At 41.9% G+C, this 71,255-nt stretch overlaps 3 protein-coding genes across 4 annotated transcripts in view; 2 read left to right on the forward strand and 1 right to left on the reverse strand.

Annotated features, from left to right (window-relative positions):
• Positions 1-11,016: 11,016 nt before the first annotated feature.
• Positions 11,017-14,355, reverse strand: LOC140708817 (uncharacterized). The gene is made up of 2 exons (XM_073005638.1): positions 12,938-14,355; positions 11,017-11,687 (listed from the first exon to the last, which is right to left on the reverse strand). Exon 1 carries the CDS (start codon positions 13,961-13,963, stop codon positions 13,181-13,183), a length of 783 nt encoding a protein of 260 aa, XP_072861739.1. The 5' UTR covers positions 13,964-14,355; the 3' UTR covers positions 11,017-11,687; positions 12,938-13,180.
• Positions 12,257-57,385, forward strand: DSP (desmoplakin). Of its 2 annotated transcripts, none has more exons than XM_007973753.3 (24): positions 12,257-12,720; positions 25,564-25,666; positions 27,946-28,094; positions 29,346-29,520; positions 33,026-33,154; positions 34,107-34,157; positions 35,738-35,899; positions 36,751-36,855; positions 38,053-38,148; positions 38,480-38,605; positions 39,124-39,276; positions 39,873-40,027; positions 41,129-41,255; positions 42,051-42,252; positions 42,510-42,736; positions 44,917-45,083; positions 45,487-45,625; positions 46,118-46,311; positions 47,117-47,279; positions 47,782-47,865; positions 48,604-48,711; positions 49,264-49,362; positions 50,071-52,365; positions 53,449-57,385. In XM_007973753.3, exons 1-24 carry the CDS (start codon positions 12,551-12,553, stop codon positions 56,683-56,685), a joined length of 8,616 nt encoding a protein of 2,871 aa, XP_007971944.2. In that variant the 5' UTR covers positions 12,257-12,550; the 3' UTR covers positions 56,686-57,385. The 2 variants fall into 2 exon arrangements, with proteins under 2 accessions (XP_007971944.2, XP_007971945.2); XM_007973754.3 differs by having other exon boundaries at positions 12,264-12,720; positions 50,071-50,568.
• A 3,940-nt stretch (positions 57,386-61,325) lies between these two features.
• SNRNP48 (small nuclear ribonucleoprotein U11/U12 subunit 48) overlaps positions 61,326-71,255 on the forward strand; it is an 18,693-nt gene continuing 8,763 nt past the window's right edge. The window contains exons 1-4 of the mRNA XM_007973752.3: positions 61,326-61,529; positions 64,712-64,825; positions 65,087-65,147; positions 66,026-66,100. Of these exons, the coding sequence (XP_007971943.1) occupies positions 61,374-61,529; positions 64,712-64,825; positions 65,087-65,147; positions 66,026-66,100 (406 nt within the window). The 5' untranslated portion in view covers positions 61,326-61,373. The remainder of the gene's footprint in view (positions 61,530-64,711; positions 64,826-65,086; positions 65,148-66,025; positions 66,101-71,255) is intronic.

Below are 71,255 nucleotides of genomic sequence, written 5' to 3' on the forward strand. Positions count from 1 at the left end.
CCTCCCCTCCCTGTGGAGGAAGCAGAGCTATGGTCACCTCCCTTTCCCCTCCACACTCCATGGAGATCTCCCCTCTCTCCTCCACGTCCCATGGATACTTCCCTTCCCCTCCACATCCCACGGAGACCTCCCCTGCCGCCTTCAATTTCACTTGGCTAGGAAGACACAGTGGAGCTAGTGTAGGTGGCCTGCTTCTTTTATGTTTTTGGGAAAGCAGTCTGTCTCTCTGGAAGAAGTTATTTTTTCTTAGATAAAGGGACTATCTCTGGGGGAAAAAATGATTCCAAAAAAAGAAATAAAGAATGAAGAAAAATAAGGACTCTCCTTTCTCCTACCCTTGGGGGGAATTCACTCATTCATTACCACATTTAATTGAATTGAAAAATAGCCACTTTCTTCTTCCAATAACTACTATTGCCGGTGACTACTTGATGTTGTCTTCTGTTAACCACATGACATCCTCTGTCTGTGAGTTTGTGGAGCACAAGGGAAGAGGTAAGAACACCCAACTCTACTGCTTTTCCGTGACACAGGAAGATGCTGTCAGGGCTAGGTATTCTCTAGGGTTCTTAAAAACTCTTTGGAGAATTAGATCAATCCAAGAAGACTGAGAAAAATCACATGTAGTGTTTCCCCAAAGAACTTTACAAAGGGTAAGATGCTCTAGCCCGAAACTAGAACTGTAGCATAAATCTGGTCTGAAACCTTGGTTAAGGATGTAACAGTTTATATTGGGGAATCTGTATGTGGATCTGAAAAGCTGGCAGCTTTCTAGATTTCTTATATACATCTGGTGCAGACATAAGGCGGTGCCACCATCTCAGATGACACTGGCCTTTTTGTGTGTGAAAATTGACATACTCTACATGAAAATTCATATATTCTATGGTCTAACCTTCCATCCTTGGGTATACCAACAAGAAAAACCAGGAGACATATATAAAGATGTTAAGAGCAGACCTTTTTGTAATAGCAAAAATGTATAAATCAACCAACTGTCCATCAACAGCAGAAAAAATAAATCCAATATAATACATTCATACAATGGAAAGTTATTAAGTCATTAAACAGCAGATGGTCTTATAGGGACATGCAACAAAGTGGATGAACCTGAAAAATATAATAGTGAGAAAGTTAAAGCCGGGCACAGAGGCTCATGCCTGTAATCCACTTTGGGAGGCCGAGGCAGGCAGATCACTTGAGGTCAGGAGTTTGAGACCAGCCTAGCCAACATAATTAAACCTGACTCTAGTAAAAATACAGAAATTAGCTGAATGTGGTGGTGGGCGCCTGTAATCCCAGCTACTCAGGAGGTTGAGGCATGAGAATCACTTGAACTCAGGAGGTAGAGGTTGCAGTGAGCTGAGATCGCACCACTGCACTCCAGCCTGAGTGACAGAGCAAGACCCTATTTCAAAAACAAACAAACAAAAAAGCAAGTTAAGTCCAAGAATTACACACATTAAGCTCCATTCACAATGTTAAAAACAACTAAAATGAAACAACAAAGTTTTCCAGAATAGGTATATTTATAATAAAACTAGAAAACACACATATACTTAACAGGAAGTGAATAGTAAGCCGAAAACTCAATATCCCGGAGAGTTCACTCAGCTGAGCAGATGGATGTAAATTACACTCATTTTGGGTGGTGAGCTGGTGGACGTTCTTTATCTTGTTTTACAAATAGGGTGATGGGGAATGCAGGGACGATGAGGAGTGTGTCATGAGCCGTGACGTATGATTAATCCAGTTCTGCACATCTGAGTGGAGTAGGGGTTGTGGGAAACCATCGCAGTTCTTGTGGGACACAGACAGATCTGATGACTTTTCAGATAGAATTGCAGGCTGAGTAGGCAGAGGAATGGAGTAGATATATTATTAGAGTTTGTCATCCAGGGCCTGGCAGGATAATCAGTGTCATGAAGGACAGCACTCCTGCCTGGAGGAATTTTCAGCTTATTCCAGACAAAACAACAATGGAGACACTGAGTCTGAGTTAAACATTACAGCCATGGAGTCTACTGTTTTTATTTTTCTAATGATAAAGTTATTGTAACTCAAATGTCTTTATTTTATTTTTTCTATCAAGAAAGTTATGGCAGAGATGAAAATTTGGAAAATAAAGAAAAGGATAAAAAAGAAAATATTATTCCAATACCCAGAGATCATCACTGTCAATCTTTTGGTGCGTTTGCCTCCTGCGGACTGGGATTAGATAAGAACCACTAACTACCCACCCATTGTATATTTTTTGACCAAGGCAACCTAGCAAAACTGTTCAGAGCTTGGTTCTTTGGAGTGAGAAGAACTGAATTTGAATCCCAGCTTTGCACTAACCGGCTCATGGCAAGTCAATAACCTTCCCTGAACCCCAGCTGGGTCATGGCACTAGTGGGGTTTGAGGATTAACCAAGATGAAATGTGGTGCAATTAGCATTTACAGCGTCTGGCACACAGTCAACCTTCAGTGAGAGTTGTGATTTATTATTAAGATGATGTGCCTGGCTTGGGGCAGTGAGGTTCATTTAGTTAAAAGATGGGGAACTCCAAAAAACACCCAAACAGCGGAAGGGATTCTAGGGTTGTGAAGGTGGAAAGGGCTATGTTATGTTTGATTTGAAGACAACCTGATGGATGACTTCCAATATGTGAAGAATGAAGGCTGTCTCAGAGGATTTGAGACCTCAGAAGATAAGCTTAATCCTGCTCTTTCAGCATAATAGAAAGTTTATTTATCCTCCTCCAGTGAGATTAACATAAGAGGAAGGGGCAGTGGAGGAAATGATGGGGACAAGCAGTACCATCTTTTGAGCCTTTGTCTTGGCCACAGCAACTCTCTGAGAATAATAATATACTCTATTTCTCCTGCAGTGGGCACTGAACAACAGGAGTATCTAGGTTGAATGCCTCCAAATTTACATTCTAAAAGTGATGGATCATCCTCACTACTGAAGGTTTTATAAAAGGTACAAAGGGGCCGGGCGCGGTGGCTCAAGCCTATAATCCCAGCACTTTGGGAGGCCGAGGCGGGTGGATCACGAGGTCAGGAGATCGAGACCATCCTGGCTAACATGGTGAAACCCCGTCTCTACTAAAAAAAAAATACAAAAAAAAAAACTAGCCGGGCGTGGTGGCGGGCGCCTGTAGTCCCAGCTACTCGGAGGCTGAGGCAGGAGAATGGCGGGAACCCGGGAGGCGGAGCTTGCAGTGAGCCGAGATTGCGTCACTGCACTCCAGCCTGGGTGACACAGCGAGACTCCGTCTCAAAAAAAATAAATAAATAAAAATAAATAAATAAATAAATAAATAAATAAATAAATAAATAAAAGGTACAAAGGACCAGAGCGGCTTTGGGCTTCTCAACAGCACCTCTGCAAACAGCAGATAATGGAGCAATGCTTCCAATAGTCTAAGGGGCCATTCTTTCCAAACTTAAATTTGACATCTGGCCAGATGATCAGTGAAGTTCGTAGTGGAATAAGGACACTTTCAAACACACAGGTTCTCAAAAACTTTACCTCCCATGTCAGTGGAAGTTGCGTGCCACCCTAGTGAAGGAGTAAACCAAGAAAGCAAGAGACACTGGACCCAGAAAAGAGAGGATCCAACCAACACGCAGCAGGCAGAGGGGATGATGGTGAAGGAGACCCCACCTCAGCAGCTGAGAAGCAGGTCAGGTCTGGAGAGCAACTGGTTCAGATTGGAGCCAGCCAGAAGGTGCCAGGAAAGATTGCTTCATGCAATGAAATTAATAGAATAACTGATATGAATATATTGAGAAAATCTTTACTCAGCTAGGGGAGAGTGTAGGGATAAATTAATAATGGTAACAGACTACTAAGCAAAAGGGGAAAAAAAGACAGTTCTTAACACTGGGTAATAGGGAAATTGTAATGAAAGGGAACATTAAGGCCGGGCACAGTCGTTCACGCCTGTAATCCCAGCACTTTCGGAGGCCAAGGTGGGTGGATCACCTGAGGTTAGGAGTTCAAGACCAGCCTGGCCCACACAGTAAAACCCCGTCTCTACTAAAAATACCAAAAAAAAAAAAAAAAAAAAAAAATTAGCCTGGCATGTTGGCATGTGCCTGTAATCCCAGATACTCGGGAGGCTGAGGCAGGAGAGTCGCTTGAACCTGGGAGGTGGAGGTTGCAGTGAGCTGAGGTTGTGCCATTGCACTCCAGCCTGGGCAACAAGACCGAGATTCTGTCTCAAAAAAAAGAAAAAAAAAAAAGGAAAAGTTTATAGTAATTTTACTACTTAAAAACAACATAGCAGTGTTATTTATAAAAGCTAAAAAGTGGAAGCAATCCAAATGTCCATCAACTGATGACTGGTAAACAAAATGTGGTGTATTCATACAGTGAAATGTTAGCCTTAAAAAGGAGAAAAATTCTGACGCGTGATATAACAAGGATCAACCTTGAGGACGTTATGCTAAATGAAACAAGCCAGACACAAAAGCATAAATACTATATGATTCCACATTCAGATGAGGTCCCTGGAGTAGTCAAATGTATTATAGAGACAGAAAGTAGAATAGCGGTTACCAGGGGCGGTTGGAGAATGGGGAGTTCGTGATTTTTGTTTCTGTTTTTTTGTTTTTGAGACAGGGTCTCACTCTGTTACCCAGGCTGGAGTGTAGTCACGGCTCACTGCAACCGCCGCCTCCAGGGCTCAAGAGATCCTCCCACCTCAGCCTCCCAAGTAGCTGGGACTATAGGTGCACACCTGTATTTCTGTAGAGACAGGGTTTTGCCGTGTCATCCAGGCTGGTCTCGAACTCCTACGCTCAAGTGATCCACCCGCCTCAGCCTCCCAAAGTGCTGAGATTACAGGTGTGTGCCATCGCGTCTAGCTGGGAGTTAGTGTTTTAATGGGGACAGCTTCTATTTGAGATGACAAAAAAGTTCTAGAAGTGGATCGTGGTGATGATTGTACAACAATGTGAATGTCCTTAAGATCACTGAACTGTACACTTACAAATGATTAAAAAGATAAATTGTATGTTATTTATATTTTACTACAATAAAATATCTGTGAAGAAAACCCCAAAACACCCTGTAAGGTGCTGTTCAAATGAATTGAATTACAATTATTTTTCTCATAGTGATATCAGATTTTAAAGACCGAGATATTAGTGAGATCCCAATACCTCAATTTGGTAAGGAAAAAGAAATTACCTTTTCCCAACAAAATCACGTCTTTATTTTTAAAATCTGTGATTAGAAAGGTATACCCTAACAAATAATCCTGTATATCCATCTTCCAGTGATAACCCCTATGCCTCAAGATCACTTTATCTGTCTCTTCTAACATATAATTTTCAGTGTAAAAAAATCTGACCATACTACATATATGGTTTAAAAATTGCTTTTTAAATAACTTTACAATATATTTTGCCTTCTTTCCACATCTATGTTTATATAAACACACTCATTTTTGTAACATTTTTAATAATTCTGGGATCAAGATATATTTTATATTAATGTAAGTTCCTCTTCTAAAGACAAGTCCCTCTGTAGTTAGAGGTTTTCAAAAGCCTCCTTTGTATATTTTCTGTTGTCTCAGAGACATATGAAATACTGATTTTTGTTTTAAGAACACAGAAATTCCAACTTTAGATCATGAGATTATTTTTTCCTTATTCAGTAAAGCAAAATAAAAACTTGTTTAGAGATGACGGTGACATTTCTCCTGTGTGCCTTGGTGGAAAAGGACTCGGAGTTGCTTTGTTCATTTCCACCTGAAGCCAAACTGCTAAGCAGTTAAAACTCAAGGAGCCGTCGGACAGGTTTAACGAGAGTGAAGTGTGCAGCTCCACACCCACCTTTGCAAGACAGAACTGCTTCACGGGTTTGTTGAAACTGCTGTGGAACTGTGCTATAACTTTTTCCTATATTGGAAATGCTTCTGTCTCAAGCCAGCGTGGTTTAAATGTTTCAGATTAAAATTCTGCAAATTAGTAAAAAATGCACCAATTGAATCAGGTTAAATCTGCTGTCACATATATTAACTTATTATTGGAGAAGAAACAATCCCTGGGGCTGTTCTGATTTGTGTGACTTTTTCCTGAATCCAGCTGTTGCTGAAGGGAAGCTTTCTCATTTGGAGGTTAATTTATTAAATTGCGAGGAGCTGGTTAAAGAAAGTAGAAGTATCCCAGTTTTCTTAGAGTTTCCTAAGTATGAATGGCTGGTGAATTTCTCAAAGTTTCAGGGGGAAACTCTCCTGTTTCTGACATTTGCAGCCCGCCCTTCATTGAGGGCTAAGAAAGGATTGCTGGAAAGATTCTACAAGGAATTGTCTGCATCCCACAGGACTGGATTGTTTTCCTCAACACCATTTGGTGGTGGTTGTAACTCCCGCCACTGAGTGATCGCCACTGCCTCACTGCTTCCTGTTTCCCATCTATAGTGAATGCTATTTGCCATTGATGTGAAAAATTCTAGGACAAGGGTGGGTCACTCGCATGGAAAGCTCCAGGACCGGCTGGGTGTGGTGGCTCATGCCTGTAGTTCCAGCACGTAGGTGGTATCGCCTGAGCTCAGGAGTTCGAGACCAGTCAGGACAACGTGGCAAAATCCTGTCTCAAAAAAGAAGAAAAGAAAAAAAAAAGAAAAAAAAAAGCTCCAGGATCTGTACCTTGTCACTTTCAGAGCCTTTTTAAAAAATCAAACACCACCAGAAAATATTATGCACCTTTAAGAGCAATGCTAACAATTTACACAAGGTTGGAAAATGCTCATGATATTATGTTCAATTAAGAAGGTGAGGCCGGGCGTGATGGCTCACACCTGTAATCCCAGCACTTTGGGAGGCTGAGGCAGGTAGATCACCTGAGGTCAGGAGTTTGAGAGCAGCCTGGCCAACATAGTGAAACCCCGTCTCTAGTAAAAATACAAAAATTAGCCGGGAGTGGTGGTGGGAGCCTATAGTCCCAGCCGCTAGGGAGGCTGAGGCAGAAGAATCGCTTGAACCTGGGAGGCAGAGGTTGCAGTGAGCCGAGACCACACCACTGCACTCCAGCCTGGGTGACAGAGCGATACTCTGTCTCAAAAAAAAAAAAAAAAAAAGAGCTGAATAGAAACCTGTATACTTGTATATAACCTGACATTTGTTGGTTTGGTAAAAAGTTCATTAGGGGAAAAAACTGGAAGGAACCTTCCAAAAATATCTAGCATGATCACCTTGTCTGGTTGGTAATTTTCGTTGCTTCTCTCCATTCCCTTCTGCCTTTTCTGAGTATTTTACAGCAAATACATACACTTTTACAAGCAGGAGGAAAAAAAAAATCCTAACTCTGGGTACATCCTTCTAAACAAGCCTATTGATTGATTTGCTGAGTGAGCTCTCAGCTCCAATCTGGGATTTCCCTTTACAGACTTGGGCCTTGGCAAGTAATGCAGGTTCTTTCTCATGGCCTGACTTTTCTTGGCCGGGTGTAGGATAAGATGAGGAGTTTGAATAGGGTTTCTTCCCTGTGATCTGTGATCTTACCAAGCTTCTGACAAAAAAAAAAAAACTAACAAAAACAAAACAAACCAAAAAATCCCCAAACTTTTTTGGACCCTAGATAAGAGTCAGTTGAAACTAAAGATGATTTCCCCCAGCTCCTGCTCTATTTAAATTTCCACAAAGTTAAGTACCCTCCCCCAGCAAAAATGAAAAATCACTGCAAACAGAAAAACTCCCCCGTTCCTGAAGGACACTTAAACCAAGTAAACCAAAGATAGTTTGGGGTTGGTGTATATATTTTACAAACATTTTCGTATTTTTGAAATGGGCTTTGTCAAACAGCTTTCTTCAATGACAGCTTTAAATCATTTCAACAATTTTAATTAGGAGAGATCAATCTTATTTTTGTGATAATTCAGATCCTAGATTCATTATTTCTGGAGGATTCTAATTTATTCAGACAAATGGAAGAGAAAAGGAGTAAAATATACATATACATTTTATTATTAAGATTTTAATTGTCTGCCATTTTAATAGGCATTTTCTTTTCCTTCACATTATGGTTCCAATCCTAGCTGCTACCTGTCATTTTGATTTATTAATTATCTAGTTTTTATTAAAATACTACTCCTTGGCTGGACACTGTGGCTCATGCCTGTAATCCCAGCACTTTGGGAGGCCAAGGTTGGTGAATTGCTCGGCCCAGGAGTTCCAGACTAGCTTGGGTAACATGGTGAAACCCTGTATCTACAAAAAATACAAAAATTAGTCCAGTGTGGTGGTGTGTGCCTATAATCTCAGCTACTGGGGAGGCTGAGGCAGGAAGATCACTTGAGCTCAGAAGGCAGAGGTTGTAGCGAGCCAAGATCGTGTCACTGCACTCCAGCCTGGGTGACAGAGTGAGACTGTCTCAAACAAAACAAAACAAAATAAAAACCCCAAAACTACTCTTCTGTAAGGCAGAACAATTATTTTAACTCCTGGGCTATAAATCTTCTTGTGACAAAGAGATATCACTTACTAACACAAAGGTATAGAGAGTTCCCATGGGATTTTGAGCAAGTAAACGATTCTTCTTAATCTCACTGAAATCAAAGTGTCTGTTTTCTTTTAAAACTCTGCTCTGAATATGACTGATTCCTCTTTCCTAACTGCAAGGTCATTTCTAAGGTCAGCCGGAGAGAAAGTTGCCTGTCAGTGATCTGTTTCTATCAGCACAAGGGGAGCTATCTATGAGTGGCAGGCAAAAAATAGCTGACCTGAGGTCAGCCAGGGAAGACTCTGCCAGACTTTGAATTCTGATTTTTTAAACCAAGTTGTAGGAAAACAAGGTACTTTTAAACCTCTTTGCTGTGCTTCCAAAAGTCTATAAATATACCTTCATTACAGCATACTTAATGTTGTGTTGTAGTTATTTGTTTTACTACTGCAGACTTTGATATCCTGCAGAAAAAGAGTCATGCTTTATTCAACTTCACGTGTCTAGATTGAATCTGTCGTGTAACGTCGTAGATGTTCAATAGCTGCTTTTTCAATGAATGCATGTTAAATGTCTCCAAGAGGGAGGTTTACTGATTTACACGTCGGATAAAGACAGGAACATTAACACTTAAAATTTCACATCCAGCAAAGAACTTTTGGCTTAACAGGTGGTACCTTATGGAGCTTTATATGTTTCACAGTGTTCAAGAATGTGCACGTATTTTATCTCATTTGACCTCACTGTGGATTTGGAAGGTTGGCAGAACAAGTGTTATTTCCATTATAACGCATGAAGAAATTGAGCTCTTGTCCGAGTAAATTGTAGCACTAAGATGATAACTATGGGCAAGTTACCCTAGCTCTTCATTGTGTGATGAGCCAGCCTACATAACTGATGTGTGTCGTGCATGTGCATGTGTGTGTGTTGAGGTGGGGGGTTTCCATCTGTTGGGCATGTCAGTCTATTTATTTTATCCTCTTATCTTTGTTTATCACCCTTAGAGGAAGATAAATGAGAGCAGGCAAGTTTGGTAGCTGGAAGCCATTCGTGTTCTTCGGGATGCCTGGAGAGGCCCAGGAAGCAGTAAGATGGGCGAGAAAGCAACGCAGCCAGAGGTGTGATTGATGTGGGCTCTTCACCTCCTCCTCTGTTTTGCCTGCAAATTGAACAGTTTTATGAGTCTGGGTAGTGTTTGGGTCTGTGTGGATCCTGGTTCCTATGACCCAAAGGGGCCCCTTGGCTAAGAAGAGCTTTTGTTACCACTGGGGGTGGTTTATAGATTTTTTTTAAAAGGATAATTCTACCCTGCAATTGTGTGGCCTTTTTATTACACATTAGAAAAGAATAATCCCGGATTTGTTGTTTTTTTGTTTTTTGTTTTTTTTGAGACGGAGTCTTGATTTGTCACCCGGGCTGGAGTACAATGACACGATCTCTGCTCAATACAATCTCCACCTCCCGGATTCAAGCGATACTCGTGTCTCAGCCTCCCAAGTAGCTAAGATTACAGGCGCCTGCCACCACATCCACCTAATTTTTGTATTTTTAGTAGAGATGGGGTTTCATCATGTTGGCCAGGCTGGTCTCGAACTCCTGACCTCAGGTGATCCGCCCGCCTTGGCCTCCCAAAGTGCTGGGATTACAGGTGTGAGCCACCACACGGGCCCCTGAATTTCTTAAATCAAAGTTTTACTATATAACATGGTTAAGGGCAGTGACTGGACCCTATTTATCTTTGTATGTTGTAGAGTATTTCCATATCCTAGGTTATAATTATTTGCTGAACAAATGAGATGCACAGAGGGAAAGCATCCTAAATGAAATTTTGTACCTTATGCACTTCCCTCCATGCACATACTTCTCTCCTCCACCAATGGATATTATGGGCTGTTTGTGCAGAGGCTGACTTCCAGCCATTGATTCTGTTTGAGAAAAACCACTGTCTTGTCTATACATCAGTGTTTGTACAGGTTTAGCATCCCTAATCTGAAAATCTGAAATCCAAAATGCTCCCAAATCAACTTTCTGAGCACTGACAAGATGACCACAAGTGGCGAATTCCACACCTGACCTCATGGGATGCCTTGTAGTCAAAATGCAGACAAAACTTTGTTTCATGCACAAAATGATCTAAAATATTGTATAAAATTCCCTTATGTGTATAAGGTATATAGAAAACATTAATAACGTTCCTTTTTAGGCTTGAGTTCCATCCCCAAAGATCTTTCATTAGGTCTATGCAAATATTCCAAAAATCCAAGAAAATCCAGAATCCAAAATATTTCTGGTCCCAAGCATTTTGGATATGGGGTACTCAATCTGCATAATCATTTAAACATTTGCCCACTTTGCTTTTATTAAAGGTTCGAGGAAATTGAGACTACGATGCAAATTATTGGTTGTGCTAACAGTGATAAACTTTCATCTCATCATATGTGTTTACTCCTTGAATTTAAGACGTTCAGCTGTAAAAAGAAAAAGAGCAAGACACTTTGTCAAAAATTATGCCTTAAAGGGTCAAGGTGTCATGAGAAATGCTATAATATGACACATTTTTAAAAGTCCCCCCCACTCTCTTTACAACATGAAAATGTAGCTTTTTATTTTTGTTTTCAGTTCATAAACATTTTGGAAACGCATTGTATCAGAAGGTAATTAGCGGCATTGTTTGGAAAGATGAAAAATTTATTAGAAAGATCTTTAAATGGCTTTTACTAAAGCGTCATTTAACAGTTTTCCATATTATAGAAACAGCTTTTCATGGATGGTGTGACTGGGTCTGTATCCAAACCCAGTTCGGTTCGTGGAGCCTACGGTGTAGTTAACACTCAGCCTCTTAACTGGGAGTGGCTCTGGAGCAGGTCGCTGGAATGTTCAAGCTCCGCGTCACTCATCGGTACCAAGCTGATCTCTGTCTAGGGTTCTTTGCCACCCTCAGGCTCAAGTCCCAGGAGGCCTCCGCCGCTGACTTGGGTGAACAGCTCTGAGTTCCGGAGAGGGTTGGGTCTGCGGAGAAGGGCGCGAGAGACAAGCATCCGCAAGGTTCTGGTACAAAATTTGGAAACTGGACCTGGAGTTGAAATCTTCACTCCTCGTTTAAAAAGAGCATCAAAAGGGAAAAGATAAAATAAATTGGAACTTATATTTTTATGTTATCCCATGAAAAAATAGCTGTAGTGTTTTCCTCTTTATGCCAAAGAGATTAATATTTACGGTGAAGACTTTTCCAGGAAGTCGTGGTTTTCTGTAAAAAAAGGTTTTACACATCAGAAATCGGACTTCTGAGGCAATCTCCTGAATTCCTGGAATAAAACAAAACAGAACAAGCCCCCAAACAAAACTCTATCATCTAAAACGTTCCCTCCTCACTGTGGTTCTAGTCAATGCGTGGTAGGTAGCGTTTCCAGTGATGAACAAAAGTAAATATTTGACCAGTAACTCTCCAATCGAGAGGCCCCTCCATTCCAGCTATCTGCGCCCGGGGACCAAGGAAATCCTCAAAAGCCGGGCCAAGCACTCCCCGCCCGAGCGGCCCCAGCGCAGAGCGCAGCGGCCCCCGCAAGCGCAAGTCCTCCCCGCGGTGGCCGCGCCCAGGGCGCTCGGGTCGCGGGGACCCTGCCCCGCCCGGCGTTACTCAGGCCTCGGTGGCGCAGGGCGGAGCCGCGGGCGGCGGGCGGCGGGCGCAGGTGGGGAGGGGCGGTCGGAGCGCGTCGGTGACACCCGCGGCGGGGCGGGGAAGGCGCGGCGGCCGCACCCCGCCCTGGGAAGAAACCGGCCAGGTGTGGCCTCGGCGCCCGGTGCCAGCGGGGAGGAGACTTGCGCCGCCGCCGACCAACACCAACACCCAGCCCCGACGCAGCTCCTCTGCGCCTTTGCAGCCCTTCGAGCCACAGCTCTTCCTCCCGCTCCTGCCCCCGGCCCGTCGCCGTCTCCACGCTCGCAGCGGCCTCGGGAGGGCCCAGGTAGCGAGCAGCGACCTCGCGAGCCGCCCGCACTCCCGCCCGGTTCCCCGGCCGTCCGCCTGTCCTTGGCCCCCTCCGCCTTCTCCGCGCCGACCTGCCTCGCTTATGCCTCGGCGCTGAGCCGCTCTCCCGATTGCCCGCCGACATGAGCTGCAACGGAGGCTCCCACCCGCGGATCAACACTCTGGGCCGCATGACCCGCGCCGAATCTGGCCCGGACCTGCGCTACGAGATGACCAGCGGCGGCGGGGGCACCAGCAGGATCTACTACTCGCGGCGCGGCGTGATCACCGACCAGAACTCGGACGGCTACTGGTGGGTACCTGCCCGGAGAGCGCGGGCTGCGGGGCCCGCGGGACGAGGAGGGACTGTCCTCCTCTGGGCGACGGGGAGACTCGAGTCCCGAAGGTGGAAAGGTTTTTTGCCCCAGGTCCCGAAAGAGCTTCCCGGCCGCGCTGGGAGCAGGACCCGGGTGTCCTGACGCGTGCAGGGACAGGTTGGCCCCGTCCTGCGAGCGGGGACTCGGTCCTACCTTTCTCCCCTCCCGCGAGCCCGGGCGGGTGGTCAGAGGGGGCGTCGGGCCAGCGCGGGGCTGTCCCCTGCCTGCCGGACCCGGCTGCAGTCGCCTTTGTCCCAGCCCGCGAATGAGAGGTCAGGCGAGGTGGGCCTGCGACCACAAAACCCAACCTCTCCAACCGTAATCAATGTAAAAGAGGAAAGGAGCGGGGCCCCGGCCCTATCTGGTGGCCGAGTGGTGCTCGGGGCTCCGCGGTCTTTACCCGCTCACCCCCAATCCCCGGTAACCCCGAGACCACGACTGCGGCGGTTCCTGGACCGAGGACGTTTGTATGAAGGCTGCACGTCCGGGCGGCGCGGGGTCCTGTCCCGAGGAGGCCCCGCTTCGGCTTCCCCTGTCCCGCAAACGAAACTTGCTCGCCGGGGTGGCTGCCGGGCCCGGCGCTCGAAGTTCGGCGGGGACTTGCCTGTTCCCCTCGGTCGTCCGCGCCGCAGCCCCAGCGGGCGAGCGCACCTGTGGCCCTGCCTCTGAGCCTTTTGTTTCCTCCTTTTTAAAAACACCGGATGAAAGACCCCAGTGTACCTTGGATCTCAGAGCGCCAGCCGCGCGTCTGCTTTGATCCAGAATGTGTGGGCAGGGGAGTGTGGGGGGAGGACGACACTGGGGGCCCGCCCTGGCCCAGGTGCCCCGGGAAGACCCCCCGCTGAGAGGGTCGGCTTCTCCGGATCCTCGCGGAAACAGACTGAGGTCGTCGTTTGGGTGGGTGGGCAGAGACCCTGTCCGAGGTCTCGGGAGCTGGACTCTGGATGCCCACGTGAGCGGTGCGCGTTTTGCAGCCCGCCCCACCTCCCCGCCCCCTGCTAGTTCTTCCCACGTTGGGCTTTTGGGAAAGAGCCTGAGCGTCGGGACGTTATTTACCAGGCGTTGTGGCCCTAGGCCTGGGAGGAGCAACCTGAATGCGCTCCAGGGCAGTTTTGTTTTGCAAGCCGTTTTGAAGGCAGGGACTACTCGAGTTGCAACCTGCTTTCTGCTTGGATTCATTTATTTCTGGAGCATCATGAAAATCTATTTTCCTTTTTTTTTTTTTTTTTGAGTTAGCAAAGAATTGTCTCAATCTTAGGAGTTCTTTGTTTCCTGAACAAAATGTGTCTGGGGATTTCCAGGGAAAATGTGCCAAGCAATAGGAGGAATGAAAAGCTGGGTTTTCATTACATTTGTTTTAAAATTTTGCCAGCTATTTAAATCTGAAATTTAAATTTTCTCTCTGAGTCCTCCAGGATTTGAGATGCACATCTATCCTTTAAATGTGCAGGTTACACATAGTTTAAATCCAAGTCAGAATGGAATGTGAAGGATTCTTTAGCAGCTCTTTTTGGCATTTTTATGAACCAAGTATTTATTTTGATTATTATTTGTAACTATGCTTTTGCTAGCCTGGATTTCTTATCTTTTAAATAGACAATAATCAGTATTATTAATCCAATATTTCACTCCCTTGGTTTCTTATACCTTTTGTAGAGAAGTAAAACTTTAATAAATTAATTGGTTAATAAACTGCATCAAGATACATGTTTTATTAGGATTCCTCACTGAAACATTTAATTTTGGGCAGGCTCCATGTTTTTTCATTGTTTAGTATCATTTCTTGTGTTCTGTTTTTCCAACTTAAAGCCTACTTATAAAACTTATCAAGTCTCCCATCTCTGGGAAGGGGAAAGAGACCCAAGTGAAAAATTACCTGACTTTGAGGAAGGATGTTTTCTCTCCTCATTAATGTTGCTCTGCCCGGCAGCAGGGCGTCAGGCTCGGGGCTTGAGTTGGGAGGCGGTCATTCTTTCTGGGGATCCTGGCAATGGACTTTCCTCCTGAGCCTGTCCCAGCCTGCAGTGGTGCTACTGACTACAAAATCGCCCACAAATGCTGACTGCTGCGTTTTCAAATAATAGCGACTGAGTGAAGACAGGGCATGTCGCAGTTTTTCTGGTGGCATTCTGGTTTTGTGTGGAGGGATATGTTTGGCCGTGGCATGCACTTTGTAGAAGCAGGGTGCCCTCTATGCCCAAGGGAGCCACTGCCCTCTGCTAAGTGAATGATGATTAAGAATTTCATAAGTATTTTTCTGGCCTGAAGATTTTCTAAATAAAAGTTTTTGTGGTTTTCTTCTTTTCTTTCTTTTTTTTTTTAAGCTCCAAAACTAGTATAAAAACTATTGGTTGACTTTAAACTCATTTATTTCAAAAACTACTATTTATGGCTGAATTATTAATAGATTGGTGATTTTTGAACTGAGTGTTTTGTATTTAGCCCTTCCCTAAATAAAGTAATTTGAATGTGTAGAGGGCCCAACTCTTAGTTTTCCTTTGAAAATGACTTTAAAACAGCTCTCTCTCTCTCTGTCCTTTCCACGAACAGCACTTACTCATTTTTAGGACAGTATTAGATCTCACTGTATCGTAATCCCCTTTTTTCCCGTACCACCCGCCTGTTCTTTGTGTCTTTATTTTAGATTGAATTGAATCTGCAACTACTTAATTTTGTTAACCTTTGGTAAATGTTACAACCTTGATAATGAAATAATAGACATGTACATGTCTTGAAATGTAAATTTTGGATTCTTCTTGGATAGGATGTTGTATTAATACTGTTTTCAATTACAGCAGAATTACTCTAGTCTTATTCCTGTCATTAAAACAAATTACAAATCTGTAGTGAAATTTGTTATCAAAGTAACAAAGCCTCACAGTTAGATCTTTCACCCATCAAAGGGTGGATTTGTGGGAGGATTAAAAGCAGAAAATAGTCATTAAGCTTCAGAAATATGTGGTTATAATATTAATGCTTATTTTTCTTCAGATCTCATGATTTCAAAACTGAGATACATGTGATCATTATTTCATAAACATTTTAAAGTTAGTCTTAAATTAGGTTTTAAGAGAAGCTGATTTCTTACCATGAGACAAACAGGTCCATTTGCCTGAATTTTAGAGCAGGGGACCCCTAAGGATCACTTAGCCTAGGCAGAAACCCCACATGCACACTTTAGAGACAGGAAACTGAGGACGTGCCCAAGATCCCAGAATCCACTTATGGCTGGGTTGGCCTGAGGACCCAAGGATCCTCACCTTGGTTTTCCGTGTGCCTTCACAGCCTGACTTTTAGAATGGACAGGTCTGTAATTACACCATGAAAGTATCTGAAATTCCATTAATTCCTTCATTCAGCAAGTGTTTACTGAGCACCGGCTGCATTCTGTGTTGTGTCAGGGGAGATCGAGGTGGAAATCTATAGTCTTGAAAGGAGCGTAGGCCCTTCCAAGGGAGATGAGTACACGCAGACTAGCACACAAAAGCGGGATGCCCAGGAGCGGTGTACATGACTTCAGAGACGTCACAAGGAGGTGAGAGAACATCTGTTGTGGGGGCACTGCGAAGACTTTATAAGGGAAGTGATGTGGAACTGGACTTTGGAGGATTTCAGCTGTGTCAATATGGGTGGGCAGAGAGCCTTCCGGGGGAGAGAAGAGCTTGAGAAAAGTCTGCGAGGCCTGTGGAGTGATCTCCTTTTCGAGCATTCGCTCTGAGCAGGGAGGCAGTCAGGTGAAAGGAGGAAGCATCCTCTTTGACCAAGGCATTCCAGACCTTGAATGCCCTGGAGAGGGATTTGGATAGGCAGAGGGAAGCTGGTGCAGGTGCTCACTGAAGCCATTGAAAGTCTCCTCCATGGGAGGGGCGGGGAAGTTAGACGATCATAACTGAGCTTCTGGACTGTTTAGGCATTGGCTTAAGGAAGCCATTGCACCAGTGAAGGAGGGAGGGAATGAAAGTCTGAACCAGGGTGAGGGCGGGGGATGGGAAAGTAGGTATTGCCAAGGTGGAGTGACAGCTTCAGCTAAGAATTGGATGCGACAGGCAAGGGAGAGTCTGAGAAAACAGGCGCAGAGCTCGAGTGACTCATAGCGTAGATAGTCTAAACGCTTTTCTGGGAAACGATTGCAAAGCAAGATCTAGTTTAGCTGAGTATATGGCAGGTAACATTTACATGATTATTAAATTTAACTTGTATATTTTATAAAAATATCAGGTCTGTAGTTAATAATAGTTACCATTACCCGGCAAACACACGGTGATGTGCCTGGTATAGTACGTTTGTTATCTCAAGCCTCATAACAAACTTCCCAGTTTACAATGGGAAACTGAGGTTAAAATGTTTAAATGACTTGCCTAAGGTCACACAGCTAGTGAAGTGGTTAAGCTAGATTTGAATCCAGTATACCGCAAGGACCCAAGAGAAGATTAAACCTGCAGCGTGAGAATTCACCTTTTCTACTTGTAAACCGTTTTCTATCTGAGTTATTACTTATTTGGATCTGTTGAATTTCTCAGCCTGCATTCCTGTGAAATATTTCATAATCATTGTATTCTTTCATTAATACTCCTGTAGAGTTTCTATCGGCTTAGGAAAAAAGAAACTCAAGTTGATTCTGCATTAAGCCAACTAATTGTTAGTCAGATCTATTTAATGGGACAATACAGCTTTCAACAGTCATTTTTTTCTCTAAATATGGGCATAATTTCATTGTTCAGGTAATGGAAATGTCTTGGAAAGGGGAAAACTGCTGATGCCCCTGATGCCTCGATGCTGACTTCTCAGGGTGGAGCAAAGGAGGGCTTGGGTGTGAGACTTGGGGAGTGTGTCTTCACTCTCAGCTAACCAGTCTTTCCAGACCAGGAGGTTCTAGAAGGAGTGGTTTCAGTCTGGAGGCCTTGTTGTTGCAGCTGGGAGCAGTGCCACACCCCTTGGTTTTCTCCATCTCCCTCCTGCTGGGCTGGTCCCAGTGGCCCTGCCACTTGAAAACGTTCAGGTGTGGTTGTGAATTTGAAGCCATGGCCCCACAGATCCTAAGACTCAGACATGAGCTGCTCATTTGAGGTGCCATCTTGTAAAATACTAGTGCAGTCCAATAATGTATGCCTCGCCACCGACACCTTGGGCTGGAAGGGCTCATGAATGTGAAATCTACATTTCATGAAAATGAAGACAGTTTAGTGAGAAGCTGCAGCAAACAGATCTAAGGCTCTGCTTGGAATTACATTTTGTTTGTTTGTTTTGAGATGGGGTCTTGCTCTGTGGCTCAGGCTGGAGTGCAGTGGCATGATCATAGCTCACTGCAGTCTTGACCACTCAGGCTCAAGTGACTCTCCCACCTCAGCCTCTCGAGTAGCTAGGACCACAGGCATGCGCCACCATACTCAACTAATTAAAAAAAATTTTTTTTTGTAGAGACAAGATCTCACTATCTTGCCCAGGCTGGTCTTGAACTCCTGGGCTCAAGCAATCCTCCCACCTTGGCCTCCTAAAGTACTGGAATTACAGGCAAGAGTCAGTGCACCTGGCCTTTGAATTTTCTTACCCTCAATAAGTTTCTTTCGTGCTGTTAAAGTGTATCACTCTCTATGAATTGTCTCAGTTATATTTGAGTCTTGTAAGGAACCTTAGGAACTCCTGAAAATACCTCACACTTAATACCCAATCCATTACTTCCTTTTCCTGTTTCTCTTTTTTTTCTTTTCACCCCACCCCCATTTTGCTGTGGGACATCCTTAAAGTTGTGGACTGGGGCAAAGACAAAACACAAAAATGAAATTTCAGCCGGGTGTGGTGGCTCATGCCTGTAATCCAGCCCTTTGGGAGGCCGAGGCAGGTGGATCACAAGGTCAGGAGTTCCAGACCAGCCTGGCCAATATGGTGAAACCCCGTCTCTACTAAAAATACAAAAATTAGCCGGGCATGGTGGTGCGCTCCTGTAGTCCCAACTGCTCAGGAGGCTGAGGCAGGAGAATCGCTTGAACCCGGGAGGCGGAGGTTGCAGTGAGCTGAGATCGTGCCACTACACTCCAGCCTGGTGACACAGTGAGACTCCATGAAAAAAAAAGAAAGAAATTTCAGAACCATAAGAACAGCAGCAGCCTCCGCAAGTAAAAGCTATCTCTGCCTCTGCAGTGCCCCTCTGAGCCTCACCTCAGCCCCAGGATGGGGTGTTCTACCTGTCCTAGAGGCAGAAGCTCCAGGCACTGCCAGTGGATGTCACTTTAAGTTGCTCAAGGTCACAGGCTGTATAACTGGAAGTGGCTGAGCTGGGCGTGGACTCCAACTGTGCCCTACTTCAAAGCTCTTCTGAAGTTAATGATATGTGATCAGTTTTCCACTACCCCGCAAACACAATCTGCCAAACACTCAGCGTGAAAATCAAGAAAACCGCCTGGAAAAGAAGCAGAACTTTTATCAGAGTACTGTTTCTGTAGCTCCTGGGCGAAGACAAAATGCAGGATCAAAGGAGGCTGCCTTTCTAAAATCTATAGAGAAAAAACATCCACCATGTTTGTTCACTGCTGGAGTGGGAATGGGGAGGGGACAGCTGTGCTCTCTGGCTGAGCTTTGAAATCAGGGTAATGCGATGAGCCAAAATATCTTCAGATCGGTCTTTTGTTTGCCTTGTTTTTCTTCCACTTTACTAAGCCAAACAAACATGCATTAAGTGCCTTTTGTGTGCAGAACCTTACGTTGTTAGGTTAAGTATTTGTAGGAGTCCAAGATGACTAAGATGTGGGACTTTGCTCTCCAGGAGCACGTAGCCAGGTGTGTGTAAACTAATGCAAGAGAGGAGAGGATGCATAGGTGTGATATGGAAAGCTCCTTGCAGAAGGCTGTAACTTTTGAAGTTTTGAACTTTTGAAGGATGGCTAACACTGCATTTCAGCTGATGTATATATAGGGTGTTTAATGAATTTGTTTTTTCTTGAGACGGAGTTTCGCTCTTGTTGCCCAGGCTGGAGTGTAGTGGTGCAGCCTTGGCTCACTGCAACCTTTGTCTCCCAGGTTCAACCATCTCATCTCAACCTCCCATCTCAGCCTCCCAAGTAGCTGGGACTTACAGGCGTGTGTCATCACGCCCAGCTAAGTTTTATATTTTTTTTTTGGTAGAGATGGGGTTTTGCCATGTTGCCCAGGCTGATCTTAAACTCCTGCGTTCAAGCAATCAGGCCACTTCTGCCTCCCAAAGTGCTGGGATTACAGGCATGAGCCACGGCGCCCAACCTTGTCTTGTATTTTTAACAATAATATTTTTGGGAACACATGTAAAGCTAATGCCTTAGGACAGCTAGTTTTGGAGTCCTATTTTTAAAGAAAAAATTTTTTTGAAGGTAGTAAAATAAAACCTTGAAATCTTGGTAATATTGTTCACACATTCATGTGGCCCGTCTTTGGATTAGAATGCAGAACTTGTTTTCTTTTAACCACCGATGAAGGGCTCTCTATGCAAATATTTGGAACCCTTACTTGTTTAAACAAGTTTTAGCATGAACTTTAAAAAAAATATGTGCAGGTAGGTTCTTTGTAGTCTGACTCATTTATCTCTCAGAAGAGTTAAAAACTTTTAAGGATGAGTTATTTTTTTAAAAGGCACCTATTACTTTGGTTTAGAAGTCAATATTCTTTTGATAAATTTGACCCAAATGAGTTTTCTTTTTCTTTTTCTTTTTTTTAAAGGAAAGCACATGACATCTGCCATCTTCTGTGCCACCAAAATGGGATTTAAAAATTGAACTTCATGGCTTATTACTTTAATTTGTAACATGATTTGAAAATCTCTTAACCCCTAACACCCATGTGTAGCAGTATTAAAAATTTCTTTGAGGCTAGGGGTTTAAAAAAATTTTTATACACTTGATAGTAAGTACACCATTTTAAAATTATTTATTTATACATAATAGAATTTTGCATTTTCCCAAACTGTACTGTATGAATTAAATTTAATTCAATTACCATGAATATATTTATTTACCATGAACTTAACATAGACATTTGTATTATTTTCAGTAAGGAAGAATGACTTTGGTGGTTTCCTAAATTGAGTTACAGAATGAATGAGGTAAAGAAATCTTACATACCATTTAGCCCAACAGATGGAGATAGAAATTTCTGAGATTAAAAAAAATCTAAAATTATGTGGTCAATTAAAAAAAATATATATATATATATATAATCTGACTTAGAAAGGTTTGAATTACAGCTTTTAAAAACATGCTTTTCCTGCCTGGGTGCGGTGGCTCACGTCTGTAATCCCAGCACTTTGGGAGGCCAAGGTGGGCAGATCACTTGAGGTCAGGAGTTTGAGACCAGTCTGGCCAAAATTTGGTGAAACCCTGTCTCTACTAAAAATACAAAAATTAGCTTTGCGTGGTGGCAGTGTGCCTGTAATCCCAGATATGTGGGACACTGAGGCAGAAGAATCACTTGAACCCAGGAGGTGGAGGTTGCAATGAACTGAGATTGTCCCATTGCACTCCAACCTGGGCGACAGAGTGAGACTCCTTCTCAAAAAAAAAAAAAAAAAAAAAAGGCATGTTTCCTGAAGTAAGCTCTCCTGGCTCTTGTGCTGAAGAATCCAGTACTACACATACAGCTGGTGTCTGTCTGATATCAGCCTGACCCGATGGGTCGAAATCCTTTCCCCCGAACTTCTTCCCTGATTAAGTACAGCGAGTTCTGTGTGGATTCTTCACTAGGCTAAGACAAGCAAACTGACCTGTCAAGGTGGATTCCGTATACCTTAGTTGGCCTGAGTCTCCATCTGTCTTGTTTTGATGGACTGAGTCATTCACAAGGTGTGTACCTAGTTCCCTTTCTCGCCTCAGTCTGTTTCCTAAGGGAATTCTTGGCCACACCTAAGACTGAAGTTGGATTCTTACAGATGAAAGATAGACGTAGACCTTGTTTTAAGGATCAGATGCAGTCTTGAAAAGTTGTGTATATGATGAAATTTGGTTGAGCAGATCACACTTCCCAATAGACAAGTAGTGATATCAAAGATTCTTTATTTCATTGTTCCAACACTTTAGCTTTTTATTTTTTCAACCCTTTAAAGGATTAGATTTTTGTGCATTCCCCATTCCTATGCAGTTGTTAATTTATTTACTAACATGCCATGCAAAACATTTAAATGTTTTAGTGGATATCAGGAACATATGAGACAGGGCGTGGTGGCTGACGCTTGTAATCCTAACACTTTGGGAGGCCAAGGCAGGCAGATCATTTGAGGTCAGGAGTTTGAGACCAGCCTGACCAACGTGGTGAAACCCCATCTCTACTAAAAATACAAAAAAAATAGCTGGGTATGGTGGCGCATCCTTGTAGTCCCAGCTACTTGGGAGGCTGAGGCAGGAGAATCACTTGAACCTGGGAAGCGGAGGTTGAAGTGAGCCGAGATCACGCCACTGCACTCCAGCCTGGGTGACAGAGCAAGACTCCATCTCGGGGGGAAGGGGGGGAAGAACATATGGAAATCCTTTAGAAAAGCACGAAGAATTTATTTGGTATTATTAGCAGCATATGAAGTTACCTGTTTTTTTTTGTTTGTTTGTTTTTTAGTTCAAATATGGGTAGGCAAGGGGAGGCAGGTAAGGTGTCTTCTCTTTATAGGATGCCAACTGATCTCTAGAGAAATAGGAATGTCTTCTAGAACTAGGGGGAGGGAATTAAAACATAGAGAAAACCCACCAATGTTTTAAGCCAATGTTTGGTTGCCTTACCTCCTTTATCCTGGATGAAATTCATTTCTAACTGTTGTATAACTAACTAGTCTAAGTTCTTGGGTAAAAAGAAGCTGGTGAGTTTTGTATTTTGTGGTCAAATGAATTTGGTCTCATAAATTCACTTTTAAAAAACGTGTATGTACACTTCGGTGCATTCATTCACAATTGTGTGAATAAAAACATTCACACAATTCGGTGCGTTCATTCACAATTGTGTGAATAAAAACATTCACACAATTCGGTGCGTTCATTCACAATTGTGTGAATAAAAACATTCACACAATTCGGTGCGTTCATTCACAATTGTGAATGAACAATTGTGTTTGTCCTCCCTGTCTCTGTTTTTTAATACATTTTAATTCTACGATAGTTTTAGATTTGTAGAAAAGTTACAGAATAGTACAAAGTTTGTGTATACCCTCACCCAGTTTCCCCTGCCTCCATTGTTTTGTTTTCTTAACAGCTGGGGTTTATGCTGTGTTGCCCAGGCTAGTCTTGAACTGCTGAGCTCAAGCGATCCGTTTACCTTGGCCTCCCAAAGTGCTGGGATTACAGGCGTGCCCCACCCTCATCTTACAGCTCAGTTTGTGATCATTTTTACAGCAGCACACATTATTAAATCATTTAGGAAACTCTGACTTTCCACTGTGCTAAGAGACACTCTTTCATTTATCTGCTTGGGACTGGCATTCTTTGTGGGAATCATCCTCGGAGCCAAATTGCTGAACAGAATTTCTTAATGTTTCAGAATAAAGGTATTCCTATGTCCCTTCAATAAAGAAAATAAAAATAATTACACAGGACCTTCCTCATTTTTTAATTCATCCTAAGTGAGGTTGCCGGGTTTCTTAATGTTTTCCTTTGTCTCTTGAATTTCTTGAATTTTTTTCCTCTGTTTTATAACAGATATGTTTTGGAAGGTGTTCTAAGTCAGTTGGAATTCTGTACAAGTTAGGACAACACATGTGATCTTGCTTATATCTCAGCAGTATGAGTAATGGACCTCATTTCCTGTATAATCTGGAGTGGAAGACAGAGACTGGTTGCATTGGTGATGGGTGGGGGCAGTCCTGGTTTTGAGAGGTGGATGACTCTGGCACCACCTCACCTTTACCTGCCAGGAGGAGCCTGTGTCTTCTTCGGGGAGTAGTTCCCAGGGAGGTCTGGGCTCCTCACCCACATTCATCTAGTCCTGGCTTATTGGGGAGTCTTGCCTGCAGGGAGGAACCCCAAATGGGTGGCCAAAAAAGAAAGTGCTTTCCTATGGTGAGACAGTGCAGGCAGGTGCTGCGAAGAACTCCCACATTACTGTGGTCTTATCCCATCTATGCATAATGCAGCCATTGTTTGTCAAACTTTTTTTTTAAATGGTGAAATTCTTTCTGTAAAACTCACACACACACACACAAAATATCCAGTTGGTTAGACAGGCATCACATAAAAGCAGGCTCAGGCTGGCCCTGACTGAAGGGCTGGGTAGGAAGAGCCAATTTCTTGTAGCACATCCGTGAGGACTTTTCACAGATGTTAAATAATCACTTGGTCTGCTTTAAACTTCTCTGAAACCAAACTACAGTGGGCTGTGCTGTGGCATAGTATTTCTCGGTAAATTTAAAAGCCAGACTTGGTTACGCCTTGCTTGAAGAACAAATGAAACTCTGTCATCTCTTTCTTTAAGATACAGACTGTCTGCAACATTTTTCCTCAACACCACTGTTGTTTTAAGGTTTCTTCTAGGAGTCTTCCAGAAAAGTGCCTCATTTGGAATGTACATTGAATGAGCTTCATTGTAGAGAAAAATAGATATTCTAGGAACATCTTGAAAGGAGAATGGGTTTGTTTTGCAATAAAGATAATGTATTTAAATTTTCCATCACTTTCTTCACACCGTGATTTTTAAAAAACCATTATTGTCTTTTACAGGAATTACAGAATATATGTGTGTGTGTGTGTGTGTGTGTGTGTGTATATATATTTTATTTTGTTACAGACAGGGTCTCACTCTGTCACCTAGGCAAGAGTACAGTGGTGTGATCATAACTCATCGCAGCCTCCAACTCGTGGGCTCAAGTGATCCTCCCACCTCAGCTTCCTGAGTGGCTAGAGCTACAGGCATGCATCACCATGTTTGGCTAATTTAAAAACAATCTTTTTTTTTTTTTTTGTAAGACAGGGTCTTGCTGTGTTGCTCAGGCTGGTCTCCAACTTCTGGACTTAATCAGTCCTCCTGCCTTGGCCTCCCAAAGCACTGGGATTACAGGCGTGAACCACTGTGTCTGGCCAATACTTTTTAGTGTAAGCTTTTTTCTCCTCTCCTACCTTTCCTTCAGCCAGACTTGCCAGTGAAATCTTCATGCTCTGTGTCTGACACCGTGAGGTCTTCCTGCAGAGGGACTTGTGGTGTTGGGGACTGTCATTAGGGACCGCTGTGGGATGAAGCAGGAGTGAAGATGAAATAGCTCTGTGTCATCGTCATTGCTGGAAATGTGTTTTTATAACTCAAAGAGATATATGTCTGGATTGGATCCTGGACCTGGGAGGGGAAAACTTGCTGTGAAGAACATTATTGGGCTAATTGGTGAAATCTGAACAAGTTCTATTAATTGGAAAATTGTTCGTGTCAATCGTAAATTTTCTGATTTTGATCATTGTTTTGTGGTTATATATAAGTGAATGTTTTTATCCTGAGGAATGATATGCTGAGATATTTGGGGGTTCAAAAGGCATGTTTATTCTCAAATGATTCAAAAAAAATAATATGTGTACAGAGATAAATACATGCTGAAATATTTGGTGGTAGAAGGGCATGATTCTTCTCAAATGGTTCAGAAAAAAATAATATATACACATAGATACATACACACACATCTGTGGAGAGTGGAGAAGGGGGATAAAGGAAACATAAGGAAATGTTAAGAATTGGGATTCCGGGTAAAGGGTCTCACAGGAGTGGTTTTGTCCCGTTTTTGCAACTTTTGCAAGTTTGAAATTATTTCAGAATTGAATTAAGTTATTTTATGTCTGGTTTCTTTGTGTTTGCCTCCTTAGTCAAACCGGCACGATGTCCAGGCACCAGAACCAGAACACCATCCAGGAGCTGCTGCAGAACTGCTCCGACTGCTTGATGCGAGCAGAGCTCATCGTGCAGCCTGTAAGCTTTCTCTGTTCCCATCGCTTCTCCCAAAGCCTTGGCCACACCCAGCTGTGCTCTGGTTAGCTTCTGCTGCCCAGGGCCACCCTCTTCACTGACCTCTGTCACGGAGTGTTTAGAGATGCTGTTTTTCAGACCAGACTACAGGGAGATGTGTGTCTTCTTAACCTATTTGTAATGTCGGTTTAACAGTGGGAACCAGCTTTCAAACCGTTCTCCGTCGTCCCCCAACAAATGTTTACATTACAGATTGCCACCTTTTTGGAAATAAAGCAATTTATGATTTACGTGACTTTTTGATACTTTCCATTCTGAGAAATGCAGCCTGGCATGTTTCTGTTCCTGGGTTGGGATGGATCTTCATGTGCACCATCAATTTAGTATGATTTTTTTTTTCCCAGGGAAAATGACTATATTGAGATAACAGTTCTATCCAGGAAACAGAAAAATGTGGAAAATAGGCAGTGGAAAATTGAGGAGAAATGGTAACATTTGCAAGAACCTTGAGATGTTTCTTGAGATAACTGAGACAGCCTAGGATCTCCTCAAATCCAGATTAGAAATCATGGAGTTCGTGGTATTTGCTGTGTAAAGTCTTCATTTTAAAACACTAGCATTCACCTTTGCTCCGAGTGTGCTAAAAACAGAATAGAGAATGGTGGGGCCGTAGCCAACTTTTCTATCCCTTTCCTGAGTTACTGAATCTTTTTAGAGAAGTCTCCCTAATGCTGACATCGGTATCAAGGTTACATCTGGAATCTGCCTCATTACAAAGCACCCCTTTTAAATAACCTATATTTGAAACAGATTTTAACCAAATGAATTTACTGGTTCTGTTTAGATAATATTTTAATGTTCTAATTTCTTAATTTAGATACTATGTGGGTTCTAGTTCTGAATTTCTTTATCCAATTAAAAAAATAATGTCACTTTAGTCCATGTTTAGAGATATTTGGGGCTCAGCAAACTAGCTTGGCTCCAGTTCTAGTTGTTTCGAGTGTCTGATTTGAAACATACTCCTTGAAATGTTCCTCACAGTGGCCCAATTCCTTTACACAAAACAAAATAGTAGAACCAGTGACTTAATAATGAACACACACACACCAGTCGTGTGTAGTGACTATGGATACATTTTACATGTAGCTCTGAAAATTTGCATGGCCTCATGTTCTCAGTTTTTTACTTATATGCATCACGTGCAATAAAAACAGGTTAGGGAAATAGTGTCATATTTGCTAACATTTCTGTTTAGAGAAATGAAGTTCATTTGGCTAAAGCCAAGTAAAGGCAGCAGATAGAAAATTGCAGAGAATTTTGCTTCAGGTGGCACTGAAGCAGAGGAGGAAGCTTTCTATTTTTGTTTTTATTTTTCTAAATACAAAACCCTTTTTAAATTTTGAAATAGTTATAGACTCATAAGAAGTTGCAGAAATAATACAGCGGTTCTCTACCCAGTACCCAGCTTCTCCCAGTGGTGACATCTTATATGATTATAGTCATCATCAAAACCAGGACATTGATTGGCCCAATACAGTTAACCAGGCAGAAGTCGTCTTTTTAAGAACTAAAACATTGGCTGGGCATGGTGGCTTATGCTTATAATCCCAGCACTTTGGGAGGCCGAGGTGGGTGGATCACTTGAGGTCAGGAGTTCGAGACCAGCCTGGCCAACATGGTGAAAACCCGTCTCTACTAAAAATACAAAAATTAGCCTGGCATGGCGGCACGTGCCTGTAGTCCCAGCTACTCAGGAGCCTGAGGCAGAAGAATCGCTTGAACCCTGGAGGCAGAGGTTGCAGTGAGCCGAGATCGCGCCACTGCACTCCAGCCTGGGCAACAGAGCAAGGCTTTGTCTCAAAAAAAAAAAAAAAAAAAAAAAAAGAACTAAAACGTTATGTTCCCATAACGTATAGGAAAAACTCAGTTTGTGTGTAAGAGGCCCCATCTGGCATAACCGTACAGTGTCCCTATCACAGTGAAATTCCCATTAGATGAGAGTTGTGTGTAAATATGAAAGATCAGCATGTAACATTGAAGCAAGGGGAAGGTTAGCATTTGGTAAATGTGCCTTTAAAAGCCAAGCAAATTTAAAAGATAGTCCACAAACTTTGGTTCATGAATCTCCCTCTGTTTACCTTCTTATCTCAATAAGATCATTTTCAGTGAGGAAACTTACAGTTTTGTCAGGTTTACAGTGGAAGCTTTTGCTTCCATTAATGCACATGAAGCTTTTCTTCCCGGTAGCATGTGTTTTCCTTGATGTGAATGCTTTCTTTCAGGAATTGAAGTATGGAGATGGAATACAGCTGACTCGGAGTCGAGACTTGGATGAGTGTTTTGCCCAGGCCAATGACCAGATGGAAATCCTCGACGGCTTGATCAGAGAGATGCGGCAGATGGGCCAGCCCTGTGATGCTTACCAGAAAAGGTATTGTCCATAGAGCATGGATTGGGGAGTCCCCATGAAAAAGAACACCACATACCCAGTTACACTCTATTCCATGACCTAGGTCTTCCTTTGAAGGCAGCACAAATGTTCCCAAGGAAAGGCTTGCTTAGTTGGTATTTTGCAGCTTTATTATGTATCTCTAATACAATAAAGTGATCGGTTCATTATAGATGTTAACTGTACCTCCCTTCAGAGGACAGAAAGGCTTTTTTTTTTTTTTTTTTGAGACAGGGTCTCTCTGTCACCCAAGCGGGAGTGCAGTGGCACAAATGTGGCCCACCGCAGCCTCGACCTCCTGGGCTCAAGCCATCCTCCCACTTCAGCCTCTGAAGTAGCTGTGGGCTATAGGCATGTGCCACACCTGGCAAATAAAAAAAATTTTTGTGTGGAGACAGGGTTTTGCCATGTTGCTCAGGCTGATCTGGAACTCCTAGCCTCAAGCAGTCCTCCGTCTTGGGCTTCTCAAAGTGCTGGGATTACAGGTGTGAGTCACTTAAGGGTCTAAAATATCAAGTCAAGCTTAGTTGAATAAATACAAAAATGAGACCCTTAGAGTTGGAAGCAGAGACTATAAGGCAGAAAACTGTAGTCTGAATTTGTTCTACTACTGCCTGGGGCCCAGGGTACCAGGCAAACTCCCAGGACAAAACTCATGAGAAAATGAAAGTTGCGGCCGGGCGCGGTGGCTCAGGCCTGTAATCCCAGCACTTTGGGAGGCCGAGGCAGATGGATCAGGAGGTCAGGAGATCGAGACTATCCTGGCTAACACGGTGAAACCCCATCTCTACTAAAAATACAAAAAAGTAGCCAGGCGTGGTGGTGGGCACCTATAGTCCCAGCTACTCGGGAGGCTGAGGCAGGAGAATGGTGTGAACCCGGGAGGCGGAGCTTGCAGTGAGCCGAGATTGCGCCACTGCACTCCAGCCTGGGTGACAGAACGAGACTCCATCTCAAAAAAAAAAAAAAAAAGAAAGTTACTCTCAGATTAGGCAAAGGCAGTGACGCTTTCTATGCTATTTCACGCTTTGAACCTCTTCCTAAGATTTAACTTGTTATATGTGATTAAGACTTAAGTCCTGGGGTAAAGAAAAAAAAATCTTCAAATACCATAAAACATTTATAGCTTCTCTATTGACACAAAAGACTCAGAAAAGGGGAAACTGGCCCAGAATGGGTTTTCATAGGCTGTTTTCCTGCAGTGGTTTAAAGGTTTTTTTTTTTTCTTTTTAGACTTCTTCAGCTCCAAGAGCAAATGCGAGCCCTTTATAAAGCCATCAGTGTCCCTCGAGTCCGCAGGGCCAGCTCCAAGGGCGGTGGAGGTTACACTTGTCAGAGCGGCTCTGGCTGGGATGAGTTCACCAAGCACGTCACCAGTGAATGTTTGGGGTGGATGAGGCAGCAAAGGGTAAGCAGCTTCTTGAACAGCCCAAACCTGTGCAGGCCAGGCCTTCCAGCACGATGGGGTCAGCCCATGTGTTGGTGTGACGAAGAGTCTTCTAGACCTCAGGTGGCAGCAGCAGCTTGCTGTTTGCAGGATTTTCCTCCTACACAATTTGAAAAGTGGTCTTCTATTTTGGAATGAATGAGATTTCAGTGTGGCTTGGGGACTCAACCTCATTGCTTTCTAGTCATCCTTTATCACACAGGTCATATTTAATATGTGTAATTTAGTTAGTAGACTTTGAATATCCAGTTCTTATATTGACCCCCGGAAAAATCTGTTGTGGGAGTTTATGTGCTAAATAACTTCATTGTTCTATGTGAGTGGCAACTGACCTCATCTGTTTTACTCATAGGTACCTGAAAAACAGCCCATTGTGGTGGTTCATTTAAAATGTTCACAGATTGGAGGAGCTGGAAACAGTGAAACTAGCCGTTCTGGTTTGGGCTCATTGGTTGCTTACCTTATACTTTTGAAGTCTCAGTTGTCTCATTGTGCAACCATCACGTCACCGGTGTGGGAGTGAAGTAAAATCATGTTGGAAGGATATGCTGATCCTTTCCCTAGAACTGGAGTTTCTGCAAAGTATTTTTCAAGACTAATGATTGTGGTGTTGTTTCATGTAATCATTATGTCCTATAATGAACAGGTGGTGGTAGAAATATGCCACAATCATGTAGATGGGAATTTTATAATGAAAACCTACTCCTAACCCTTCCCTTGAGAATGTGGATGTGTTAGAGTGATAAGTTGCAGAGAGACTGTTACGCAATGTAGATGTGGTCGTAAGAAAGCTGGTTTGTTTAGTTGTTAGACTAATTCAGCAGTGGTTCTAAAATGTCTCAACTCCTTTAAAATTTTTATGTATTCTTTCCTAAGTAGTGAGGACTTCAGTGACTAAACATTCATTCATTCATTCAGTTAACTTTTTCTCCCATTTAGTATAAGGAATATAAGCTATTACAGAAGGTAGGGCTTGGAGAGAACAAAAGTCAGTTAAAATATCAGAAACCTAAATACAAACCTATTTGTATGTTTTTCAAATTTCCTTCTAATCTTTGAGCACATTTCTTGAGGATTTTATATGTCTTGGCACCTGAGGGTTCAAAGATTATGGTCCCTAGTCCTGAAAATGAATATTATTGAAGAAAACAAAATGCATACCAAATGCCAAATTTCTGTCTAGATCAATTATAATACATTCTTGCTTAGCTGGGAGTAGAGGGGAGGGTGGCCTGCTCCTGTGGAGTGGAGCAGTCAAAAGAAGACATGGCGGAGCTGATGGGGCTTAACTACGTCTTAAGGATCCGCAATGATGGGCAAAACAGCCTTCCAATCAAATTAGTTAATGAAACATCGTATCCCCTAAAGTTGTCTTAGTATGACCGTTATAAGAAGATGACAGCCTGTAATTTGTCATTTTTTTTTTGTATTTATGTTGAATGTAGCTTTTTAAGAATATAGTAAATGCTCAATGGTTTTAAATTTTGGAAAAGTATTACCACATGAATTCAGTTTTATGTCATTTTCTTTTTTTTTTTGAGACGGAGTCTCACTCTGTTACCCAGGCTGGAGTGCAGTGGCATGATCTTGGCTCACTGCAACCTCCGCCTCCCGGGTTGAAGCGATTCTCCTGCCTCAGCCTCCCGAGTAGCTGGGACTACAGGCGCCTGCCACCATGCCTGGCTAATTTTTTGTATTTTTAGTAGAGACGGGGTTTCGCCATGTTGGTCAGGCTGATCTCGAACTCCTGACCTCGTGATCGGCCCACCTTGGCCTCCTAAAGTATTGGGATTACAGGTGTGAGCCACCGCGCCTGGCCAGTTTTATGTCATTTTCTAACAGAAGCAATTGATAAGCGATGCTTTCCAGATTAGGCAGGCAGCCCTCATGGTTGCAAACAAACTAAAAGTTGTTTGATTGCTTACTGCAGGTTTGCTCTGGGATTTGCTCTGGCTCCTTTCCTCTTATCCCTTGTTCCCCTGCATTCTTTACCTTGTTCCCAGGAGACTGAGCTGCAGAGCCCAGCTGATAAGGGAACTGTTGCCCCAGCAGCCAATCAGGAGGCAGGCACTCCTGAGCCTTTGTTTTGTTTCCCCGATTTGTGTTTGCCGATGGACAGGTCAGATACTATACACCTGGCTGGTAATGAGAGGCGTGAGCTGGAGCCTGGTCTCGTTGCTAATGTCCCACTGCATGCACCTGGCTGTCTCTGGTTTAAAGCCGAGAGAGCTGTGGGAGAGAAGGGTCAAAGTCCTGGGTAACCTTCTGTTGTCTGACTCTGAAATGGCTCCCTTTTCTGAAGCCTTGCCAAGTGTATTAGAACATGGATGTGGCTTAGAACAATGTGTTTTATGTTCTTACTGCAATCCCCGATTGGAATGTTTGCCCTTGGCATGTCCAAGAGATGACACAGGTGATTTGGAAATTTATATGTACTCATGCAAAAGAAGGGTGAGATAATGGATTTGCCCCAGTGTGAAACTGGTGGAACAATGTGTGTGATTCTTATTGTGAAACATTCTTAAATTTGAGGCTCAAATAATAAATTTAGTCAGATTTTATGGAAAGTGAATCTTTGAGTAGATATAGTAACTTCCCTTTGAAATGGGCCATGGGGAGTTTTACATCCTGAAAGGGAATGGTATATGCTGGATTTTAAAAAGCCAATAATTACATCCATCAAGACAATATAAAGAAATAAACAATGAAAGATACTTTTAGGTCAACTATTTAGTTTGGGGAACAGTGTATGATTGCATTTACTCAGTGATTTTTGATGCACATTTAAGAATGATTAAATGAGTATTTCATAACATAGCATACATATATATGCACACATATGTTCTGTGCACATGCTTGCTTGCCTGTGCACAGGTAGATTTGTTTTTCTTCAGAAGACATGATCTTGGTTTTAAGGTTCCCATTTCCAAATTTCCTCCTTTGCCCATCTTGAGCTGGGGTCAAACAAGTTGAGGGAAGTATTTGGCAACCCTGCATTAGCCATTTGGGAACCTTGAATCTTTAAAAAATATTCTGGCTTCAAAAATACTCCATATTTACAGGCCGGGCGCGGTGGCTCACGCCTGTGATCCCAGCACTCTGGGAGGCCGAGGCGGGCGGATCAGGAGATGGAGACCATCCTGGCTAACACAGTGAAACCCTGTGTCTACTAAAAATACAAAAAAATTAGCCAGGCGTGGTGAGGGGCGCCTGTAGTCCCAGCTACTCAGGAGGCTGAGGCAGGAGAATGGCGTGAACCCGGGAGGTGGAGCTTGCAGTGAGCCAAGATCGCGCCACTGCACCCCAGCCTGGGCAACACAGCGAGACTCCATATCAAAAGAAAAAAAAAATACTCCATATTTACATCTTTGGTTCTACCTGAAGTAAAGCCGTGATGCTGTATGTAAGTGAATCAGGTGCAAACGTGCAAAAACAAAGGGTGCCTCTGTTTGTCTTTCCTTCCCAGGCGGAGATGGACTTGGTGGCCTGGGGCGTGGACCTGGCCTCAGTGGAGCAGCACATCAACAGCCACCGGAGCATCCACAATGCCATCGGCGACTATCGCTGGCAGCTGGACAAAATTAAAGCCGACCTGGTACTTTTCAGTGTTTCATTTTAGAGTCTTAATTTAAATTATCTACCGAAGGATCATGTAATTACTCAATCCCAGGGAGTTTCTTCTGAAACACTGCTATTATTTCTTTCCCAAAAGACTGGAAAGGTTTAGAAATCCCATTTCTGAAATGGGGAAGTGGAATTAGTAGCCCTGTTAGAGATTATGTTAACACTCGAAGAGGAGTTAAACGAGAGGCTGAGGGTGTGCAAACACTCATTTGCCGTGTGTGAATAAGTATCTCTGGAGGTGGCAGGTTGTTTCTGCAGTAAGCAGAACATCTTTTTGAACGGGAAATGCAACAATCATATGCAGTAGTTTGTGTCATTGGTGAATCCTTTCCTAGGTGGTAATTAAAACATTATTTCTACTGAGCAAAGCCGTATCTCATCCTGACACCCGCTCCCGTGCTGAAAAAGTCAGACTTGAAACTGGGTTGAGAATTACAGCATAAAATCGTAACTGATCTTAACTGCTTAGTTTCCCCCAGGTCTCTACACTTGTAAATCACTAAACTTTTTTTTTTTTTTTCAATCTTAGACCAAAGCTTCTCATCCTCACTTCTGACTTTTTGGGGGGCTTACTTTTGTCCACCTGAGCACCTGACCAACTTTCTCCTTCATTTCTCTAAGACCTAGGGAATCCTAAATCATGTCTTTAAACGTTGAGACAATTTTCTAACAAGTGAGTCTTTAAGTGACCCTGATCTGGGCTTTCCTTTGTGGACACGGTGCTGCCAGGCCAGCAAGGGTTTGCTTTCCAACTGCCTAGGAAAAAGTCCCCATGGGTGAAATATTTCATAGAGCAAGTACTTCTTTCTTTGTACGGAGGGATCTGAGGCCAGTATCTGATGAAAAGGAGGTTGAGGAGGGCCACTCTTTTCTATACAGTCCACAAGGGGATTTATATCTGCCTGCTTTTTGTTGTGTTCTAGCGTGAGAAATCTGCCATCTACCAGTTGGAGGAGGAGTATGAAAACCTGCTGGTAAGCTGATTTATTTCTCAAGTGCGCAGACTTTCTGTTGTTTCCCCAATTCAATTCAGTTCGAGAACTACCAAGCACATCCTGGCGGGGAGGCGCCTGTTCATCGATGCTAATGTTGTTGCTGCTGCTGAGTTTCCTTTAGAAGTGAATTTTAAAAGTTTTTTCTTTTTTTCTTTTAAGTAGAGAGAGGGTTTCACCAGGTTCACCGTGTTGGCCTAGGTGGTCTCAAACTCCTGACCTCAAGTGATCCGCCCGCCTTGGCCTCCCAAAGTGCTGGGATTACAGGCATGAGCTACCGCACCCGGCCTAAAAGTTGTTTTCAGGAGACAGTCCCTACTGCTGTTCTGTTTTCAAGTTGTGTCACATAAATGGCACTTGTTAAATACTTGCAGTTGAAGCAAGAAAACGTTGCCACTTGTGAATTGTGGTCTTTTTTATGAAGTCTAAGCAAAAATAAAAGTTGTTTTTCTCAAGATAGAGGTCTACCAGATCATCATCACCATTTTATGACAGACTCTGTCATAGCAGTTACTTGATTCATAAGAGGAGAGATTTCCATTCTTCTGCCTGTTTGTGTCACCGTATCTTTACTTTTTAATGTTTCCTTGTTGGCAATGATACTTTTTAAATAATGTCACTGGTGGTGACACAGTGATTTTCCTATTGGGCTGGGGTGTGAGTTATGGCACTTGGAATTTTTGGGGAGAAGGTAGGAAAAGCTTGATTTCTCTGAGTCCATTTTCCCCCTCATAGTCCAAAACTAATTACTGATGGGTACAAAAATACAGTTAGATAGAAGGAATAAGTTCTAATAGTTGATAGTACAATAGGGAAATTAAAGTTAATGATAATTTATTGTATATTTCAAAATAGCTGGAAGAAAATATTTGTAATGTTCCCAACACACAGAAAAGATAAATGTTCGAGGTGATGGATATCCCAGTTATCCTGATTTGATCATTATACATTGTATGCTTGTGTCCAGGTATCATGTGTACCCCCAAATATGTACAACTATATCAGTAAAAAATACCAAAAAAAGACCTTATGTAGAAGAATAAAAAAATTTAAGGCCAGACTTGGTGGCTGACGCCCATAATTCCAGCACTTTGGGAGGCCGAGGCAGGAGGATCATCTGAGGTTGGGAGCTCGAGACCAGCCTGGCCAACTGGTGAGACCCCGTCTCTACTAAAAATACAAAAGTTAGTGGGACATGGTGGTGCATGTCTGTAATCTCAGCTACTCAGGAAGCTGAGGCAGGAGAATCACTTAAACCTGGGAGGCGGAGGTTGCAGTGAGCCAAGATCGCGCCACTGCACTCCAGCCTGGGTGACACAGCGACACTCTGTCTCAAAAAAAAAAAAAAAAAGAGTTGCTGCCGTATTATTCACTGCAAGTTTGGATAGGTCTTTTCCCATACCAGGTGGTCAGTGAATGTACAAGGTTAACATTTTTTCCTATCCGTGTGATTTTTTTTTTTTTTTTGTAAAAGGGACTACAGGGTTAATCTGTAAACCTGCAGAGAACACCAGTCATCCACATATTGTTATTTTAATGCTGCCTTTGAACTTCCTGTGTAGAAAGCGTCCTTTGAGAGGATGGATCACCTGCGACAGCTGCAGAACATCATCCAGGCCACGTCCCGGGAGATCATGTGGATCAATGACTGCGAGGAGGAGGAGCTGCTGTACGACTGGAGCGACAAGAACACCAACATCGCTCAGAAACAGGAGGCCTTCTCCGTAAGTTCGCCCCATGTGACTGTAGACGCTTGCCTTGAGCCTGTTGCCTTGAAGAGCTGGGAGCTCGGGGAATGAATGGCCTATGAATAGTTTAATCAGCCCCTTGCAATTCAGCCTCCTTTGAAATGGTCATGAAAAACGCTTCCTTCCTGAAAACTTCTCCATGTGGAGGCCATTATCCTTAGCAAACTTATGCAGGAACAAAAAACCAAGTTCCACATGTTCTCACTTAAGAGTGGGAACTAAATGATGAGAACACATGGATACATCGAGGGGAACAACACACACTGGGGCCTTTCGGAGGGCAGAGGGTGGAGGTGGAAGGAGGGAGAGGATCACGAGAGATCACTAATGGGTACTAGGCTTAATCCGTGGGTGATGAAATAAACTGTACAACAAATCCCTATGATACAAGTTTACCTGTGTAACAAACCTGCACATGTATCCCTGAACTTAAAGTTAAAAAGAAAAAGAGGGGCAATACATTGTTTAATATCCCAGAAGACCATAGTTTGTTTAGAGAGGGTAAGAACTGGTACGTTCAGATAACCCAGGGTGTGTGTGGCACTGCAGGAGGGTGGGTGGAAGCCTGGGATTAGAAAACCTCAGGATGGTTGTAGCTCTTCTTTCCTCCTGTATCATTTTGAGTAAGCCTCAGCCTCATCCTCACCTGGAGCAAACATCCTTTTCAGCCTTAAAAATGCTGTGATTCTTGAGGAAAACAGCATGATTCTTTGGCATTGTTCCTTTCCAAAATGCAGTTTTGTATTTCACTTTTAAAAAGTGCTGTGGGAGTGATGGAAGTTTAATGATGACTTGCTCCAAAGGATTTCTTATTTCTTCATTCACAGATACGCATGAGTCAACTGGAAGTTAAAGAAAAAGAGCTCAATAAGCTGAAACAAGAAAGTGACCAACTTGTCCTCAATCAGCATCCAGCTTCAGACAAAATTGAGGTAGGCTTCATGAGGTTTATATTTTTGTTAGGAAACAAAAAGGAAACTTTTCATAAAGTAAGACTATCCAAATGAGTAATTCTTATAAGACTTAAAGCCATGCCAACTTTATTTTTTATTCTGGAATCAATACCCTACGCCAGGGGTTGGCAAACTCTTTCAGGAAAGGACCAGACAATCAGTATTTTAGCCTTTCAGGCCATTTGATCTCTGTTACAATTACTTAACTCTGCTATTAAAGTGCAGAAGGAGGCATAGACACTGTGTAAGTGAATGAGTGTGGTTGTATTCCAATAAAACTTTATTTAAAAATACAGGAAGTGGGCCAGATGTGGCCCTTGAGCTATAGTTTGCTGACTGCTGCCCTAGACTGCCATCTGTGGGCCACGCTCAAGGTTGACATTAGCTGGTAGCACTGGTATGGCCTTACTGCTTGTTTAAAAAAGCAGAAATTTCCTGGCGGGGCACGGTGGCTCACGCCTGTAATCCCAGCACTTCAGGAGGCCGAGCAGGTGGATCACGAGGTCAGGAGATCAAGACCATCCTCACTAACACGATGAAACCCTGTCTCTACTAAAAATACAAAAAATTAGCCGGGTGTGGTGGCAGGCGCCTGTAGTCCCAGCTACTCCGGAGGCTGAGGCAGGAGAATGGTGTGAACCCGGGAGGTGGAGCTTGCCGTGAGCCGAGATCGCGCCACTGCACTCCAGCCCGGGCGACAGAGTGAGACTCCGTCTCAAAAAAATAAAAATAAAACTAAAAAACCAGAAACTTCCATATCAGTTGGTAAGAATCACTGTCTTGAGCCCCCTAAGCCCTTTGCTTGGATGTCTCGAACCTCCCCATGATTCAGCAACCCTCCAGGAACAGGGCTTGGTGTGGCAAAGGGACGCCACTCGGGTGCTAGCCCCAGTGATGGTTCTGATTGGCCAGTATCTCTGCTATTCGGGTGACACATATTTTGACTAAGACTCCTCGTGGTGTCTATTTGTGAAAGCTGATTTTAAAATCCCGTTTTGACCTTACCAAGAGTTATATGGTGAGAAATTCTCTTTCCAACTTTTAGAAAAATATCTGCTTGACTTAGAATGAGATAAAAACTGCTTACTAGCTTTCATGCAGGCTCACCTATCTCTTGGTGCGTACGCATCTGTACAACTGAGCTAGGCTAAGACAGCTGACATTTTCTTGTTTCAGGCCTATATGGACACTCTGCAGACGCAGTGGAGCTGGATTCTTCAGATCACCAAATGCATTGATGTTCATCTGAAAGAAAATGCTGCCTACTTTCAGGTTTTTATATTTAGTACTAATTTCATTGCTATTTAGGTCTTAATACCTAATCTGTTGAGTGTGTTTTATAAAGCACTGAAAATAATCTTCAAAATGTTGCATAAATCCTCTTCATTGGTTTTGAGTGCAGAGGAGCATAGATTGGTAACCTTGCCATCAGTCCCACAAATAGTTTCCCACGGTCACATACCTAAATACTTTCTGCACGAATTTTTTCCTTTAGCCACCTGTCAAAGAGAGGCTTAGGGATAATAGTCCTTGAAACAGAACTACTAGATGAAATTGCTTATTGAGTTGCTGTTCATTCACTGCTCACTCTCATCCTTCACAGTTTTTTGAAGAGGCCCACGCGACTGAAGCATACCTGAAGGGGCTTCAGGACTCCATCAGGAAGAAGTACCCCTGCGACAAGAACATGCCCCTGCAGCACCTGCTGGAACAGATCAAGGAGCTGGAGGTATCGTCTCAGACCCAGAACCTCAGCAGCTGTGCCTGGTCAGGGAGATAAAACACATGCCTTGGATGCAGCTGGCTCTGATTAGTATTATTGTACAACTCACGCCCAGAGCCAAGCCAACGCTTTCTTCAGCTTCCGGTGGCTTTTCTCAAAATGAACTTCTTTACATGCCCAACTACTCTTGACAGTTACTTTTGCTTCAGTCTGGGCAATTTGTTGAAAATAAGAACAGAGAGAACATTACTTCACATGACAATTCCTTTAGGAAAGCATACTTCAAATTTTATCAGCATAGCCCTTTCACACAAGGATGTTCTTCCCTGCCCACTTAATTCCTGCCTGTGTGGCTTCTGGAGAGTGTTATCATGAAAGGTTCTCCTGTTTCCTGCTGATGAATTTGTGACTTTTTACAATTAATGCAACTGCAGTGATAGTGTGTCATGTAGCTACGTTAATGCAGTTTGAAAATCTCCTCTAAAACTCACAGGGTTAAAGTATGATCTTTTTCACAATTGCAGAAAGAACGAGAGAAAATCCTTGAATACAAGCGTCAGGTGCAGAACTTGGTAAACAAGTCTAAGAAGATTGTACAGCTGAAGCCTCGTAACCCAGACTATAGAAGCAATAAACCCATTATTCTCAGGGCTCTCTGTGACTACAAACAAGACCAGGTATGTACTCATTTAGAATGATACAAAAGTTTTCCCTGTCTTTACATGCAAATTTTTGTCCATCAAGAAAGCAACACTTAATCTAGAGTTCAATAATCACCATAGTCAATGTCTTTGATCTATGAAAGCAGCAGCTACGGAACAAAAGCAGCAGCTCTGTTGTGAATCATATGGTAGTTGTCAATAATAAGGACAATAGTTAATTTTAGAACTTTTAAAAATTCATAAGGCTTAATACTTTTCTTCTAGTATGTAAAACTTGTCTGTGATCACTCTCATCTTTAAATTTCTGATAAAAGAAATGAGAAATGATACTTTTATGTTGCATATAAAGTGAATGTCACTCACTATGGGTGACATAGTGAGACCAACTAAATAAAATGTAGCTTACTTCATGTATACCTTTTAGGCTCACATATATCATTTAAAGCGTCAGTATTGTTGAGTTGTATGATGATCAGTTTCATTTGAGGGGAACAAGTAAGGTAAAAGCTTTAATAATTTGCATGTGTTCATCTCTGTTTCTATCTTTGAGAAAAAAAATAAAAACACATACTTATGAATAAAGCCAAACCCCGGGGCTGCTTGCCTTACAGAAAATCGTGCATAAGGGGGATGAGTGTATCCTGAAGGACAACAATGAGCGCAGCAAGTGGTATGTGACAGGCCCGGGAGGCGTTGACATGCTCGTTCCCTCCGTGGGGCTGATCATCCCTCCTCCGAACCCACTGGCCGTGGACCTCTCTGGCAAGTAAGTCATCCAGGTTCCCAAAGCCACGCATGCACGCATGAATGCAAGGGCGGAGGAAGAGGGCAGGTGCTTACACCTGAAGCTTGGACACACGGTGCCTTGTTATAATAACCATCTTCTAAAAAAAAAGGAACCTTGTGAAGGTCACCTTCACTTTGTCTTGCAAATTGTTGAAGAGACAATAGTTATTGAAGGATAAAAGTGAATGTCTGGCTGGGCGTGGTGGCTCATGCCTGTAATCCCAGCACTTTGGGAGACCATGGCAGGTGGATCACCTGAGGTCAGGAGTTTGAGACCAGTCTGACCAACATGGAGAAACCCCGTCTCTACTAAAAATACGATATTAGCTGGGTGTGGTGGCACATGCCTGTAATCGCAGCTACTCGGGAGGTTGAGGCAGGAGAATCACTTGAACCCGGGAGTTGGAGGTTGTGGTGAGCTAAGATCGTGCCATTGCACTCCAGCCTGGGCAACAAGAGCAAAACTCCGTCTCAAAAAAAAAAAAAAAAAAAAGTCTGACTGTAGGGGGTTCAGAGTGAATAATACTTGTCATGTACTTCAAAGACATCATTTTAAGGTTCTCCTTTTCTTCTTGGAAAATCAATTATTTTACATGTAGTCACAAACATAAAATGCCTTTAATATCAACATTCACTCACTGTAGGAAGAACATTCATTTAACAGATTGTCCATGGCAGATTCCTTTAAGCCATTTAGTATGGAAATCTTCAACCACACACAGAATAGGGAGAGTAGTGTAGTAAGCTGCTGTGTGCTCATGACCAAGCTTTGGGTCATTGGCATCTAATGCACCTGCCATCCTGCCTTAGACCTCTGTCAATCACAAAGTTGCCGAAAAACAAGACAACAACAAAAAGTTGTAGTATATATGTCAGCCAATAATGTAGATAATTCAGAATGTACTTTTGGGGAGTAGATGAATCCAAATCTATGAACTGTTTTCAAAGTTATACCTCCACCTGTTACTTTATGAGTGACTGTCGTAGGTTTTTGTGCCGTGGTGTGAGCATGTCCAGGTTTCCCATTTGGGATGAAGTGTGAAAGCCTGGCTCTAGCATGTTTTCCCTTTGTGCCTGTTAGGATTGAGCAGTACTACGAAGCCATCTTGGCTCTGTGGAACCAACTCTACATCAACATGAAGAGCCTGGTGTCCTGGCACTACTGCATGATTGACATAGAGAAGATCAGGGCCATGACGATTGCCAAGGTATGTCCTCAGGGCCACTTAAGCTGCCTGGAGGTAGGGCTGCACTGCCCTCCGCAGTGCCTGTGTCCAACAGTTTGACCTTCTTGCTGTGTAGCTGTGCTTTTGTGTCTCATCAAGCAAGTCAGCTCAGCCCTCCTTGGAGGTTCTAGTCTGTCCAATAGAGAACGGGAGGGATTAGCATATGGCTGATAATGAGAGAAAGAGGTAATACTAATTCAGGTGGCCTGACAAGTAAGCCCGAGGTGCCTGTGGAAAAGCCATGCACTCCTGTAAGATTCTGGACCCTATGCTCCTTCGATGTAATGGAAAGTTAGGTCATAAAGGATTAACTGGGTATCACAGAAGTAAAAGGTGGGATGGAATTCTTGGAAGAGCACCCTAAGTGTTAGTTACTCTAAATCAGTTGTTTTCGGATTGTGGTCTGAAGAGTCCTAGCAGGGGAGGGAGATCCTTTAGGAGTGACAAGGATGGAAGTGAGGAGAGGGGCACAGAAAATACCTTTTGGGGTCCCCTGAGCCCTTTTTCTCATTTTAGTTGGAGCAGCTTTGCTGGGCTCTGCTTTACATTTAGGGCTTCTCCATAATATTTCGCAAAAAGAAAAAAAAAATTAGCAACCCATTCCTGTGGTTCTTGGGAGCAATGTCTAAGCCCTAAAAGACCTTTTATATCTTAATGAGCCTGTGATGAGTGTTGCTTTGAGTCCCATTTAGTGGGTGGCATTTTTTGGCCAACTCTTCTTGATTGCACTGTGGGGCAGTCATAAATCCCAGATCACTTCTGCCTGTTTCCTTTCAGCTGAAAACAATGCGGCAGGAAGATTACACGAAGACGATAGCTGACCTTGAGTTACATTACCAAGAGTTCATCAGAAATAGCCAAGGCTCAGAGATGTTTGGAGATGACGACAAACGGAAAATACAGTCTCAGTTCACCGATGCCCAGAAGCATTACCAGACTCTGGTCATTCAGCTCCCTGGCCACCCCCAGCACCAGACAGGTCAGCCTGGGACATCTTTCTCTTTGTATCAACCATCCATACCATTTTAAAAAGAAAGGAGTTTGCATAAAACTAGTTTCAGAACCATTTCTCTGAATGCTATATAGCCAGTGTTCTTCATGCACTAAATGTTCAGAATTGATTCTGAAATTCAAAGGAAGAAGGTATACTTTTAGGTAGTGTGGATGTTTTTTGAGGCCTAGCACCTTGATAGTTAGGTATTCTCTGATTTTTGTGGCCCTAACTTCTTTTTACAGTGACAAAAACTGAAATCACTCATCATGGAACCTGCCAAGATGTCAATCATAATAAAGTAATTGAAACCAACAGAGAAAATGACAAGCAAGAAACATGGATGCTGATGGAGCTGCAGAAGATTCGCAGGCAGATAGAGCACTGTGAGGGCAGGATGACTCTCAAAAACCTCCCTCTAGCAGACCAGGGGTCTTCACACCACATCACAGTGAAAATTAATGAGCTTAAGGTAGGTGTCTGCTAGTATTTGCCTGATTTCCCTGTATATTTTTATTTACCTGCAAATGAATAAAAAAAAAATCCTAGTTTAAATGTTTTTAGGCAAAAATATTAATTTTCAAGAAAACAGGCTTCTGGCAGGATTTCCTTATGTCTTATGTTTCCAAATTTGTAGACGGTTATCAGGCTGGGGGTTAAACTGTTTGTTTGTGTGTTGCTGATCAGGCTACTTCATCTCAAAAGTTTTCACAAGCATTTCACGGCCCATCTCAAAAGTTTTCACAGTTTTTGGGTTGTTGAATCAGGCTACAGTCCATCTCAAAAGTTTTCACAAGCATTAAATTGGCTTCTTGCAGAGAACAACCTATGATATGGGTTAGACGGGGGAATGATCTTTATCTGTAGACATGACACTGACATGAACAACCTATAATATGGGTTAGACAGGGGGAATGATCTTTATTTGTAGACATGACACTGACATGAAGAGATTTGGTTGGTGAGATACAATCTCAAAGCCGTAGACAGAGTGTGACTACGGCCCACGTGTGTCAGCTCCTAACTCAGTGATGTTTTCTCCTCAAACAAGCCTGGGCACACTGCACTGGAAGGCCAAATACAGATACTCTAAGTAAGAGGACCGCATTTACAGTGCTAATGAGGCCATACTCAAGAAAGAAATAGAAGGTCAACTCCTCTGTCTTTCTTGAATCCTTTACTTTTACTGGACTTTTTAAGGGCAAAAATGGTCATAAGAATCACACAGCTCCAATGAGGAGTATTAACCTCTGTGTGATCAGTATGCCAACACTGCGGTATGCAGATGTGTTGCTTAGTGACAGGGATACATTCTAAGAAATGCATGGTTAGGCGATTTGGTCATGCAGGCGTCACAGAGCATACTTACACAAACCTAGAAAGTATAGCCTACTATACACCTATGCTACAAACCTGTAGGGCATGTTACTGTACTAAATACTGTAGGCAACTGTGACACAATGGTAAGTATTTGTGTATCTAAATATATCTAAATGTTGAAAAGATACAATAAAAATATAGTATTGTAATCTTATGGGGGCTGGATGCAGTGGCACATGCCTGTAATCCCAGCTACTTGCTTGAGCTCAGGAGTTAGAGGCTGCAGGGAGCTGTGATTGTACCACTGTACTCCAGTCTGGGCAACAGAGCAAGACCCTTCTCTTTAAAAAAAAAGTGTGTGTGTGTATGTGTTTATATGTATGTGTGTATGTATATATGTGTGTGTGTGTATCTTATGGGACCACCATCGTGTATGCAGTTCATCATTGACCAAAACATCATTATTGGACACACGACTCTACACACACAGTGGAGTACTATTTACCTTTAAAAAGGAAAGAGATCCTGGGGCTAGGTGTGGTGGCTCACACCTGTAATTCCAGCACTTTGGGAGGCCCAGGCGGGTGGATCACAAGGTCAGAAGTTCAAGACCAGCATGACTAACATGGTGAAACCCCATCTCTACTAAAACGTACAAAAATTAGCCGGGTGTGGTGGCGTGCACCTGTAATCACAGCTACTCAGGAGGCTGAGGCAGGAGAAGTGCCTGAACCCAGGAGGCAGAGGTTGCACTGAGCCAAGATCGCACCATTGCATTCCAGCCTGGGCGACAGAGCAAGACTCTGTCTCAAAACAAAAACAAGAACAAAATAGAGATCCTGCCATTTTCAAAAGCATGGATGAACGTGGAGGACATTATGCTAAGTGAAATACACCAGACACAAATACTGCATGATTTAACTTATGTGTAAATTCTAAGAAAAAAGTTGAATGCATAGAAACAGAGAGTAGGATGGTGGTTACCAGGGGTGGGGAGGGAGGAGGAAATGGGCAGATGTAAAGGATACAAACTTGCATTTGTGTGGAATAAATAAATCTAGAGATCTAAATTCAGCAGGAAGACTACAGGTAGTAATCTTGTAGTGTGTTGTCTATTGAAATTTTTCTAAGAGAGTAGATATTAGGTGCTCTTACCACACATACAAAAAAAGATAACCATGGAAAGTGACTGATATGTTAACTTACTTACCTGATGTAATCATTTCACTGTGTCTATGTGTATTAAAACAGCATATTGTACACCTTAAATATATATAGTAATAAAAAGAATCAGACAGCTAAATCAAAAGAGCTTTCCTTAATTTTTGACAGAGTGTGCAGAATGATTCACAAGCAATTGCTGAGGTTCTCAACCAGCTTAAAGATATGCTTGCCAACTTCAGAGGTTCTGAAAAGTACTGCTATTTACAGAATGAAGTATTTGGACTATTTCAGAAACTGGAAAATATCAATGGTGTTACAGATGGCTACTTAAATAGGTAAACTCAGCTATTACTAATCTCATATTTTCCTTTTTTCAAGCTTTCCTTTTGTCAGACTTCATTTGCTTTAGATGCTTGCCTTACGGTTTCTCTGTTACTAGAGATTTACTTATATCCTTCTGTGGTTTGGAGAGCATGTTAATTCCGCTAGCCTCACATGTTAATTCCACTATTCTGAACTATAATGTTATCTTAGAACTAAGTTATGCTCTAAGGAGAACTTGAGAATTCTTCAGTGAATACAAAATGTTGGTCTGAATCACAATAGATACAAAAAAAAGACAAAATAAATTTTTATCTGCTTTGACATTGTTCTCTTTCATTACTAGCTGTGAGAGCCAAATCTTCACAGACTAATTCTGTCACTGGCAACTTTATCTGCTTCTTTTGTTCTTTCCAGCTTATGCACAGTAAGGGCACTGCTCCAGGCTATTCTCCAAACAGAAGACATGTTAAAGGTTTATGAAGCCAGGCTTACTGAGGAGGAAACTGTCTGCCTGGACCTGGATAAAGTGGAAGCTTACCGCTGTGGACTGAAGGTAACTTGAAAGCTTATAACCGTGGCCCAATTTACAGGAACTAATTCAGAACTGAGCTCCCAATTATAAAGCTTCACTAGGTTTTCATGAGTTTTGAGGATTATTGGGTTCCTGTGGCCACACAGGTTGACATCAGTTGTCATCTCTATAACTCTGTTTTCCAGAGTGTGTTAGCAGGAACTATCTGAGAAAGTAAGTCGTGATGGGATTATTTTGGGGAATACTGAGTTAAACTGGTTTCTTTTCTGTGGGACTTCTTAGAAACTTCATATACATTATAATTGTAACAGGATAGCACGAGGAACTAGATTATTGGAACAAATATTGGGAAATGCAATTCAGTAAATATATTTTCCTGGATTGACTGTTAACACTTTAAATTATGAATATTCTAAAGTGTTTTATAAACTTTTCCCCCCGATTTGGTGACTTGTAGTGTAGCATACAATGGGAGAAGGGATTAATTTGCAATCTTTTTTTTTCATCTTGCAGAAAATAAAAAATGACTTGAACTTGAAGAAGTCGTTGTTGGCCACCATGAAGACAGAACTACAGAAAGCCCAGCAGATCCACTCTCAGACTTCACAGCAGTATCCGCTTTATGACCTGGACCTGGGCAAGTTCAGTGAAAAAGTCACACAGCTGACAGACCGCTGGCAAAGGATAGATAAACAGATCGACTTCAGGTGTGCCAGCCTCCTCCCCGTCCTTCCCCATCTTCTCCTCTTTTGGTTGTTCACAAGATAATGTCACTTGAGGGGAGCCATTGTAGAAAACAGAGGTTTTGTTTTTTGTGTAAGTTAGGCATAACAGATGCTGTTTTCATGGACTGCCTGTATGCAGCTTTGTTAGAAATGGAAGGAGAATGCATCGCAATAGCCAACCCTGTGCAGGCCAGGTGCCATCCAGGGTCTTAGAGAAACAGCAGAAGCCCTTTAGCCAGCTCTTTTGTGCCCTATAAACTCTTGTTATGACTCTTGGAAGGAGTAGCTGCTTTGAGTTAGCATTCTCCAAAAGTTTATGAAAATGAAATCTTAGACCAAACAAAAGGCCTTTCTGCAAATAAGAGTTTAAAAAATCTCTGGAATATGAATTTGCCTATTCTGGAAATTTTATATAACTGGAATCATACAACATGTAGTCCATTGTGACTGGCTTCTTTCACTTAGTATCGTGCTTTCAAAGTTCATCTGTGTTGTAGCATGTTTCAGTACGTCATTTTCTGTTTTTTTTATGTGTTTTTACGGTTGAATAATATTCCATTGTTTGGCAGTACCACATTTTATTGATCCTTTCATCAGTTGATACCTGAGTTTTTTCCAGTTTTTGGCTGGGATAAAAAGTGCTGCTATGAACATTCATGTATAAGTTTTTGTGTGGGAATGTGATCAGTTTCCCTGGGTCTATACCAAGTGAATTTCTGGGTGACTCTCTGTTACATATTTTAGGAACTAATAAGATAATCATTTTATTGTCTCTATTTCCCCCCAGATTATGGGACTTGGAGAAACAAATCAAGCAATTGAGGAATTATCGAGATAACTATCAGGCTTTCTGCAAGTGGCTCTATGATGCTAAACGCCGTCAGGATTCCTTAGAATCCATGAAATTTGGAGATTCCAACACAGTCATGCGGTTTTTGAATGAGCAGAAGGTATAAGCCAACTTTTTGTTCCATAGCTGTTTTGAGATTAATTGGGTGTAATTCTTGTTCTCCTCTGGCTTTTGCATCAGAGCCTAGGTTTGAAATGATGAATATTTAATATTATTAATCCATTTTGTGAAGGCTTAAAGAATGCCCAGAGGAAAAGCAACTGAGATGTTTATAAGGAAATGCAACTATGAACATAGAAATAATGTAATATTGTTCTCTTCATGTTACCATAAATTATCTTTATAAATTGAGGGGATAGGCCCAGAAAACAGGCTGAACAGAAAATAACCTCTTACAGATAGTAAGTTAAAGAGCTTGCTTCTCTTTTTGGAATGGCAAAAATGCTCATCTCCTAAGCTCTAACTATAAGAATATGAGACAAGTATATGTAGTAATAAGCTGAAAAAAAAGGTACACATAACAGTGGTAAAAGAGTGAAGTCACATTTATTTAAAAATACTTGTATGCATTAACACTGGTAAATATTTTACTTTTTGTATAGAACTTGCACAATGAAATATCTGGCAAACGAGACAAATCAGAGGAAGTACAAAAAATTGCTGAACTTTGTGCAAATTCAATTAAGGTATGTTGGTTTCATAAAGAATGTTGGTCTTTCACCAAGATTATTATTAACTGCATGACTTGCTGATTTGTTGTAAAGAGTATACACTTCTTAAGGATAGTAATTATGGTCTGTATATATTCTTTTCTGAACAAACCATAAAAATTAAAAATCTGTTAGCTTCAGTTCATTCTACATTGGTAGTATCCATTTGAATGGCTGGTTTCTATCCTTCGACCGGTGGTAGGTGCTGCATTCTCCATTTAGCATACAAAGATGTACTGCTTGGTTTAGTAATAGTTTTTTGTTTGTTTTGACGGAGTTTCGCTCTTACTGCCCAGGCTGGAGTGCAGTGGTGTGATCTCGACTGACCGCAACTTCTGCCTCCTGGGTTCAAGTGATCCTCCTGCCTCAGCTTCCTGAGTAATTGGGATTACAGGCAGGCACCACCATGCCCAGCTAATTTTGTATTTTTAGTAGAGACAGGGTTTCTCCGTGTTGGTCAGGCTGGTCTTGAACTCCCGATCTCAGGGGATCTGCCCGCCTCGGCCTCCCAAAGTGCTGGGATTACAGGTGTGAGCCACCGCTCCTGGCCGGTTTTGTAATGTAGTATTAGCTGCTTGGCCACTAGTGGCACATTGTCTTTGGGGTTGGCAATTAGACATGCAGTCCAATGATTTGAAACTGTGGAACTTTAGCTGTTAGTGATGCTTTTTAAGTCCATGAAGAACACTTTTCTTAAACTTCATTATGCTGCAGGATTATGAGCTGCAGCTGGCCTCATATACCTCCGGACTGGAGACTCTGCTGAACATACCTATCAAGAGGACCATGATACAGTCGCCTTCTGGGGTGATTCTGCAAGAGGTATATATGTCATCGCGTATCTCTTAAAACCTGCCCCTCCTTCTGGTTCTTCCCTTTCCCGGTCTCCTGCCTGTCTTCCTTACCATCGCTGATTTCATCCCGTTATAGGGTATCCACTTTAAGAGGTTTAATAGCAGATTATGCGCCCTCTGGTGTGAGTCACTGATGTATGATACATTTTCAGAAATCATCAGGAATCTGTTATTTAGAGTCTTGGTAGAAATTGGGCTTAAATTTCTGGGTTTGATGAGAGAGACTTCTAAAAAGTGGAAAATATAGAAATTTCTAAAAGACAGCCTCTTCTCAAACATGTCAGAGAATATCACCTGTCAGATGGTTTAGGGGAAACAGCCTGGAGAGATGAGAATGGGATGCATTTTTGGCCCTTTGTTTTGCTGTACTTTCTTTTGCTGATTTTGGAATGAACACACTAAAGAAGAGAATTCACTCTTTATAATCTCACTATTTTAGAAAACAAAATTGGTCAAATTACATAGGACTTTTTTATTTTTTTAAATGCAATATCTTTCTCTTCCTTTCCTTTTCTCCAAGGCTGCAGATGTTCATGCTCGGTACATTGAACTACTTACAAGATCTGGAGACTATTACAGGTTCTTAAGTGAGATGCTAAAGAGTTTGGAAGATCTGAAGGTAATTTATTACTATCTTTCCTTGGAGCATCAGAAAAGAAAATAGAACTTTATTATTATTTCTACATTATAACGTGGATTTGGACACATCCTGGTAAAACTGTATTTCCTCTAAAGGTTTAATATAATACTGCTTGTTTGTAAGTCTGGGGTTACTTCCATGCTCCAATACACTGCTTTAAATGAACTTAAGTAATATTCATAATATTGCAACAACTTTGCCAAACAAAAGTCATTTTATTTAATGTTTGGTCAAGGAATTTGCTTTATTTCTTTGTGTTAAGGATAACATCTTGGACTAAGTATATTTGAATTTTTTATATTGGTGATTGTTCCCTTTATTCCTCATTTATGATACTTAAATTGAGTTTATATGTAAACTTACTTTAATGTAAACTTGAAATAAAGGGAACATAATTTATGAAATCATAAGCTTTTGATCTTGAAAGAAATTACCTCATTTTACAGATGAGGTAGCTCAGACTCAAAGGTAATATATCATTTGCTAAGATCATATGAGCAGCTGGTGGAAGAATTATGATGAGAATCCAGATTTCTTGAATTTTCGCCTTGTCACTCTTTACATGTGTGTCCACGTGTGTAAAGAGAAATGAGAATGCACACTGGTCGGGGAGGGGAAAAGTACTGCTTCTTTCTTGGAATGTGAGGTGTTTTTCCTTTGACATAATTTCTGATTTCACTTCCACAGCTGAAAAATACCAAGATCGAAGTTTTGGAAGAGGAGCTCAGACTGGCCCGAGATGCGAACTCGGAAAACTGTAATAAGAACAAATTCCTGGATCAGAACCTGCAGAAATACCAGGCAGAGTGTTCCCAGTTCAAAACGAAGCTTGCGAGCCTGGAGGAGCTGAAGAGACAGGCTGAGCTGGATGGGAAGTCGGCTAAGCAAAATCTAGACAAGTGCTACGGCCAAATAAAAGAACTCAATGAGAAGATCACCCGACTGACTTATGAGATTGAAGATGAAAAGAGAAGAAGAAAATCTGTGGAAGACAGATTTGACCAACAGAAGAATGACTATGACCAACTGCAGAAAGCAAGGCAATGTGAAAAGGAGAACCTTGGTTGGCAGAAGTTAGAGTCTGAGAAAGCCATCAAGGAGAAGGAGTACGAGATTGAAAGGCTGAGGGTTCTTCTGCAGGACGAAGGCGCCCGGAAGAGAGAATATGAAAATGAGCTGGCAAAGGTAAGAAACCACTATAATGAGGAGATGAGTAATTTAAGGAACAAGTATGAAACAGAGATTAACATTACGAAGACTACCATCAAGGAGATATCCATGCAAAAAGAGGATGATTCCAAAAATCTTAGAAACCAGCTTGATAGACTCTCAAGGGAAAATCGAGATCTGAAGGATGAAATTGTCAGGCTCAATGACAGCATCTTGCAGGCCACTGAGCAGCGAAGGCGAGCTGAAGAAAATGCCCTTCAGCAAAAGGCCTGTGGCTCTGAGATAATGCAGAAGAAGCAGCATCTGGAGATAGAGCTGAAGCAGGTCATGCAGCAGCGCTCTGAGGACAATGCCCGGCACAAGCAGTCCCTGGAGGAGGCTGCCAAGACCATTCAGGACAAAAATAAGGAGATCGAGAGACTCAAAGCTGAGTTTCAGGAGGAGGCCAAGCGCCGTTGGGAATATGAAAATGAACTGAGTAAGGTAAGAAACAATTACGATGAGGAGATCATTAGCTTAAAAAATCAGTTTGAGACCGAGATCAACATCACCAAGACCACCATCCACCAGCTCACCATGCAGAAGGAAGAGGATACCAGTGGCTACCGGGCTCAGATAGACAATCTCACCCGCGAAAACAGGAGCTTATCTGAAGAAATAAAGAGGCTGAAGAACACTCTAACCCAGACCACAGAGAATCTCAGGAGGGTGGAAGAAGATGTCCAACAGCAAAAGGCCACTGGCTCTGAGGTGTCTCAGAGGAAACAGCAGCTGGAGGTTGAGCTGAGACAAGTCACTCAGATGCGAACAGAGGAGAGCGTAAGATATAAGCAATCTCTTGATGATGCTGCCAAAACCATCCAGGATAAAAACAAGGAGATAGAAAGGTTAAAACAACTGATCGACAAAGAAACAAATGAGCGGAAATGCCTGGAAGATGAAAACGCGAGATTACAAAGGGTCCAGTATGACCTGCAGAAAGCAAACAGTAGTGCAACGGAGTCAATAAACAAACTGAAGGTTCAGGAGCAAGAACTGACACGCCTGAGAATCGACTATGAAAGGGTTTCCCAGGAGAGGACTGTGAAGGACCAGGATATCACGCGGTTCCAGAGCTCTCTGAAAGACCTGCAGTTGCAGAAGCAGAAGGTGGAAGAGGAGCTGAATCGGCTGAAGAGGACGGCGTCAGAAGACTCCTGCAAGAGGAAGAAGCTGGAGGAAGAGCTGGAAGGCATGAGGAGGTCGCTGAAGGAGCAAGCCATCAAAATCACCAACCTGACCCAGCAGCTGGAGCAGGCGTCCATTGTTAAGAAGAGGAGCGAGGATGACCTCCGGCAGCAGAGGGACGTGCTGGATGGCCACCTGAGGGAAAAGCAGAGGACCCAGGAAGAGCTGAGGAGGCTCTCCTGTGAGGTCGAGGCCCTGAGGCGGCAGTTACTCCAGGAACAGGACAGTGTCAAACAAGCTCACTTGAGGAATGAGCATTTCCAGAAGGCGATAGAAGATAAAAGCAGAAGCTTAAATGAAAGCAAAATAGAAATTGAGAGGCTGCAGTCTCTCACAGAGAACCTGACCAAGGAGCACTTGATGTTGGAAGAAGAACTACGGAACCTGAGGCTGGAGTATGACGACCTGAGGAGGGGACGAAGCGAAGCGGACAGTGATAAAAATGCAACCATCTCGGAACTAAGGAGCCAGCTGCAGATCAGCAACAACCGGACCCTGGAACTGCAGGGGCTGATTAATGATTTACAGAGAGAGAGGGAAAATTTGAGACAGGAAATTGAGAAATTCCAAAAGCAGGCTTTAGAGGTATTCACAAATATTTGATCACAGCTTCACCGTTTCTCAAATTATTCATCATATTATTATCTAATCTGAACTCTGCTCTTGCTGCTTAAATAGATGCTCATAGAAAATCTAATTTTTCTTTTTATTGCTCTACTACTTCGTCATAATCCAGATAACTGCTTTAAAATAATTTCAATGCTGTGTGCCCTGCTGTTCTTTCATTGCATCAAATGCTGATCTCTGGGTAGCCTGTGTTTGGCCCTGCTTTTAAGAACACTAATACATGTATAACTTCCTCCAAATGTTCCATTCTGCTTCTTAGAAGTTAACTCTTATTTAGTGAGCTATGGCATACATTTGTAATGAAAATTTTCTTAAATAGAAGTCATACTAAAGTGTTTCCCTATGCAATTTTTAAAACCCTTTTTCTTTTGCCTGCTTAGATGATTTTTTTGCATGGATTATTTGGTGTTCGCTTTTGATCATGGCCCTAGTGTGTTTCCTTTTGTTTGGCTTTTCTTCTCCTAACCCTTAATTTAAAAATAACTTCTTTAACTTCTAATACATTTAACTTCTACAGACAAATATTGTGTATGGCTGGGTTGGTGTGTGTATGCGTGTGTGTATATATGTATGTATTATATATTATATATAAAATTATAAAATTATATAATATATATTTATATATTTATCTGTAATAGATACCTTCATATATTTGTATTGCTTCATTAAGTATGTTCGTCTAGCTGTAACAGGTGAGATGTAGGTACAGCAGGTATGATAACCTGGAACAAAACTCCCCACATTTTTCAAAGCATAATTATTGTTAAGAGTAAGACAGGTCTACAACTTATAGTTCCTTCTATAGAAAAAAATAGTGACTATGAAGCCATTTATCGAAGTGGCAACATATAGCTGCAGAATTTTTCCCATAAATTTGTAAAATAGCAAGCTTACAGTGTACCCAGGGAAAATGTAGAAAGAAAAAATAAGCAAGGCTCTTTTTTTTTTTTTAAGATAGATACAAGAATAGAAGTTGTGATAGTAATATGATATGATTCAAAACATTTTTTTTTTTCCCATTTCTTTCTTTTTCAATTTTAGGCATCTAATAGGATTCAGGAATCCAAGAATCAGTGCACTCAGGTGGTGCAGGAAAGAGAGAGCCTTCTGGTGAAAATCAAAGTCCTGGAGCAAGACAAGGCAAGGCTGCAGAGGCTGGAGGATGAGCTGAATCGTGCAAAAGCAACTCTAGAGGCAGAAACCCGGGTGAAACAGCGCCTGGAGTGTGAGAAACAGCAAATTCAGAATGACCTGAATCAGTGGAAGACTCAGTATTCCCGCAAGGAGGAGGCTATTAGGAAGATAGAATCAGAAAGAGAAAAGAGTGAGAGAGAGAAGAACAGTCTTAGGAGTGAGATCGAAAGACTCCAAGCAGAAATCAAGAGAATTGAAGAGAGGTGCAGGCGTAAGCTGGAGGATTCTACCAGGGAGACACAGTCACAGTTAGAAACAGAACGCTCCCGATATCAGAGGGAGATCGATAAACTCAGACAGCGCCCATATGGGTCCCATCGGGAGACCCAGACTGAGTGTGAGTGGACCGTTGACACCTCCAAGCTGGTGTTTGATGGGCTGAGGAAGAAGGTGACAGCAATGCAGCTCTATGAGTGTCAGCTCATCGACAAAACAACCTTGGACAAACTACTGAAGGGGAAGAAGTCAGTGGAAGAAGTTGCTTCTGAAATCCAGCCATTCCTTCGGGGTGCAGGATCTATCGCTGGAGCATCTGCTTCTCCTAAGGAAAAGTACTCTTTGGTAGAGGCCAAGAGAAAGAAATTAATCAGCCCAGAATCCACAGTCATGCTTCTGGAGGCCCAGGCAGCTACAGGTGGTATAATTGATCCCCATCGGAATGAGAAGCTGACTGTCGACAGTGCCATAGCTCGGGACCTCATTGACTTCGATGACCGCCAGCAGATATATACAGCAGAGAAAGCTATCACTGGTTTTGACGATCCATTTTCAGGCAAGACAGTATCTGTTTCAGAAGCCATCAAGAAAAATTTGATTGATAGAGAAACTGGAATGCGCCTGCTGGAAGCCCAGATTGCTTCAGGGGGTGTAGTAGACCCTGTGAACAGTGTCTTTTTGCCAAAAGATGTCGCCTTGGCCCGGGGGCTGATTGATAGAGATTTGTATCGATCCCTGAATGATCCCCGAGATAGTCAGAAAAACTTTGTGGATCCAATCACCAAAAAGAAGGTCAGTTATGTGCAGCTGAAGGAACGGTGTAGAATTGAACCACATACTGGTCTACTCTTGCTTTCAGTACAGAAGAGAAGCATGTCCTTCCAAGGAATCAGACAACCTGTGACCGTCACTGAACTAGTAGATTCTGGTATATTGAGACCGTCCACTGTCAATGAACTGGAGTCTGGTCAGATTTCTTATGATGAGGTTGGTGAGAGAATTAAGGACTTCCTCCAGGGTTCAAGCTGCATAGCAGGCATATACAATGAGACCACAAAACAGAAGCTTGGCATTTATGAGGCCATGAAAATTGGCTTAGTCCGACCCGGTACTGCTCTGGAGTTACTGGAAGCCCAAGCAGCTACTGGCTTTATAGTGGATCCTGTTAGCAACTTGAGGTTACCAGTGGAGGAAGCCTACAAGAGAGGTCTGGTGGGCATTGAGTTCAAAGAGAAGCTCCTGTCTGCAGAACGAGCTGTCACTGGGTATAATGATCCTGAAACAGGAAACATCATCTCTTTGTTCCAAGCCATGAATAAGGAACTCATTGAAAAGGGCCATGGTATTCGCTTATTAGAAGCACAGATCGCAACCGGGGGGATCATTGACCCAAAGGAGAGCCATCGTTTACCAGTTGACATAGCATATAAGAGGGGCTATTTCAATGAGGAACTCAGTGAGATTCTCTCAGATCCAAGTGATGATACCAAAGGATTTTTTGACCCCAACACTGAAGAAAATCTTACCTATCTGCAACTAAAAGAAAGATGCATTAAGGATGAGGATACAGGGCTCTGTCTTCTGCCTCTGAAAGAAAAGAAGAAACAGGTGCAGACATCACAAAAGAATACCCTCAGGAAGCGTAGAGTGGTCATAGTTGACCCAGAAACCAATAAAGAAATGTCTGTTCAGGAGGCCTACAAGAAGGGCCTAATTGATTATGAAACCTTCAAAGAACTGTGTGAGCAGGAATGTGAATGGGAAGAAATAACCATCACGGGATCAGATGGCTCCACCAGGGTGGTCCTGGTAGATAGAAAGACAGGCAGTCAGTATGATATTCAAGATGCTATTGACAAGGGCCTTGTTGACAGGAAGTTCTTTGATCAGTACCGATCTGGCAGCCTCAGCCTCACTCAATTTGCTGACATGATCTCCTTGAAAAATGGTGTTGGCACCAGCAGCAGCATGGGCAGTGGTGTCAGCGATGATGTTTTTAGCAGCACCCGACATGATTCAGTAAGTAAGATTTCCACCATATCCAGCGTCAGGAATTTAACCATAAGGAGCAGCTCTTTTTCCGACACCCTGGAAGAATCGAGCCCCATTGCAGCCATCTTTGACACAGAAAACCTGGAGAAAATCTCCATTACAGAAGGTATAGAGCGGGGCATCGTCGACAGCATCACCGGTCAAAGGCTTCTGGAGGCTCAGGCCTGCACAGGCGGCATCATCCACCCAACCACAGGCCAGAAGCTGTCACTTCAGGATGCAGTCTCCCAGGGTGTGATTGACCAAGACATGGCCACCAGGCTGAAGCCTGCTCAGAAAGCCTTCATAGGCTTTGAGGGTGTGAAGGGAAAGAAGAAGATGTCGGCGGCAGAGGCAGTGAAAGAAAAATGGCTCCCGTACGAGGCTGGCCAGCGCTTCCTGGAGTTCCAGTACCTCACGGGAGGTCTTGTTGACCCGGAAGTGCATGGGAGGATAAGCACAGAAGAAGCCATCCGGAAGGGTTTCATTGATGGCCGCGCCGCACAGAGGCTGCAAGACACCAGCAGCTATGCCAAAATCCTAACATGCCCCAAAACCAAATTAAAAATATCCTATAAGGATGCCATAAATCGCTCCATGGTAGAAGATATCACTGGGCTGCGCCTTCTGGAAGCCGCCTCCGTGTCGTCCAAGGGCCTACCCAGCCCTTACAACATGTCTTCGGCTCCGGGCTCCCGCTCCGGCTCCCGCTCTGGATCTCGCTCCGGATCTCGCTCCGGGTCCCGCAGTGGGTCCCGGAGAGGAAGTTTTGACGCCACAGGGAATTCTTCCTACTCTTACTCCTACTCATTTAGCAGTAGTTCTATTGGGCACTAGTAGTCAGTTGGGAGTGGTTGCTATACCTTGGCTTCATTTATATGAATTGTCAATTTATTAAATAATAAAAAAGAAAATCCCAGTGCTTGCAGTAGAGTGATAGGACGTTCTATGCTTACAGAAAATATAGCCATGATTGAAATCAAATAGTAAAGGCTGTTCTGGCTTTTATCTTCTTAGCTTATCTTAAATAAGTAGTACACTTGGATGCAGTGCGTCTGAAGTGCCAATCAGTTGTAACACAAATTGAACTTAGGATTTGTTTCTTCTCTTCTGTGTTTGGATTTTTGATCAATTCTTTAATTTTGGAAGCCTATAATACAGTTTTCTATGCTTGGAGAAAAAAATTAAATGGATCACTGATATTTTAGTCATTCTGCTTCTCATCTAAATATTTCCATATTCTGTATTAGGAGAAAATTACCCTCCCAGCACCAGCTCCCCTCTCAAACCCCCAACCCAAAACCAAGCATTTTGGAATAAGTCTCCTTAGTTTTAGAGTGTGGATTGTATAACCGATATAGTCTTTGACGTACTTATTTGGTTTGGTGTTAATTTGACTATATGTGCATGACAGCAGCAATCTTTGCTTTTCTTTGGTCAAAGTTTTCTGTTTATTTTGCTTGTCATTTTCGATGTACTTTAAAAAGGTGTCTTTATGAAGTTTGCTATTCTGGCAATAAACTTTTAGACTTTTGAAGTTTTTGTGTTTTATTTTAATATGTTTATAAGCATATGTAAACATTTAGGAGCATATTTTTATCATAGGTCTAAAAACATTTATTAAATACCTATGAATAAATACCATTTAAAAACTAGTTCTGAATTTTTATTAGAAGATAGTCTTTTGAAGTTAGTCCTTTCAGTACTTCTCAGATGCCTGTCATGTACCTAATGGAGTCCTTGGAAAGAAGGCCTGTGTAAAGAGGCCAGCCTGGAGGTCAATACCGTGTTCTAGTTTATTCTGGACATTGAGTACCAAGTAGCATTGGCAAAAGTCACCATCATAGCATTGAAAAAACATGAAGTTGCTAAGATGCTTTTTGGGTATCCTCAAAATAGATAGTGTTTCAGTTTGTCCCGTAAGAGGAAAGACTTATCCTGGAACCCATGAAAATGATTTCTGAAGAGTTCTTGGCTCTCTGTTGAAAGACAAGATAATACAAGCCTGTTCCTTTGGATCAAAGAGAAACTACTGAAATTTACACATTTGTCATTAGATTAACATGACTTCACTGAACACTACCATGTCTAGTATTGGCTTAGTTACTATGAAGATCGAGTAGAATTTACTTTTTTTTTTTGAGACGGAGTCTTGCTCTGTCGCCCAGGCTGCAGTGCAGTGGCGCTGTCTCAGCTCACTCAAGCTCCGCCTCCTGGGTTCATGCCATTCTGCCTCAGTCTCCCGAGTAGCTGGGACTACAGGCGCCTACTGCCATGCCCAGCTGATTTTTTATATTTTTAGTAGAGACAGGGTCTCACCCTGTTAGCGAGGATGATCTCGATCTCCTGACCTCGTAATTCCCCCGCCTCAGCCTCCCAAAGTGCTGGGATTACAGGCATGAGCCACCGTGCCTGGCCTGAAGGGAATTTACAAGCCCCCTGACAACAAAGCATTTGCAATATGGGTAGGGACAGAAACAGATAAAGCAATCAGTGGGACAACTTTCAAATGTCAGCAGTATATATTAATACAAATTTTATAGTACAGATAGGAAACAGGAAAAATTATATAGAACAAAAAAGATCATTAAGATTAGATAAATTATTTGGGGCTTTTGGTACTTAGAGTGAAAGTCACCTATATTCTCATTGCATGGGCCATTTTTCCTCCACAGCACTCTTCCTTGTCTCACCTCTTCTTCCTCTTACTCCCTTTCCCAATTTGCAGGAGTTGAAACTAATTTTATGCATTAAATACTGAGTTCGTGTGCCATGCATTGTGCCAGAAGCCATGGAGTCTGTGCTAGAAATACATGGTGCAAAAGTAGCCCTCATAATCCAAAAGGAAGAAGAAAAATGTGGTAAATGTTGTATTGGGAAAAATGAAGGAAATCTCTTATGCTAGAGCTGGGAGACCGTATTAGTCACCTCACCCTGCCATAACAAGATGCCACAGACTGAGTGGCTTAAACGGAAGTATATTTTCTCACAGTTCTGGAAGCTAAAAGTACATGATCAAGGTGCAGGCAGGGTTGGTTTCTAGTGAGACTTGGCTCATGGGTGGCTATCAGTCTTATCTGATTAGAGTACCCCGTCCTCTATGACCTCATTTAACCTTAATTACCTCTTAGGGCCCTATCTCCTTATATAGTCACACTGTGGGTTAGTACTTAAACATATGCATTTTTGAGGGACCCAATCCAATACATAACAGAGGCCAGGAGTCTGGACACCACTCCAGGAAAGTGATAATCAAAACAGGTCAGCAGCGTCAGTGTAGAGCAGTTCCTCAGGCTGAAACAGTAACTAGAGAGTAGAGTCAACTGACAAATCTTTCCTACTCCCTCCAGGCTTCTGCCAAAGTTGTCATGAAGCACTGAGATGACATGGGGCTGTATCCTGAAGAGAGGATATGTTTGATGTGGGCTAAGTTTTAATTTGGTTCACGTATACAAACAGGGAAATATACACTAGAACTTTTTATCAGGAGTCATGTCACATCAGAAATAGTCTCACATTTTTTCAGACCAACTGGTTAACTATGGAAATGCAAATAAAAAGTAAGGATACCGGGCTGGGCACAGTGGCTCAGGTCTGTAATCCCAGTACTTTGGCAGGCCGAGGCGGGCGGATCACAAGGTCAGGAGTTCAAGACCAGCCTGGCCAATATGATGAAACCCCATCTCTACTAAAAATACAAAAATTAGCCAGGCGTGGTGGCATGTGCCTGTAGTCCCAGCTACTCAGGGGGCTGTGGCAGAAGAATTGCTTGAACCTGGGAAGTGGAGGTTGCAGTGAGCTGAGAGTGTGCCACTGCATTCCATCCTAGGTGACAGAGCCAGACTCCATCTAAAAAAAAGAAAAAAAAAAAAAAAAAAGCTAAGGATACCATAGGCAGAGTATGAATACATTAACTTCATACTCCCCTCTCTTACCAGCTTCTAGACACTTCTGTATTTTATGGTGCTGCCTATTTATAGTGTTATGACCATTTTTTTAAAGTGAGAACTGTGCTGTTTACCTTTAGAAATAATTGCTCACCAGAAAATTCCTCCACAGTTCCTTCACAGGGGTAAACAAAGTGCAAAAGGAAACCGAGGTTTGATACTCGGACTTGAAAAAATTTTAAAAAGTAATATAAAATTGGTTAGATTTTGGGAGTTAAAACCATTTGGGGAAACTACAAGGGCTAATTCCAGGTCTTGGGTAGGAAATGTACAAAGTTAAGCTTGTGTTATCAAAGCAAGAAAGCATTCAAGGACTAATAGGGATACGTCAAAGACACAGATGGCTTAATGTGGCTTCCACTGGCCACATTTGGGACAATTTGAGCATCAACAAGAATTACGATGTTAAAGGAGTATATTATATTGAATTAAAAAAAAACCTTTAAATCAATAACTTTAAAAACACCTTGATTCCCATAGTGAAGAAAACACTAAAATGGAGGTGTGTAAAGAACGCCAGTTAACAAACACAGAAGGCATGATACTATTACAGAATCATTTATAACTCCTATTGTAACAACAGAGTCAGTGAAGGACTGTATAAAGTAGTTGGGGAACAGGGTATTCATATGGCCTCAAGCTATAATCTACAGATTGCTTACCAATTCCGAAGGGGAAAATGGGGAAAATGTACTATTAGAATGAAGAGATGTAGCCACCATCTTTACCAAGTGATCAAAGTTAGCATTACTAATATAATTGAGTTATGTGTCCCTGTGGGTTGGCAACACCTCTTAGGTAGTATTCTTGCTAAAGTGCTCGATCTGAATCTAATCATGAGGGAAACAAAATCTGACAAATCCAGAATGAGGGATATTCTACAAGACAACTGGCCTAGGCTCATCACAACATTTAATGATTTAATTTTAAAAAGAGGGTGAAGGAGGCTGATCTGGATTAAAAGAGACAATAACTAATAATAGCTTATGGGTTGAAAAAATAAAACTGCTATAGAAATAATTTTGGGGACAATGGGGAAATTTGAATATGAACTGTATAATAAATGATTTTATGGAATTACTAATTTTCTTAGGTTTGATCATGTATTGCGGTTACACAGGAAAATGTTCGTGTTCTTGGAAGAAGCATGTTAACATATTTGGGGGTGAAGAATCTGCAACTTACTTTCAAAGAACTCAGCAAAAATCATTGGGTGGGGCTGTGAATGTGGAGAGAAGAGATGGAGAGAAATCAAACGTGGCAAAATGTTAACGAGCTGAAGGACAGCTAAACGACAGCTCATTGTACTATTTTTAAAACTTTTCTGTAGCTATAAACCGTTTTTCCTGAGAAAGTCGAGGAGCGTGAACGTCTTTCAGGAAAGACCAGCGCAACTGCACCCAAAAGCTGAGAGGAGATTGGAAAACGCCTCTCAAAATAACAGTCCCGCCCTTCCCGGGGCTCTTCCCTACAGGCTGTTGCAGTCACGTGGTGGCTGTGGCCCCGCCCACAGCTCCCAGAGGCCCGCGCGCGCCGTCTGCAGTTCGGTCGCTTCCTCTTTGCGGGTGGGCTGCAGCCATGGAGGGCGAGCCTCCACCTGTGGAGGAGCGGCGGCGGCTGCAGGAGGAGCTGAGCGAGTTCGTGGAGAGCTGCTGCCGGACGCTGGAGGAGGTGACGGCGTCCCTGGGCTGGGACCTGGATAGTCTGGATCCCGGGGAAGAGGAGGCGACGGAGGTGAGGGGCGCGGCCACTGGGCCCTTTCGGGGACTGTCGGCCCGCGGTCTTCTCTGGAAGAAGGGAGATCCGCACTGGCAGCCGCGGAGGGAAGGGCGAGGAGTCCTCGTCCGTGTGCAGAGCCGCGATGGGCGCCCGGGACCCGAGAGGTGCCGCGGGCCCTGGAGCAACTCTGACCTCCCTGAGTCCTGGGCTCGGGCGCGCGAGGGCCTCCCGAAGGCTCCACGCCGACCTCCGGTGCGGCGCTCCTCCCGCGGAACTTCGAGCTTAAAGAAAATGGGGGGCCGGGCGCGGTGGCTTACACCTGTAATCCCAGCACTTGGAGAGGCCAAGGCGGGAGGATCCCATGAGCCCAGGAGTTCGAGACTAGCCTGGGCAATATGGTGAAACCTCTTCCTACCAAAAATACAAAAATTAGCCGAGTGTGATGGTGTGAGCCTGTGGCCCCAGCTATTTGGGAGGCTGGAGTGGGAGGATCGCTTGAGCCCAGGAGGTCGAGGGTGCGGTGAGCCGAGATCGCTCCGCTGCATTCCAGCCTGGGCGATAGAGCAAGACCCTGTCTCAAAACACAAACAAACAAAATTCCGGAAGATGTGTTGAGTGAGGAGGGAAGGGCAGATTTGGTATTTATTTAGAAAGTAAGTGAATGGGTCTCAGAGTGCTGCAGAGGGATTGGCGGTTTGCATTGTCATCTGTCATATGGATTCCGCAGTTGCACCAGATTCGGTGTCAGGAGAGCTGGGAGTGTGCCGGTTCGCCTTTCTATACCTTAAAATTGGACACTTCTTACGGGGACAGCACCGATTCTAGGATTATTAAAGGATGTCACCAAGAGATGGTAACTGGCAACTCCCGTGGACATTAGCATTGCTTTTTTTAAAATGTAGGCAAGTGTATTTAGAGTGAACAATGGTGATTTTTGTTTTTTGTGGGGTGTTTTTTGGTGGAGTGAGAGGAAGGGAAGTGCTCCAATGTGGGGTAATTCATTATCTTTAATATTACTTCTGGGTTTACCATGCTGTAATAATTTCTCCTGGGTTGAAGTTACTGATTCCTGAGACATTTAAAATATATTTGATTTCTGTATATACCATTCATTATTTATTGTATTAAAAGCACAGAAGAAGTTAAAAGATCTTTATTGTTCATTTAGAGGGGTATTTGAAGCTGGGAATTCCATTGAGTGGGACTTACCAGACCTTTCCATACATTGTTTACTCAGCATTGGAGTAACATTGGATTCCTTGTATTAACATTTAAGTAGCACTTTGTGCCACTTACAATACATTACTTCATTTAATACTCAAAATAACCCTGTGAGGTAGGTATTGTTGACCACATTTTATAGACAAGGAAAGGGACACAGAGGTAATAATTTGTCCAAGGATACACTGCTAGTAAATGGCAATTAGGATTTCCTCCGGTGTTTTAGTACTAAAATTTAGTGAACAACAGTTACAGTTCCTGGTCCTCACAGAGCTTATTGTCTGGTGGTGGTGAGGGGGAATACGGAGAACTCAACCGTTATATTATCATGGGTCTATGATGGGTGGGGTTGGAATTGCTATAGTACAGTTTATTATAGGCTGTGGTGGACAAAGTGGTGGTCAACAAAGGCTTCCTGAACAAAGTGAATTCTAAGCTGGTAAATAAAAGTCATCTGAATTAACTAGGGGATTGGGGAGTGAGAAGAAACATCAACAGCATGTGTAGAAGTTCAGAGACGAGGGAGTAACCATATCAGGAAGCAAGTAGTTAAGGATAGCTAGAGTGTAGAGTTACGGCAGAACGATGGTGGGGGGTAGAGGTCAGATCTTAAATGTCCTTGTTAGCCATATTAGAAAGTCTAGATTTTTTTTTTAATGAAGGCAGTGGGGAGGCATGGAAGTATTTTAAGCCAGGGCATATCATAATCATATTTACCTTTGAATAAAATAATAATATACATTTATTGAATGCTTGCTATGTACCAGGCCCTATTTGAATTCCTTTATGTGTATAAACTTTGGTATACTTTTTTAAATCTTCACAATCACTTTTTGAGAGAAGTCCTGCTATTATTTTCATTTTATATAATAGATAAGGAAAATGAGGCAAAGAGAAATTAAGTACCTCACCCAATTTCATGCAGCCAGTAAGTGGCAGAGCTGGAATTCAGACCAGCTACAGGATGGAAAATGAAGGGGAGGGCAGCAAGACTGGAAACAGAGAGAGAAAGCCAGCGTAGTCAGGAGATGGCTGTTGTATTCCTGCAGAGAGTTGATGATCCCTGAATTGGGGAAGTGGCAGTGGGGATGGAGGATGTTGAGGGATTTTCAGAAATTTCAGGAGTTAAATTGGCAGGGCTAGGTGATTGATTGGATATGGGTGATGAAGGAGAAGACGTGGTTTCTTGCTTGAGCAAGTGGGACCTTTCACTGAAATGGAAAGTACAAGAGGAGTAGGTTTGAGGGTTAGGAGACGATGAGTAGAATGAATTTATTTTTGTTTGTGTTGAACTTTTAGTGTCTTTAGTATACGGTACTGGACAGAAACAAGGTTTAAAGATATAAATTTTGGGAGTCCTCACTGTATAGTGAGAGTTGCAGCCTTGAGATCTTTCTTTCAGTAAGCAGATACTAAATAGCAAAAGGTCAGTGGTTATATTAATTTATGAAAACCAACATCTAAAGGGGGACAAATAGAGCAAGGTAGACAGATATTTAGAGGAGACCAAATAGAAGAAGCCAGAGAGGTAGAAAGAACATGAGGGGTGTGTCTGAATGACAAATGAACAATTGGAGTGCGACCTTCCAAGAGTTCGGATATGACAAGACAGTGACATGTTCTTTGGCTTTAGTAGCAAGGTTGTTAGTGACCTATTGACTGGTTTCAGTGGGGTGATGGTGGCAGTGAGTGAGGAATGGTTATAGGTGAGGTTGTTTAGACAGTGAGTGTAAATACACATTTCAAAGAGTTAGGCTTTGAAGGAGTGGACAGAGGACAGGGGCGTTTAGGGAGTTAGGGGTTGAAGGAGTTTTGTTTTTCTTTAACACACACCCACATAGGGGTTGAGAGAGGCCTGTAGAAGAGGATGCACTAGACAGTACTGGTACATAATTAAATGGTAAACATTTAATGGTAATAATTATTTATTTTAACATTATGTACCGATTTTCTTTGTTTCTGTTTGATTTTTATAGGATGAAGTTGTGTTATGTCCTTACGATTCCAATCATCACATGCCTAAATCGTCTTTAGCAAAGCACATGGCATCTTGTAGATTGAGGAAAATGGGCTATACCAAAGAAGAAGAGGTACCATATATTTATTATTTTATAGTAAAATATATATGTATATGTCATGCATTTCATGCCTTAATTCACAATTTTTGGAAGTTATATTGTGAGGCTCACCAACATGAAATAATAGCCCTTACTTGAAGGGTAGGATGGTACTTGTCTAATTTCACAAATTATTGTGAGAAATAATTAAGTGATACTAATCTATTGTTTATGTCAAGTCTTAAAATAGTCAATTATCTGATACTTAAGAACACTAAGATTTTTTTTTTTCAGGATGAAATGTATAATCCTGAGTTTTTCTATGAGAATGTGAAGATACCTTCAATTACTTTGAGTAAGTATTAAGTTATTATAATTTTAAAATATATTAGTGTAGATACTGATTTTTCATTTTTGCATTATCAAAAGAATGGATTTTACAAGCATGCTTACGATTAAGAAGGACATTTAGTATCTTAAAAGAATGTAGAATTAATTAATGTACAAGGCAACTAATTCACATAATCTGAAATTTAGAGACCAGGCTTGTATTAATAGGCAGTGAAAACCTTACAAAGCTTTGTGTAGTAGAGCAGACACCTTCCTTCTCAGTTACAACAAAAATTTGAGCATGTGACAGAGATTGAAGGATGAGACTGAAGATGGACATGTGTTCCAGGGATTCACAGCATATATAGAGGTTAAAGGCTTGGGCTCTTGAAAGAGAATGTCCAGATTCAACTCCTATTTTTATCATGAACAGATGTGACTTTCAGCGAGGTAATTAACCTGTTTGTTGCCTAAATTTCATTATAAAATGGAGATGGTTATAATAGCACTTTGCGAGGATTAAGTGATATATATAATATTCTTAGAATAGTGTCAGGCACTTAGCTGGAGTCAGCTAAAGGGTCACAGAGTTGTGACCATTACAGCACAGGCTTCGAGAATGTTAGCTGTTATTGGTCAGTAAAATTTGTCGCTGCTACTGCTGCATGCCTAATTATAGGCATGAACTGCTTGAAGTCTGATTACTTACTGGGCTGTAGATAAATCTGAAAGGATTCTGTGTTCAGATTTCATAGACAGGGATGTGGATGTTTCTTAAGATTCTGGAAAGTTTGTCCACGTGCCCAAAGGGCTTGGATCAGAAACCAGTTAATTATTTAATTGTGGTCACTGATGATTCATATTGTATTTATGGATTTTTTTTTTTTTTTTTTTTTTTGACAGATAAGGACTCACAATTCCAGATAATTAAACAAGCTAGAACTGCAGTTGGGAAAGACAGTGATTGTTATAATCAAAGTAAGTGGCATTACAGTTTAAGTGAATTAATGAATCAAATTATTATTTTTCTCATAAACATGTTACTAATTTCAAGAAAAACCTGTGAAAACTGTTACATGGGAAAGGTTAAGTTTTACATTTAACATTAGGCTAATTTGCTTCATTTCACCATCATTTGTTAGATGTTTCCTGTTGAGATACACTAGAGTCTCACTAGGACACTGTCTTAGCTAGGGGTTCATCCTTTGGAATAACCTGGTGATTTATAGGTGAGATTGTCTTGTGGCTAATATAAAAAACTGTTATTTAGTAAATACAGATGATCCCAACTTAATGATGATTTGATTTAGGATTTTTTCAATTTTATGATGGTGTGAAAACAATACACAATCACAAGGTTTTAGACTTTAAGTACCAGTGATTCTTTTATCAGACTCTGGGCTGCATTTTCAACTTAACTGTATAAAGTTTATGATGGGTTTATCGGGATGTAACCCCATGTAAGTCAAGGAACATCTATAAATGCCACTGAGTGAGACTCTTTCACCCTGAGATTTCCTCTCTTTAGAGTATTGAAATGCAATGTAAAGAAAAGGCTTACACTGAAAGAGATTAGTCTCCACAGGTACCCTCAGATTGCTACACAGTAAGTGAGTTGGTTTGAAGTGATAAATGCTTGGGATCCCCTTCTCAGAAAAAAAGTACAAACACAAAAGTTTTACATATAATTTCAGAGGATTCATATTAATAGATCCTTTCATGCCCACCTTTAGAGCTGGGTTAGAGTTTCTCCCTGGGAACTTCAGCAGAGAATAGGTTAGAAGTTTTAAGCATAAGCTTTTAGGAAATTGAAAGAAAACTTAATCCATCAAAAACAGAGACATAGGCCAGACACGGTGGCTCACACCTGTCATCCCAGCACTTTGGGAGGCTGAGGCGAGTGGATCACCTGAGGTCAGGAGTTCAAGACCACCCTGGCCAACATGGCGAAACACTAAAAAATACAAAAATTAGCTGGGCGTGGTGGCAAGTGCCTGTAATCCCAGCTACTCGAGAGACTGAGGCAGGAAGAATTGCTGGAACCCAGGAGGCGGAGGTTTCAGTGAGCCCAGATCGCACCATTGCACTCCAGCGTGGGCAACAGAGCGAAACTCCATCTCAAAAACAAACCAACAAACAAACACATAGACAAACGAGTTAATAAAAGTTTAAATTTCTAATGAATGTAGATATGATATGACATCTAGCCAAAACCTGAGTGGCTTCTCTTACAAGGATTTCTATTTCTGCATTGTCTTCTTTGAACCTTCTGTAGGTAGCTTTCTCTGCACAACTTACCTTTTTTTCCTCATTCTTTTTTCTAGCTGAATTATATTTACCAGGCTGTAGTCATGGTTGGTTTTCTCCCTCGTTGAAGTTGAGGATCTTTACCAAATATTGTTTTAAGCCAGTAGCTGGACTTGATTTCTCAGAGTTGCACTGTGGCTACAGAAGGAAGACCATGCTTAGCTGTCTAAATTACATGGGTTCTCTACAACAGCCAGAAGCACATTTCTTGTATTTTTTGTTTTGAGGTTCCTACTTCTGTCCCTGTCAGCAAAATTCCAGATTTTTTTCTTTGAGGGAGACAGTTGACTCTCATTTTATTTATTCGGACAGATTTCTGAGCTATGACTAGACTAGTCAAGCCTTTTTTGGCCTCTGCTATTGGTTCTACTCATATCCCCTGGTAGTGTACCCATAAAAAAGTTGGAGGTTTTTGGTTTTTGAAGAGGTTAATAAAACTTAAAGGACTTTGTTTGACTCTTAAGTGGTTAGATTTACTGAATTTATTTTAGAGTTGAAAGAGACCTTGGAGATCATCTAATCCAGTGTCTGCATTTTACAGATAAGAAAAACTATCTGATAGAGACATGATAAAGTTCTAGTGTGTTGGTTCTAAAAGTCCTCCATATTTTTATTTTTTAAAAGGTTATTTTTTTAAAGCTCTTTTATGAATTACATTTCTCTTTCACAACAAACTTGTGATAAACTGAACGATATTTTCCCCTCCATGACAGGTGAAGAAACAGACACAAAAAAGTGAAGTAACTCGCCTTTGCTAGATAATAGCAAAGTGGATCCAGAACTAAGTTCTGAATTTTGACACAAACTCTGAACTGAGTTGATTTTCTGTTAGAAACCCTACATTTAGTAAAATTTGTGGACTAGGATTCTAGATATTGCTCAAATTTATTTATCATGTCTTTCATGATTAAGTGGAAGAATATCACAAACTTCGTATCTCTACATACTAATTGTGATTATTGGTGCTGTTAATTGTTAATTCTGCTTTGCGTAAACCTGTTTTAGAGAAGTAAAAGGAGCTGCTTGGCCATGTATTAATGATGACAACTCTGAGTTTTTGTTTCTTTATCTGTAATATAAAACTATTTATAGAGTTGTTGAGAGGAACAGAGATAATGGATGCTAAACAAGCCCTAGCTCCAAAAATTGGTAGCTTCTATGGTCTGAGTGGAAATTAATGTACAGAAAGTAATATTAAGATAATGAAATGGATGAGTTTTATATATATAAGTAATTTAGAAAATGTTCTGCTTTTTAATTTTTATAATGGTAATAAGGGAGATTTGGACATGGAGCTTAGTTCTTTTCAAAAGCAAATAATTACTTCGAATGAATAGTTCTTTTGATAGGTAAGAGGAACTTTGATTTTGAATTCTTACACTATCTTAAATTAAGATGTAATTGTTACCAGTAACTTTTTTTTCTTTTTTTTTTGAGGCTGAGTCTTGCTCTGCCATCCAGGCTGGAGTTTAGTGGCACAATCTCGGCTCACTGCTAGCTCGGCCTCCTGGGTTCACGCCATTCTCCTGCCTCAGGCTACTGAGTAGCAGGGACTGCAGGCACCCGCCACCATACCGGGCTAATTTTTTTGTATTTTTTTAGTAGAGAGGGAGTTTCACCATGTTAGCCAGGATGGTCTCGATTTCCTGACCTCGTGATCCGCCCACCTCAGCTTCCCAAAGTGTTGGGATTACAGGCATGAGCTACTGCGCCTGGCCAACAGTAACTTTTTATATGATCTTTAACCTTGTTTAAAAATTTTTTTTGGCTGTGCATGGTGGCACATGCCTGTAATCCCAGCACTTTGGGAGGCTGAGGTAGGCAGATCACCTGAGGTCAGGAGTTTGAGACCAGCCTGGCCAACATGGTGAAACCCTGTCTCTACTAAAAATACAAAAATTAGCCAGGCGCTATGGTGCATGCCTGTAATCCAGCTACTCGGGAGGCTGAGGCAGGAGAATCGCTTGAACCTGGGAGGCGGAGGTTGCAGTGAGCCAAGATGGCGCCACTGCAGTCTAGTCTGGGCGACAGAGTGAGACTCTGTCTCAAAAAAAAAAAAATTTTGTTTTATGTCCTCTGTAGACTTATGCAATTTCTGAACAGATTATTTTTGTGGCTCATTTATGTCTTAGACATTTTAAGATCTTTTCCCTCAGGACAAGACTTTCTTTAAATATCTTATTGATGTATTTACTTTGAAGGGAGAATGACTCACATGAAAAATTTTACATTTCTCCATCTAATTCATATTTTGTTTGTTACACACTGAAATGTAATTTTTTTGACAAGGTTTTATATGCATGTTTTCATTTCATCTGTCATGTCAGGCCTAAACTCAGTGTATAGAATTCTCAATCTTAAACTTTATGAAAGCTCGAATAGCTATTAGATGTACATACTTATTTTCAGATATAGTTACTTTGGTTAATTTTTTAACCAAGATATTTCAATCATAAACAATCAGTTTATGTTTAGTGGTTTATCTTTTTCCTTCAGTTTAAATATTCAAGTTGTATATTTCAGTATCGTGAAGTGTGTTTGAGTCATGGCCATGATCAGTGTGCTATCAAAGAAACTTTCAAAGACAGGATAGAATGGCTTTAGATCCAGTCTGTTCCTATCACTTGTGAGACTTTGGGCAAGTCATGTTACTTCTATGACCCTTAATTTCTTTATCTGTAATGTTAGGGAATTGACTCTGAATGAATTCTCCCTAAAATTCTGAATTTGTATCTCTGTGACAACACCTGCTACTACTATTTAATGTTGTATGTTATATGTTTAAGATCTCCTTTGATAACAAAAGTAACTAACAAGAATTAGAATTGGCATTATTAAAACAATAGATAGAGTTTCAATTTGGGGTGATTAAAAAATTCTAGAGGTGGATAGAGGTTGCACAACAATGTGAACGCACTTCATGTCTCTGAACAGTACGCTGAAAACATGGTTAGAATGTTAAATTTTATGTTATATATTTTGCCACAAAAAACCTGCAAAAACAGGCAGCCAAAGGGTCTTAGAGTTATTATAATTACAGCACATTCATATGTACCTTTAAATCATTTAGAAACATGCATTTTGAAAATTTACATTTTATGTAAATGTAAGTTTATTTAAGTATGTTTATCCTTTTTGTTGTCAGAAATATCTATGTTCCGAATGAATTGAATGCAGTTTGTTGCTTAACCTTTCCTGTACTTTTTCTTTTTCAGTAATTGGGGTGAGTATAAAGAGGAATTAGGAACCTGAATGTACTCCTTATTTAAAGATATGCAGTATCCTTTTTGCAAATGATATCCTTTTAAAAGTATCACTCAAATTTCTAAACTTTATCTTAATACCTGTCACATATTATAGTCTTGAATTGGAATTTTGGTTGAATTACAAGGAATTTTAAGTGTCAGTCTTCATCATAAACTTAAGATGAATAAATTGAAGAAAATGCTAAAATAATTTAAGAAGGAAATTATATTTCTTTGTTTAAAAATAACAGGCAAAGGTTTATATGGAGCTTGTTTGTAATATATCATTACTTTCTAATCTTTGTTTTTCTCCCAAATTTTTATAGCCTATATTCAAAGGAATTAGGCTTATCAAAGCTGTTTTTATAATTTTGTATTATAAAATGCCTACTATAATTAGAATAAAATTGACTGACTTGAAAGGAAACCCTTTTTTTTCCATTAATTCAAAACCCTTTGACTAGTAAAAATGGCCATGTATTGTTATCTATAGCGGTGTGAAACCATGGCCTCAGATTCACTGCAGCTCTCCTCTTAATATGTAGACAAGTAGTACCTCTTTTTGTTGTAATGCTTAGTTC

Source organism: Chlorocebus sabaeus, chromosome 17 (assembly GCF_047675955.1).
Source record: "Chlorocebus sabaeus isolate Y175 chromosome 17, mChlSab1.0.hap1, whole genome shotgun sequence".
Lineage (NCBI taxonomy): Eukaryota > Metazoa > Chordata > Mammalia > Primates > Cercopithecidae > Chlorocebus > Chlorocebus sabaeus.

What these genes read in the sequence shown, in the direction of transcription:
- DSP (XM_007973753.3), top strand. Translation starts at nt 12,551, where the DNA reads ATGAGCTGCAACGGAGGCTCCCACCCGCGGATCAACACTCTGGGCCGC. An exon ending in AGAAACAGGAGGCCTTCTCC is followed by an intron (nt 35,900 to 36,750) that starts GTAAGTTCGCCC and finishes CTTCATTCACAG; the next exon opens with ATACGCATGAGTCAACTGGA. An exon ending in GGGCCATGACGATTGCCAAG is followed by an intron (nt 41,256 to 42,050) that starts GTATGTCCTCAG and finishes GTTTCCTTTCAG; the next exon opens with CTGAAAACAATGCGGCAGGA.
- LOC140708817 (XM_073005638.1), bottom strand. Translation starts at nt 13,963, where the DNA reads ATGAATCCAAGCAGAAAGCAGGTTGCAACTCGAGTAGTCCCTGCCTTC.